The sequence below is a fragment of the Miscanthus floridulus genome, chromosome 10 (genome assembly GCF_019320115.1).
Source record: "Miscanthus floridulus cultivar M001 chromosome 10, ASM1932011v1, whole genome shotgun sequence".
NCBI lineage: Eukaryota > Viridiplantae > Streptophyta > Magnoliopsida > Poales > Poaceae > Miscanthus > Miscanthus floridulus.
The window spans coordinates 113,981,124-114,053,212 of NC_089589.1; the positions used below are offsets into that span (position 1 = coordinate 113,981,124).

Consider the following 72,089-nt stretch of genomic DNA (forward strand, 5'->3'; position numbering starts at 1 on the left):
GGCCCGACCTCCGTTATCACATAGCATGCCTTATCTGGATATAGATTTCCTTTTCTATCCCCCCGTTTCCTCTTAGGCTTGGTAGTCATGGTCGTGTCTTGAGGTTGTGGAGCAGAGGCGTCGTGATCTGTCTCTGTGGCTGTTGCCTCTGCTCTCCTTTCCTCTACTCTGTCTTGTCCAGCGAGATGTCGTAGACATCGACGTCGTCTTTTCTAAGTTTCAAGAGGGACCTGTATATACGACAGGTCAAAGTGTTAGCAGAGGTAATACAGCCAAAGCTTTAGCAAAATTTATAAGCTAAGGCTTTTTTCCTACCTCCTCGTTCGGGTCAAAATCCTTATTCAAATCTTCCTTCGTTGGCCTCCTTCTGGCTTCACGTGGGAAAGGATCCTCGGGACTTACATATCCCTCTTCGGAGTCATCATCATCATCATCCTCTTCTTCTTCACCTTCAGCGGCCTCTCCTGCTCTTCCTTCTGCTCCCTTTTCCTCCTTGTCACACTGCTCCTGAGTAAGCATCACTTCTAGATCCTTTTCTAACTCATTATCGAACTGCTCCTGAGTTAGCTGGTCCTCTAGTGCTTGCTCCTCATAGGTTGGCTGCTCATCATGCTCGGGGCATCGGGCTACACTATCTGGTGTTCACGACATTATTTCACGTTCTGTTCTAATAGATGCAAGAAAGTATGCTTTAGGTACGCGAGAAGGTATAAGAAATAAAAAAGGTCTATAAACCAAAGTAGTCCTATAAAACAACAATACATAAAAAAACAAGTAATAGCAGTAGTAGGGGCCTCAGAAACATGTCAATCATCATTTGATCATGAACATGGAGCATCAAGGCATCGTAACAGAGAAGAGAGGAGAAGGTAATGTAGGGGCGGCTGCTAATGATGCCAAGTTCCTCACAAGTTCTTGATCATCAGCTCATATTCCATATAATGTATGGACTTGGACAATTTCATCATCGACAAAACAAAGGAGAGGAGAGGAGAGGGGAGATTTGGCAAAAAAAAAGCAACGGCTGGTTAACAAATATAGAGAGGAAAAGGTGTAAAAAAGCAGCTGCTGCTTCCCAAACATAGAGGATAGGGAAAATAGCCAAAAATAGTTGACTGCTGCCACATGGTTGGAAGACCCCTGCAGATCAAAATCTGGTAACTTGGATGTGGTAAATAATGGATTAGAGTAGAGGAGGAGTAATAGTAGATAGAGTAATAGTAGAGGAGTAGAGTAAAGGAGGAGTAGAGAAGTGTAGCAGCCAGTAGTTAAGAGCAGTAGCCACTTAGATACATTAGTAGTCGTAGATAGAGTAGTAGAAGTGAGCCACTTAGTAGTATAGGGAAGTGAGTAGAGTAGCAGCCAGCAGCTAGGGAATAGAGTAGAGTAGCAAACAGCTAGTAGGAGTAGGAGTAGCTAGCAGTAGCATGTAGAATAGTAGTAGTTCAGTAGAGTAGAGTAGTAGTAGTAGTTCAGTAGAGTAGTAGTAGTAGTTCAGTACAGTAGGCAAGTGAATACACATGCATGCAAACTGCTGCAATGAGATGTAGTAGTAGTAGTTCAGTAGAGTAGTAGTAGTAGTTTAGTACAGTAGTTCAGTAGAGTAGTAGTAGTAGCCAGCAGGTAGCAGTATCAACACACATGCATGCAAACTGCTACAACCAATATAGCTTAGGCAAGTGAAATCAACTAATAAATAAATAAAACTACTTGCAACCTAAAAAGATGACCAAAACATTATGAAATTTGTATAATGATGCATTTCAATACCAAGTAATGCAAGTCAAGAACAAAACATTATACTGAGCATATACTGAATAGATCAGAATACTGAATAGATATATTCCTGGGAACAATATCTCAATACCATAGCTTGTATATCAATGCCAGAATTCTTTCCTCTATATTCAGAAGTGTTGAGATGTCTGTTTTCTAAAATAAAAAAAAATCAGAGATGAGAGAGAGCAGTTCCAATGCATTAACAGCAGCCTTCTGTTCAGGCCCGGCCCTAGGGGGGGGGGGGGGGGGGGGGGGGCTGGGGTTTGAGCTGTGCGATGGCACAGGGCCCTCGAGGCCGAGGGGCCCAATCCCAGGTCTGCATACATACATATACTATAAGCTAGGATTGAGGAATAACTAAGCTGGTATACCAGGTCTGCATGCGTAATAAGCTGGTATACTCCGGCCCAATCCCAGGGGAGTATACTATACGTAATTTGGAGTGGCCCAATCCCAAGGGACCGGAGTATGCCAGGTCTGCATGATGAAATTCTAATTTGGGATTGGGGAATAACTAACGGTGCAGCAAGGGCAGTGAATAATTATTATCTCTGTTCTCAATTTGGCAACTCTTGCAAAAAAAACTTGGTAATTTACGAACACACACGGTTTATTTTAACGTTGAACTAAATCTAGTACAACGATACTCACTAATTTCTAAATTTTCAGTGCCCTCGTGTTGCCAAAAAAACATGTATTTAGAAGTGAAAATAGAAAAAAATATGTATATAATTTTTATGCATATTGCATATCATTATAATTATAATGAAGGGCCCATCTCTCTAGCTTCGCTCCAGGCTTATAAATTGACAGGACCGGGCCTGCTTCTGTTTTCTAATAAAACAAAAAAAAAAGATAAGAAATGAGAGAGAGAGAGAGAGAGACTGCTCCAATGCATTAACAATAGCATTCGGTTTAAAAAAAAGATCTGATCATGATCATTCAGACGATCAACTACTAGGTACGACCAGCCGAAATGAGCCAATAGCAACAGCTAGCTCATAGTTACATGGACACATTCAACTTTCATTGAACAACAAACATTTTAAGATAGTGGATAGCTGCAATTTAGGTAACTAAAAATGTTGGCATGCAGCATCCCAAGCAGGAGGATGGCCAGGAGCATTGGCACAATAGTATATATGTTATACAGATGAAAGGGTAATGCACTGTTCTACTGTCCTTTGTATATAATAATGTTGTCTTTATTACCTGTCTTGCATGCAGAATTGCAGATACAGGCAAATGGCAACGGCTAAATGCCACATGGCATCAATTTTTGAAAACAGGTAACAAGCAACAGCTACCTCATGTATAATGATGCATTTCCAAGTATCATTGGATTATCACAAAACTATGTTGGTACAGTTGGAATTTGGATGATCCCTTTTATTTAGAGACTTGTTAATAGTTTTAACCCCGTACTCTGAGAAAAGTTAATAGTAGCCAAATCACCTTGAAGCCTATGACTCTTATGTTCAAGCTCCCTGAAAATGGTATTATTTCATATCCTGTGTGTGCTTTTTATATTTTGTTCACTGAATGCAGACATCACTATTTATGCAGCACTTTCTATCAAATGGACACTACAGGGCAAGACGAAAATAATATTTTGACTGCAAGAGGGTGCCATAGCTCCCCTGAGAGTCAAGGTCATCTTCATATCATTGGTTTCTATAAAGTTGCCTCTTACTAACTGAAATTCATCTTGCGCAGATTTGCCTCTTACTCATTGATGACATTGTAAGACATGGAAAAGTCATATATTTTGTCATGTTATCTATCCTTTTAGTGATTTTGTTTTCAGATTTGAAGTAATCCTTCTCAATGAATTCTTTGAAATGTAAAAAATATGTTAGAAACCTAGGATCATATTCTTCTGACTATGACCAGATTTTTTTAACTCTTTAATGGTGTGTCTCCTCCTCACACTCTTTAAATAATCCTATGTATTTTTATTATTTCAGAATTAGCAATGAAAAGCTGTGTTCCATGCAACTCTAAGGATTTACATCCCATGTCAGAAGATTCTACTAATGAGTTGCTTGAACAGGTCTTGATCTTGTATATTTTTTAAAATTTGGTTAAAATCATCCTAATTTCTACTCCATTGGCTGATACCTGAAAACAGGTGAATGGTTGGGAACTGATCACTGAAGGTGGTATTCTGAAATTACATAGAGCATGGAAGGTGAAGAACTTTGTTAAGGGACTTGAATTCTTTCAACTTGTTGCTATCGCTGAGGAAGAAGGTATTTCTTTGGCCAATAGTCAACTCTTTCACTTATATTGTACAATTAGAATCAATCCAAGAAACTGCAACTCGACGTTTTATCTGTAGAATGTAGTTGTCTAACTGCCTGTTCTCCTATGACTGTTATTTGAACAGCATAATGGACAGGAGAGCCATGAACCCTACTCTAGTAAAATTTGGGGAATTATTCTAGAATTCCTATGAAGAAAACTGAAACATTTCATGAGATACTATTCCCCTTCTCTACCTCCGGCGCCGCCCATCATGACCATCACTGTTCCACCCGCCGCCGCCATGAGGCCCGTCGAATTCGCCGTTGGAGATGACCTCGCCGTGTCCGCCATGGTCCTCGGACAACTTCACAGATCACGTGTCCACCGTCCAGGTCCGATGAACGTGAGTTGCTTACCCTGATTTCGCGTGAATGTTTGGGGGGGTCTTCACTGGAGACTTCGTCGGTGATTGTAGAGACGGAGGAGTCGGCGCTCTTGAGGACGGGCATCAACGGGAAACAGACCAGGACGGACATCGTCCCCGCCTGCAACGACGCCACATTTGGCTGGAACTCGGAGGTCAGCATCCGGTCGCTGAGGCCTCAGCCTGACTGTACATGTTATAGATACTTAGAATGCCAGATTTGGCCTCTCGTTGCTAGCAGTTTAATGCTCTAATGCAGACAACATTTACGAGTAATCTAGTATGGTACGGAGAGCAGCAGAGGTTAACACATCCTTCCGTAAGTCCCTGCTCAGACAGAAACTGCATACTGTGGTAGTTTAAGAAACTGTCAAAATAACACCAAGTTTTGCATTATTACATAATGTCAGAGTCTTACATGCAAATCCATTTGGGACTGTGAATCAAGAACGTATACACACTGTAGTACAGTAGTTCAAGAGACTGATGAAATAACCCCAAATCTGCCATTTTTGCATAAAAATTGCAAAGTCTTGCGTGCAAATCCATTTGAGACATTGAAGCAGCAACACATATGGAGAACATTCCATCCAGATCCGCGTGGAATAGTTCAACTTCTGTTGGAATTGGAAAGAAACTGATTTCCACACTGGCCTCACTGACTCCAAATAAAGTTACAAACAGCAGCGAAAATGTCACAGAGTACACACAGAGGAACCAATACGCTACTACTACATGACAGTCTTAGAAGGAAGAGAATGTGGCTACGAAGGGGGGCACACATCATCAGACATTCTGGCCTGAGATACACAGATACATGCTGTGGTCAACAGCGTTACCCGGGCGGCGAGGAGTGATGTACCATCCTGTGGTATGGATTGCCAAGCTGTAACTCTTGTTCTCTCATCTCCCTCCGGCAATTGAGTTCCCTCCAGAGATGAGACAACTGATCATTCCTGGTGCAAGAGTGTATACGGAAACTGTCAGAGTGTATATGGAAACTGTCAAGAAAATGATCTTGACCACAAGCAGAATTTCAAGTAACATAGTAGTAGTGATTACCATGTCTTGTAGAGCTAAGCCTGGCCTAATTGGATCAACTTTTAGCTCCAGTAATCTCCCATTGAATCGCTGCTGTAGCCTCCTCACCAACTGCTTGAGCATCATCTTCAGCTCCAGCATTGGTTCTGCTCGTAGTCGCAAACTCGCAATTGCATTTTGTGTCACTTCATCATCAACTTCTTGGACATCATCTTGTTCAATGCCATTGATGAAAAGGTCGATCGGCTTGCGATGTCTGGCAACTTGTTTGGTCACTGCGTCCACTGTCATCTTGATGCTGGGGCTGTTGATGTATTGTGCGTTGTAGCACAGGGAAACCTCCGTAAGCCTACCGAGGTTGCTGATACCTGAAGGAACACAGATCTGGCTCGCTGGAGTCGAACAGAACTTCAATTGGAGGTATGTCAGCCTCCACATAGCTCCTGTGCTGAAAGTGAGCCATGGCATTGGGCAGTAGATGGAAAATCTCTAAAGCTCACAGCACTACCGGAGACTGTGTAGTTACCGAGTGCCCCGACAATTACCGAGTGTCAAAAGTCAGGGCACTCGGAAAACAGTACTTACCGAGTGCCAACACTCGGAAAACATAAACACCCGGTAGTAGACCGCTTTACCGAGTCACCACACTCGGTAAATTCAGACACTCGTTAAAACTACAAGTTTACCGAAGGGACGCACTCGGTAAAAACAGCCACTCGGTATTGAGGTGACACGTCACCTAGGATACCACCCGTGCGCCAAACGGCGTCACGGCATGACATGTTTACCGAGTGTTATGAGCATACACTCGGCAAACATCACGGTAACAACAGCTCCGCCCATCAAGCGCTCATAGCAAATAAAAAAGACCGAAAATGTTTACCGAGTGTCACACTCGGTAATAATAAAGTTTTACCGAGTGTAAGTGCACAACACTCGGTAAATACTATCTGTTACCGAGTGTATTGGCGCAACACTCGGTAAAATTCAACCAAATTTCTTGTTTTTCCCTTCATTCTTTTTCCTCTATCCACATATGATATTTAGTACTCCATTCCAAAATATGGTGTTTATTTCGATTTATTTACTATATTTCACAAAATTTTCATTCTTTATGAAAATTAGGTACATATCGTGTAAATTTAATTGTAATAATTAAAATCGAACTCGATAAATCATGAGATTGGAAGAATTAACATTGAAGCATACATCTATGTTATAGAAAAATTTTCATAACATTTCGGAAGTATTTTTACATTCGTCGCTGCCGAACCGGTACATCTCCCAAAGAGACGCTAAACATTCACAATGACGAGTAGGATTTCTATTAAGAGTGAAATTCAACATTATGATTTGAACTTGGAAATTTTTAGATAGTAAATAGATGACATGAAATAGTTCATGTGAAAGTTTGGTGAATTTTAGAATTAAATTGGCATTTTTTCATTTTTGTTTTGCATGAAATAATGGATACTTTTACTGAGTGTGACCTCAAACACTCGGTAAAGGTCAGCCACGGCCCACCTGTCTGCCACAGTAGGCTGCCATGCTTCTGTTTACCGAGTGCCGTAGATCTAGGCACTCGGTAAACATGTACCAGGTCCACATGTCATTGGGCTGCGGTGCTTCTGTTTACCGAGTGCCGTAGATCTGGGCACTCGGTAAACATGTACCAGGCCCACATGTCATTGGGCTGCGGTGCTTGAGTTTACCGAGTGCCGTACATCTAGGCACTCGGTAAACAGAAGCATTCAACACTTAGCCGTTTCTCCCTCAAATCGTGCACAGACACACACACACACACACACACACCGCACACGCTCGCGCATCGCCGCCGCACCACCGCCGTCCCCCGCGCCGGCGCCTCCCCGCCATCGCCGGTGCCTCCCCGCCGTCCCCCACACTTGCGCCCGCGCCTCCCCGCGCCCGCGCCCGCGCGCTCCACGCCGTCGCCGGCGCCTCCTCCCCTCCACGCCGTCGCCAGCGCCTCCCCGCTGTCGCCGGCGCCTCCCCACCGCCGCGGCCACCTCCTCCCCTCCACCACCGCCGCCTGTCGTTCCTATTCCTCTCTCGCTCGCTCCCGTGCTGAACTGCCCATTCACACTCACCGTCCGGAAGCTTGCATCTCGCCGGCCGGCGACAGCTGTGCCACCTGCTCCCGTCCTTGCGGCTTCCCTGGCCTCGATCTGGCACTCAAGACGAAGACCACGGAAGGGAGCGCGACGACGAGCTCGACTGATTCCGCGACTTGTCCGCTGTACCTGTATGGCCAGGGCCGCCGCCTTCTCCAGGTGCGCGAAAGAAATTGAATTTTCTGCCCCTTCGATTGCTCGATGTCAGCTAGGCTTGTTTCCCTAGTTCAAAGAACGTTAGTTTGCTTCTTTGTCCTTTCCTATCCACCAGTAAGCTGGTTCGAATCAAAGTAGTGCCTTAATAAGTTCAGTCGATTGCAACACTGTGAATGAAACGAGGAGTGCTCGTGCAGATCTTGTAGTCGCCAGAGAATGAATGAAGCTCCCTTTTTTAGTTTCCAAATGTGAAGATTTTGCTAGGGATAAAGATGTTGATTCTTATGGTGTGGCCCTTTATTCCTCCCCTGGTTCATTAGTCCAAATATATACTGTTCTTGGTTTTTGGGCACGGCCAGCTTTGCAAGAATAGCACAGCGGTCTGCTGAACCTGATGAAGTGATTGATCAACTCAAATGGACGGCATTAATTCCCGGCCGGTCTGCAATTTCGGCGCCAAAATTATGTGTGTGCTGGCGCGCCTCACCTCATGATCATGCGTGCATGCATGTAAGATCGAGCTGTGTTTGATCAATGCATAGGGCTATATAAGGCAAGCATTCCATTGCCTTTCTCCATCTCATCGAGTCATCCATCTATCCATCCTCCAAACATGGCAGCGGCACTTGGGGGCCTTCTCCCCGGCGTCTGCGCCGTGCTGATGGTAATCGCCGTCGCAAGCGCTGCCTCCAGCGAGGCCTCCTCGGTGGTTGTCGGCCTCGCCAAATGCGCCGACTACACCAGGAAGAACATGAAGGCCGAGGCGGCATTCAAGGGTATATAGAGTACTAGGAGTACATGCATTTAATTATGCTATAACATTAACAGTGCATACTGAATGCTTTATGCTGATCAGTGATTCGGTCAGAAGAAGCTAGCTAGCTGCTGCTGCTACTGACTGTCTTCTGATCGATCTCCTCAAAGGAGAAGCGGCAGTTTTTACCCTTTAGTGCTGCGACACCGATAATAATTTTCATAAGCATACATGTTTATATATTGGTTGCCTTTCTGTCCAAAATATATGGAAATTATCCAATCTTTTGTTAATTTTTTTCCACATGATCTAGTCCAAGTTTCTCATGCTATCAACAAGTATGTACCTATCTCATCAACATGTATTCCACTTGCTAAATATATCACTCTTGTTGTCCAAAATCTTTGAACAATCTATTCATTAGTAACTAGGGCTTGTCATCGGTGATTTGTTTGTGGTAGTGTCATGCCATGTGACCTATAGTGCTGCAACAGAACCTAGCGCCCCTTTGTGTGCTAGCCACATGGTTGTGCTGCTAGGCGCGCGCTGGTGCTCGGGTATATGGTTGAGACACGCTACAAAACCTGCTGATGCTCTACCTCAATCTTCGATAAATCTTGCTAGTGATGTTTGTGGCTACAAAAAAATTGGTTCCATGTATTCCTCCATCTACAAGTGACATAGCGGCCTTTCAACCTTAGGTAAAATCTCATCATCCAATCTAGCAAACATCTTCTATGTGAATCGACCAAGAACATGAATGTCTCTTTATCATCTCATATGGTTTTTCTCTAGCACTACTACTCTATTGCTCTAAACTGCAATATCGTCTATATGTTAGGATGGATGACCGTCAGTGGATGTACACGGGCTATCACAAGAGGGGTCAATACACAAATGAATGGATTGAGAAGGCCAATGATTTCATGACGAAGGCATTTGCAAACGGACGGCGACATGCCTGGTGTCCCTGTAGGAAGTGTAAGAACAAGGCAATGAAAACATATGAGGAGATGACTAAAGATCTTGTCAACAATGGATTTGTAGAGAACTATACCCGGTGGACCATGCATGGTGAACGCCATCGTGCGAGAGAAGAGGTCGTGAGACAACGGATCGAGGAGTTTGATTCTGAAGCCGGGGTGGCAGAAATGTTAAATGACCATGACATGGCTTTCGATGAAGGAAGTGCAGAGCAGGAGCCAGAGCAAACTACAAAGGCATTTTACGCCATGTTGGATGCGGCACAACAACCCCTTCACGGGCGCACCAATGTTTCTAAACTAGATGCCATTGCACGTCTAATGGCTATGAAGTCCCAGTTTAGCTGGAGTAGAGAATCCTTCGATCAACTGTTGACAGTAGTTGGCACCCTACTTCCGGATGATCATGTTCTGCCAAAGAACACGTATGAGTCAAATAAAATCCTTCGTGCACTCAAGATGTCGTATGAGCAGATACATGCTTGTCCGAACGGATGCATCTTATTCAGGGGAGAACATGCTGACGATAAGTACTGTCCGAAGTGTAAGGCATCTAGGTACATTGAGTTAGAATCTGGTGATGGTCGGAAGACGCAAACAAAAGTCGGCGCAAAGATCCTGAGGTAGCTTCCTTTCATACCGAGGATCCAACGGCTTTTCATGAGCGAGGAATCCGCAAAACAGATGACGTGGCACAAAACTGGACGCCGATACACTGACAAGATGATACATCCGTCCGATGGTGAATCATGGAAAAGCTTCGATCGGAAGCATACCGACAAAGCTGACGAGGCTCGTAATGTACGCATTGCACTGGCAACTGATGGGTTCAATCCTTATGGAATGGGTTCTTCACCATACACATGTTGGCCCGTATTCGTCATCCCTCTCAACCTCCCACCTAGCGTCGCCTTTCAATGGCAAAATATTTTCTTGTCACTTATAATTCCAGGACACCCGGGGGCTAATATGAGTGTGTACATGGAGCCTTTGATAGACGATTTGGTCCGTGCATGGGACGAAGGGGTAGTGACATACGACCGATTCACAAAGACAAACTTCAGAATGCATATTTGGTACCATTATTCCATGCATGACTTCCTGGCTTATGGGTTATTTTGTGGCTGGTGTGTTCACACGAAGATTATTTCTAGTACATGTAAGATCTGTAGTACTTATGGCAATTTTATACATGTATGATACATTTACTTATTTTGCATCTCTTTTATACATGTATGATACATTTACTTATTTTGCATCTCTTTTATACATGTATGATACATTTCCTTTTGTATATGTGTACTGATAGTTTATTCCTTTTGTTGCAGGTGATTGATGGTGGGCGGTGGAATCAGGAAGATTAGGTCGGTTATGACCTTACTGGCTGGTGGCGAGGGTCCAGCCAGGGTGGAGGAGGAGGGTGTGCACAGACTGAGGGTGGAGGGCGTGCCCAGGGAGGAGGAGGAGGACGACGACGACGGCGTGCCCAGGGAGGTGGAGCCCAGGGTGGAGGAGGAGGACGGCGACGACGAGGGCATCGAGAGCCGACACCTCCTCCACAGGACGACGACGACAACGAGTTCATAGCGGCCACGGAGGAGGATGAGGAGGAGGAGACCAGGGAGGAGATAGCGGAGGCGGTGGAGGAGGCACGGAGGGAGGATGAGGCCGAGCGGACTGAGCGCGAGGAGGATGCCGACTTGCTGGCAGAGGAAAATGGGGTGCCTACGGTTTGGCTGCGAGGGTCGTCGCGCCTCCTAGACTTACCCATACAGAGACGGACAGTGATTCGACCCTCCGGAACTAAGTAAGTAATTTTTGCATGTTAACACTACTTCACAGGTTTTTAAGTTATAACAGAAACTAATATTCAATCTCAATAACTTTGTGGAGGGATTGGGAAATGGTGATCCCAGGGAGTCACTCTCGCCGAGTAAACGGGATCCTGGGTCTTCTGTGCAGGGCAAACTACCCCGGGATGGTGAGGATCGATGGTGTTGTGCAGCCCGCCATGAAGTAGTCCCACTGGCACGCCACCAGCGATCAGACTGATCGAGCTGGCAGGTGTTATAACAGCAAGGCCGACCGGGTGATGAAAGAGCTGTGGGTACGTGTTCATCGCACTATGCTGATAATAACATCACATTAATTGTATATTACTGACTGTATTTGCTTGTAGGGTTACTACACCTTGGCGGAGGGAGTACGTAGGGAGGACGTGGATGACGTGGTGAACAGAGTCTGTGTTCACCGAGTGCAGGACCTCTTCTATGAGACAAAGCTCCTATGCAGAAGAATTTACCATGCCCGCAGAGGACACAGAGTCACCAGAGCGCAGGCAGTGCACCTACCCCTGACTAAGGAGCAATACTTGACGGTAAACATGAGATTACATCGTCTGCGATTAATTGCACTGAAATTGATTTATGATTTGTCATGTGCTCGTGTACGTGCAGGTGCCTCCTGCTTGGTGTGCGGGGATGGACAACTGCTGGGAGGCCATTGTGGACAAGTGGTTGAGTGAGGAGTATGAGCAATATCACGCCGTACGCTCACGTTGCCGTGCGATGATGCAGGGTTCCTCGCACAAACAAGGCCCCACTACCCTCAAGGAATATGCAGCCAGATATGTACGCGGATTTCATTTCGTTGTTGCTATGCTAACTTCTGAATGCATAATATCTTATTGTTGTGCTTCTTCCTGCAGACGCGGTTCCACCCCGGCCAGGAGTGCGCCTCGTTCAAGGCATATGCCTTGGCACACAAGGGCAAGGCAAAGGACCCCGACCTCGTCTACAACCCGGAGGACCCGCCCGAGGCATACAGCAACCCGAGCGTGCACAGGCGCCTCAGCGAGTACACGGCGATGGCGAGAGAGATCCATGGGTCAGAATTTGATCCGAGCACCGCTGACCTCGAGGGTGACATTGTCATGAGGTTGGGACCAGCTAAGCCACACGGGCGGTACTATATGGGCAACAGCACCATAGACACGGCCAACACTCAGACACTCGCCCAGATTAGAGCCCGGAGCACGAGTTCGAGTCCGGCCATACGCCCACGCTCACAGCCCCAGGTGGTAGCACTCCAGGTTAGTTCTGTTGCATTCGTTGTCCATTCATTTTCTACTCGTTCTTTATTTGCATTCTAACTATGTGATAAATAATTGTAGGCCCAGATTGAAGCCCTGCAGGAGTCACAGCAGGCCTCACAAAGCCAGCTTCAGGCCCTCGAGCTGTCGCACCAGGCCGAGTTGGCATAGGAGAGGGCGCGAGTGCAGGCCCAGCTTGAGGCCTTCCAACAGGCGCACAAGGACTGGTACGAGTACATGGCCCGTTTTTCTCAGAGCATGGGCTAGCCTCCACCGCCTCCACCGCCACCGATGATACCGTTGGTGCCTCCACCTCCACGCGACGGCACTCCTGTGAGTCACTTAGATGCACTCTTCACTTTCGTGTCATATAGAGCTTATACCTTAGTTTGACCTACCATAGCTTAGACCTTAGAATTTGCTTTGATCCAGATAACTCACATGCGCAATCTCATTCTAGGGACCTTCTACAGCTGGATCGAACAACGATATGCAGGGTGATCAAGACCTGGACTTGACTCCGTTTCTCCGCAGGCCTTCGACCATGTGACAGGCCATCCGACCTTGTTTGATAGTTTTGTATGTTGAACTGTGGACTTGGTTGAACTTTGTGGACTTTGGACATATGTTGATGGTGTTTGTGGACTTTGCATGGTGCTTGTCGACATATGTTGGTTATTGCGAGTGGATGTGACATTTGTGGACATATATGTGATATATATTGCCTATTTGTCATGTTATTATAATTTCCTGTGATTTTGTTGCTTATTGTGACTGGATATGCACTGAAACAAACAAAAAAAATTCTGTGGACATATTTTACCGAGTGTAGCACTCGGTAAAACAGAGATTCTGTCAGTTTTACCGAGTGTAGCACTCGGTAAAACGGAGAACAGAACCAAATTGGTTTAGATTCTGTGAATTTTGCCGAGTGTGCCATTTTTTACCGAGTGCCGCGTCCCCACTCGGAAATATTTGACTACTTTTTACCGAGTGGGAACACTCGGTAAACATTATTCCTGAAGTTTATTTGCGGAATTGTTTTAATCACGAAAATGGTTATTCTTTTACCGAGTGTTAGGAGCTACACTCGGTAAACATTATTCAAAAAAATTATTTGCGGAATTGTTTTAATCACGAAATGCTAATTTATTTACCGAGTGCTGCTAGTGACACTCGGTAAACATCGCCGTTAACGGTCAGTTTGGAGGCTGACGACCGTCAAGTCATAATTGTTTACCGAGTGTCATTGTAGCACTCGGTAACTCTCTGCTCCGAGTGCACCGATATTAGACACTCGGTAAAATAACTTCACCGAGTCGTTGTTTGCCGAGTCCACTTTACCGAGTGTGACACTCGGTAAAGAGTTTGCCGAGTGTGTAGCACTATTTGCCGAGTGTTACTCACACTCGGTAAATACACAGTGTCCCGTAGTGCAGAATCCTTCATTTCCAATCACTATGGGTTGTCCAGGAATGAAGTCCAAGCCTAGTATTAGGCACTGCAATTTGGGCAAGCCTCCAAGTATCTTCAGATCATCCGTCGTTGTTTGCTTGTTACAGACGGTGATTTGCACGAAAGATAGATGCTCGAGTCCATCGATCCATGGTGGAACACTTGCGAATCTTCCCGCTGTCACCTTGAACTTCTCAAGCCACCTAGACGCACCAGACTCTTCAAGGGAGCCCAGGAACTCCATGGAGCAGCCTAGTCCACAGTGAATGGTCAAGGACTTGAGCCATTCCCACTTTACGATGGATGACAGTAACGCTTCACAGTAGTCTCTGTCAGTGGACTGGTGAAAGGACCATGTAACTGCAAGCGCCTTCAAACTGAGATCACCGAGAGCCCTGACGAAGCTTGCAGGTTGTTTGGTCAAATCAACAAGTGTCTGTAGCTGGTAGAGATGCCGTAGATCGTTCGGCACCCTTAATTTGCCATCTCGTAGGCCCTTAATTTGCTTTGGCAGCTGGCTTATCCGTGTGCCCCTTAGGTCTAGGTGCCGCAAAAAAATTAGCTCGAACACTTCAAGCGGGAGCTCTGTTATCTGCGTGTAACTTACGTCCAATGTCCTCAGAATCAGCAGCTCCTTAATCTCGTGTGGGAGCTTGCTGACTCGAGTATTCCTGACGCTTAGATATCTCAAAAAGATCATTTTGCATCTGCATACCTGCACTAGGTCCTCATCTTTGAGATTCTCCCAGCCTTCAAGATCCAGAAGCACCAAATTAACAAACTTGTCCAGAGGGATTCTGCAGACTGTCCCAGACACAGATAGCGAATGAGTCTGAGACAAATCTATGGTTTCAAGCATCGACGGGAGCAGGGGATCTGGATGGTGCAGGGCTAACCTCCGTGGCATCCTGCTGCTAGTTTGGTTGCCACACTCTGTTGTTGTTGCTGGCTTGCTGCTGCTGATTCTGCCAGTAAGTTGAGCGTAGTGGTGGTGAAAACGAAACCCATCTCTGCAGATTTGGAGGCCAGGAATTGGTGCATAAAATGATTGATTTGCCACAGGCAGGCCTCGGCTTCATCTTGCTTGTGTTTGCAGTTTGATGCTACACAGGTGATGACATTACTATCCACTAGCTTGGAAACAACCTCTCTGCTTCTAACTTACTAACTTTACTAAAATATATAACTGTAGAAGGAGTAAGGACCATCAGTAAGGAGAAAGAAGCCTTCGTCTATCCATTTCAAGATGAGACGATCCTTTTCAAACTTGTACCCATAAGGAAACATGCTCATGTAAATTAATAGTAACCTAAGTAATCATTAGGGAAGTCATTAAAAGCGGAGGATAGTGCTTGTTCTGTCAGCCAGGGGACTCGTTCCTTGCAATAAATTGCAAATCTTTGATGCTCCTCGTCCTCATCCTCTCGTTGGTGAAGCTGCTGCAGTCGTTGGTCCTTCAGCCAGTCTGCCATACCAATTATAAACAACGGTATACCTTCACATCTCCTCAATATTTCATCACAATGTAGCTTCATATCGTTTGGCAGGCAACCATCTACTGAACCAACGGCTTTTGCTATAAGCAGCGTTTCTGAATCCATTTCGCTTAGAGGCTTCATCTCATGCACAAGGCCATCATAGGAATCGGAGCAACATGCCCATGCTGTACTTGTACTGCGTGTTGTAATCAATGTTCGGCTACCATGATTATTATTAGGAAATGCGCCCTTGATTTTCTGCCAGTCTGATGCTTCCCATATATCATCGATAATGACGAAGTACCTGGCCAGCCAGCCGGGAGCATTGTGAGAAATAGATTAGCAAATATGTATATTTTCAGATTAAAGATAATCATGCCAAAGCTAGTAATTAAGTTGGTTGTTATCGGTACCTTTTATCTCGCAAGCATTCTGAAATGAGGCGGACTAGGACCTCCATTGTCTTGGCTTGTGACGGGTCAGATGACAATGCTGTTGCTGCTGGTTCTGAGACTTGGGAGAGGGTATCTTGAACAAGACGAATGTTTCTATCAGTTCCCCGTGGCACTTGTGCCATAACGTTGCATTGGAAATTGTAGCGCCCTCCACTAGTTTCATGCTGATGCCTGTGTCGGTTGCGGAGTTCCACGGCAAGAGTTGTCTTGCCTATCCCCACAGGTCCAACGATACACATGACTCTCAGGTTCATGTCCATCTTCCCCTGGTGTGCGAGCCAGTCTGCCAGTTGGGAGGAGGGTGAGCTAGTTTTCGGACATGTTATATAACCCTAAACCCTAAACCCTAAACCCCAAAATCTTCTTTGCCGGGCGATCAATGCCGACAAGAGGGAGGAGGGCATCCGCCTCGGCCAGTTGGGGTGTATGTAATAAGCCCAAGCTCTGACCTGGAGATGGTGGGATGTTCGATGATATAGTAAAGCAGTACCGTAAAGAAAGGATGCCAATATGAGAATGACTTCCTACGATGGAAGCACTGTGAAGCTCTTCGCAGCAGCGTGTGGCGAGAGGGATCAACTTCAAAGAGGAGGCGGGCAAAATGGGGAACAATGAGCAAAGATTCAAGCAGCCATATCTTCGTCTTGGCATCGTCAAAGTGCTGCGGACTCAATGTAGTCAAGAGCGCCGCAATGATGCTCAGCTCCGTCTCCATGAATACCAAGCAGCGCCGTCCACGGTCACCAGTGACGACGCGATGAGGGCCAGCAGGCCCCAGCAGCTGAGAGATCCTGGCACGAAGCGGCTGCAGCTCGTTTAATAACTCCTTGATCTTGGCCGCCGTCTCCTTCTCCTCCTTGGAATCTTGATGCGCCGTGACATCTCTGATCTCTCTCCAGCTGCTGCTCCAGATTAGGAGCGGCAGGCACCATCTCGACCTCCTCCCCCTCGGAGGCCTTAGGCGCCATGCATGCACCCTGCGAGCTGAGCAGTTAAATGAACTATTAAGGATCGATCCAATATCAGGCGGCAGAATGAATATCGATCAAGGGTTTCAATATGTACTTATAATTTCCCACTTACTTGATCCGTGATGGCCGATTGACGGACGATTTTGGCTTGCAGGCTCCGGCCTGCTATTATATTCCACCTTGCGTTCAGTAATCCTTTAATTTAAATGGTGATGAAGAACACGTCGATGATCGACAGCAGCGAAACTGCATTCTCTCTCCTACCTACACCTACATGCAACGCAAGAGTAGTGTAGAAGCGAAGATGCTAGAAAGCCGCATGTATGGAGCAAGCAAAGAGCCGTGAAGACCGTTGCTCCGTTTGATTCGGTTCCAAAACCTACGCGCACGCCACACGGCCCCCACCAATCCAGTTCCTTTCCTACGTCTGTCCATGCAGCAGGGACCACTCACATGCACTCCTTTAATTTTCGAGTACTGAAATGTTCCTAACTTGGCTCCCGACGTTATCTCTTAAACTTGAAGCTTCCAAAACTTACTAATTACATTGAGGTTCAAATCACCATAATTTGAATAATCAATCTGTCTGCTTGGCACGCTGATTGCACAATGAAATGGCCAACAAGGCCCCATATGCCGGTCACATCTCTATCTCCTCTGCCAGCATGTTGGTCCCATATGTCGGTGACATTTCATTGCACAATTAGCATATCAAGCAGGTGGATCAACTCATTTATGGTGGTTCATACCTAAGGATGAAAACAGAACGGAAATATACCGAACCGAACCGCATCGTTTTCTATATTTAATCCGATCGAATCCGTATTTTCTTTTCCGACTTTACTGTTTTCGCTTTCGCATTTCAGATGTTCGTATTTCAAATGTAAAAGTAGAAAACGGTTTAGATATTTTTTGACCGTTTTCTACTTTTCTACTTTTAATTTGAAATATTCCGAATTGAAAATTCGGTTTAAACCGAATTTGGCCAACTGCACAGGTCATACAGCCCAATTACAGGTTGTTCACCACGCAGCTGTGTTCTTTCTACTGGTGGTCAGCTGCCCTCTCTTATAGACGGCACCCAGCCTCATCTCTCTTCACCTCACGAGATGGTGCTAAATGTAAGAAAACCAGCAGCATCTACACGAAAGCCCACCTGGGCCATAGCCCATCAAGTTCATCGGTTTAACCCCCACCTGCAAAGTCAATCATTTGATAGTTTTTGCATCAGCCGAATAAATCTTTGTTACTCAAAAGAAAAATCTGAATAAATCTTTAAAATAAAATACTACATTTATTCTAAAAAGATTAATAAAATTATTCCGACTCAGTTCGAGTTCATGTTTCTATAATATGCACTTGTTAATTATTATATGCACTTGAACTTGATCATGTATGCACTTAGTCATGCACTTGGTCTACGGGTCGGTATTCCGTATTGAGTTTTCGTATATCGACCGTGTTCGACATAAATCCGCTCGAATTGGTTCGTTTTCAAAATTCTCGATAATTCATAAGTTCGCGTTCGTTTTCGTGTCCGGTTTTACCGTTTTCGCTTTCGTTTTCGTATTTCAAATGTAAAGGTAGAAAACAATTTAGGAGTTTTTCGACCGTTTCCGACCATTTTCATCCTTATTCATACCTCGCATGACATATATAATAAATAAATTTAGAGATCTGACTATGTATTATGGATGTTCGGGGACCTATATTATGTTCGTGGACCAATGGTGCATTTTACCCTCTTTTTTCTTTGCCACAGACTCCGCCATCCTCCTTGCACAATGGGAGGTATCACAAGGTAATGGATATAACACGTCCGAAAACTAACTCACTCTCTGATTCATTCTCTTTTATAAGTAGGCACTTTAGGGAGTAAAATACACTAGTGGTCCATAAACTTGTAAGGCGGTGTCATTTAGGTCTCAAACTTCTATTTTCCCAAGCTCTAGCATTAGTCCAAACGAGTTTCAGCTCGTTCCATACGCCAACATGGCTTGCTGACGACTCAGTGTTTTCATCTAACATGTTGGGTCTAGTACCCAAACTTGCACGGTGGTACCACTGTTGTCCTTGACCAGTCTTGGACAGTGGTAAGCCGATCTATCAATAGCGGAGGAAAGAGCAAAGGCGAGCAGAAGCTAGATGAAAAAAAAATCAATCCTCCTCATCTGCTTTATTCATCGGGGGCACTATTTATAGAGCCGTTCTTTTACAACTGACAGAACGTAATGCCCCCGTACCAACCCTAGCTACCAAGCATATTCCTATACTAGCAAGTGTATCATAGTCCATTTCTCCACAACCGAGTCAAAGTCAGGTTTGACCGCCGGGGAGTGGTCTCTCTCCCTCTCTCTCATCCGCCTTCACCTGATGGATCCTTTGATGCTTCGCCCGAGTTCCTACACCCGTGAATTCTGCTTGCGACCTTTGCGATGTCATAGTTTCGCACGAGACCTCCAGGATTCTCCTTGCCTTCCTTGTTCTGAGCGAAGAGGGCTTCCTCAGTGTCTTCAGAGCACGAGAGCTATGCTTTCCCTACAAAATAGATTGCTTCAACACATTCAGGAGCCTTGGTTAGCCAAGTTAGGGAAGGGCCCCCATGCGAAGGGTGTTGCCTCCAACAACCACGTAGATCCCAAACTTCCAAAATTGCATATCTTGGTCCTCAAACTTGCTAAATGGGCCACACGAGTTATGTAACTTGCATGACAATGCCATCCAGGACATTAACTTCCAGAACTGTATATTTAGGTCTCCAAACTTGCTATTCGGGCAACACAATATTAAAATTACTATTGTTTGCGATAAACCACCCGTGTGGATGTTGATTGTGCACTTGGCATGTGGCCTACATGTCATCCCTCTCTCATCTTTTTCTCCAGTCCCTCCTGTGTAGGTTCACATGTCCCCTCTCTCATTTACTTTCCTACACATGTGCCCATTTGGACAACACTCGGTGCCATTGGTTTGGTGGAAGTCGTATGTGCTTTCCTGGAGGCCGCCCACCCTAGACCCGACAGCCTACCCTATATTCTAGTTGTGTGCCCCAAGTCCCAACCATCCTCATTGTCATGTAGCCCTAGCAATAGCCAAGTTGTCATGAAGAACTGCTAGGTTTTGGGAGACAAGAAGGATTGCGAAGAGATAAAGAGGCTGATAAAGGGGAGGTGGGAGAGGTTCGGTGGTGCAAATTAGGTAAGGGTGTGAGAGAGGGAGAGGAGTGTCTATGTTCCGTGTAAGTGGGCTTAATTAGGACACAGTTTTTGCAGTTGGGACATGTGAAACCCATCTCTAAAAATTGCCTCACTATGGAACCCATCAAGGAGGCCATGCGTGAAAGGATCTAGATGGCTAGAGTGGGGCGAATAGGCTATAAAAATTTCTCCTACTAACCACAACACTTAGGCAAAGTGATTAGAATAAAAGGTGACCCTAGGAGCAAATACTTTGCCTAGCCTATCTCACAACAAAGCAAGCCTCTTAACACTACTACAAGAGCACTCAAACTAGCAGGAGGTTATCAACTAGTCCTAGTTGTGCTAAACAAGTAAAGCAACTAAACTAGCTATTTTACTCAACTAGAGCTACTACTACTACTAGAGCTACACAAGCAAACAACATGTAAGGCACAAGTGTAGGATTGCAAACCAACAAGGCAAGAGAGAGACAAAGATTTATCCCCGAGGTTCAGTTGCTTGCTAGCAACCTATGTTCTCGTTGAGGCGAGTCTCTTGATGATTCCTTCGCACGCTAAGCAAGCCTCTTATGCTTGACCCTCAATGTGGGTGCCAAAAGAAGCTAATAAATCAATAGCACTCCAACTGGCCTTGAGCATTCCACTAGTGTTGCCCTTCATGATCTCCTACGAAGTGAGCACAAAACCCCTCACAATCAAATCCATTGGAGCTCCAACACAATCTCCATGCAGTGCTCGATGGTGCCTCATTGCTCCAAGCCATCTAGGTGGCGGAAGCCATTAAGAGTAACAAGAATCCCGCAGCTCCAACGATGAACTAGTGCCACTAGATGCAAACTCTATAGATCTCTCACAATCTTACTCTAGATCATTCCTCAAGCAAGGAAGTGAGTGGGAACTGTTCTTGAGCTCCTCTAGGGTATGTGTATCGATTACAATGATCAAGAGAATCCAAATGGCCAAGCACAACACTATTTATAAGATCCCAAAAAACTAGCCGTTGACGGTGTTCGTGGGTTGCTTTTAGGGTCGCCAAAATCTCCAGTGACCATCGGAACACCCCCACCGGAGAAAGGATCATGAAGATCCTACGGTCATATTTGAATCTAAATCTAGCCATTACTCACTTGTTTCCCCGATGCCTTCGGTGGAGTAACCACTAGAGATTTTCAGTGGCCTCCTAGAGGCAAGCACCACATGTAGATGATCATTGGAAGCCAATGGTCAAAAACTCCTTACTTTGGTGCCTCTCTGGTGCCCACACCGTACTAGAGTATTCCGTTGACGGAAAGACCTTTCTGTTCCAACAACAAGAGCTCCAAGGGGTCATTGAAAAAGTTCAGTGCCCCCCATAGGAGAATGCTCTGGCCCCTTTTTGAAATTTCATGTGTTGCATAGAACACAACCACATGTCTTCCTCTTGGGCTGCTTTCTCCTGTGCTCTATAGCAGAAAGGTCTGTTTAGTTTCAATTAATCTAATTGTCAACGATCTTCCTGACCACATCCACATTATCTAACTTTGTCAAACCTATAGCATGTGCTGATTGACAATTAGATTCAATCGAAAGAATCATAGCGAAAGAATCATAGGTTTGTTTAGTTAGACAATATTTTGAACACATGAGCAGAGATGCCTATGCTAATTGATTCAAACATTTCTTTTTCATCTCAAGTAATGGGTTTTTTGGGATTCTTTAGGGGTTTCATCTCTTTGCTAGTGACTCTCTGAACACCTAAGTCTACCGCTTCAAGGTTACAAGCCATTCTAGCATTTTAGTAGGGGAAATTAGTGTCATCAAAGTGCGGAGGCCTAAGGGTATCCATCATTCCCACTTTAAATAGCATCTAGCTCAATGGAGGTTAAGCCAATGGTACAAATTGAGCCTATTAGCTCGGGTACCAATTGAAGGGGACGTTATGCTTAAGCGGGGGAATGGGTGAATTTTGCAACTTAAACTTAATTTAGCCTCTAGTTCCTACTTATCAAAATCTATGCAATAAATCTATGTGCATCTAGGTTTTGCTAATTGTTTCTATCACTACCGCAAAGAGTTATGCATCTTAGGTTCCAATCCTATTAACAGCCTAGCAAGCTAAACTAAGAATGTAAAGCACATGACCAAGGTAGAAATGTAAATATGGAAGCTTAAGTGGCAGAGAATGCAAACTCCTATTGATGACTCCTGATTTTTTTAGAGGTATCGAGAAGCTCACGCTTCCCGCTAGTCCTTTTGGAGCCCATCATAAGATCCAAGCTCTTGGTCAGGTAACTACGTGGAGCCTATGGGCCTTCCCCACATACAAATGGGTCTCAGCTAGGCCTTTTCTGGAACTGCTCCCCACCAGCTTAACTATCGTGTTCTTCGCCTAAATGCCGCGGGTCAAACGTTCCCTTTCGTACACGCTTGGTGGGCATAGCACAAATGCGGTTGGTGTGATTTCGCAAGATTACAGCCCCTATTGTACAAGTAATGGTGTGTGCAAGCACCAAGTAGTTAGAGATCTAAAAACCTCACTAAATACTAAGCCTAAACCTAGAGTAAGCGCTAATGTGACGGTCTCACTAGCCTGAGCACATCGCAAGGGACCTACACTAATCACATATGTTTTCTTTAAGCACTTTGGTGGCTAGATCAATTAGATGTGCCTTGGCCCTTCTACAACTTCCTTGAGCTCCAACCCCCTCTAAATGGCCGGTCAAGTGGGTATTTATAGCCACAAGTGAGAAACTAGTTGTTGGAAGCAAGCAATACATTCTGCACACAGTGGAAATTAAGGTCTAGTGGTATCACCAAATAAATCCGGTGCCTTCAACGTAGACTAGCCGATGGATGATCCTGCCATTGCACCCTTTTCTCTGGTATGCCTTCTCTGGCACTCACTGGATAATTTCGGTGACTTCCTTGAGCTCTCGGTTTCTTCTCTGGAAACCACCGGTGCTCCTTCTCTTCGGTGCTCTGTACCATGAAATTCTAGTGCCCTCTCTAATCCTCTTTGTACAACCTCTATCTAGCACCCTATTCTTTGGTGTCTGCATCTTTGATCATCAAAGATTTCCGATGGTTGCTTCTATGTAGGACTAATGTCTGGCACCCTTTTCTCTAGTGGCACTTAGCTGATGTAGACCGAACAATTATGGTGCTGCAGTGAGCCCTTGTTTTGCTTCATTTCTTCATGTCTTTGCATCTGGGCTTCACCCACTTGGTGTCCTGACATAATTTGTATGTCATCAAGAAAGCTTCTAATGTCTTGCTTGAGGCGTTGATCACTTTGATCTCCACGTTGCCCAAGTCCAAGCCAACCTTGCATCCAAATGAACTATTCCATGTATACTATCAAACATTGTTAGTCCAAATGGTCATGTTGTGACTCAAACACCAAAATCACTTCATGGACCATGCAAGGTGTCATTTTCCTTACAAGTGTGTCCACCCCACGTCAAAATTCAGACCCAAGAACTAAAAACATCATGTTCACACCTTAAAATTTTAGAAAAATTGACTAAAATTTATTGGAGAAGACTTGTTATTATAACTCTTCTTCTACCTAATCCTTGCCATTTTTTCTGGGCCCACTGTCAGAATACGTTTACGCATCTTCCGTATGGACCAAAACACCCCTACTGCTTCTCTCTCCCTCCACTCGCTGACCACCTTGTCCTTCGATCTCCAACCAACGCACGGCCTGAGACGGGTACCACCATGGCCACCGACGCGCAATCTCCTAGCGCCGGCGTTGCGCTATGCCAGGCACCCATGCCGCCATGCTGTCGCGCCTTGCCCACCGTAACATCCCTGAAAATCCCAAACCCAAAAATCACAACTTTCAAAAACTTTTCTTAAAATCCCTTGCTTGGTGAGTGATCATGCTAGGAAGCCACCCTAGTTGCACAAGTAGAACCTAACCATAGATGCTTGAGCATTGCATTAATCTAAACCCTGAGTTGCTTCTTATTAGATTATATGTATTGACAACAAATTAATATTAAATTAATTGCTTGTTGTGTGTGGGCCCAAGCCCTGGCTAGACCAAAAACCCCTAAAGTTGACCTAGTTGGAACCCATTTGGGTTGTATACATGCATGGAATAGAAATAGAAATAGAAATAGAAATGGAAAAATAAAAATAGAAAAGGGAAAAGAAATAAAGAAGAAATGAGAGAAAGCAACCAGCCCTAGCCGGCCCAAGCAGCCTACCCAGCCAAGCCACGTCCGCACCCATGACTACGCCCGATGGCCCAACAGCGACTGGGGACCAACTAGCGCACCCGCAACCTCAGCCCATGCTCGTGCCCATGTTGGCGTAAACCGGAGAAGGCGCCATCCCACACCGATGGCGCCTGCGCCCGCACCCATTTCCCTCTCTCCACGCCATTGACAAGCAGGCCTCGCCGACCTCACTTGTCATCCCCTTCCCCTTTCTCCCCTCTCTGCTTTTTGCCACGTCCTCCGCTGGTGTGAAGCCGAGAATAGCAAAAGCCATCCCGCCCGTTCCTGTGCCCCACCGCCTCGGGAGCACTATGGATGGACGCCACGTCAATGATCCATGCCACCATGATCTGTCCTAGCATGCATAGCCCAGCCACTAACATCACGCACCCGGCCCTGTGCCTCTGCCACCACTGTATTGCACCCTTGACCGGCTGCCACTCGAAAACGGGAGCACCGAGGCACCCCAACACTCCCACCGAGCCCTAAACCCTAGCCCCAAGGGCTTTGATCGCCCTACACGTGTCCCCTAGCCCTTCCCCATCATCCACCGCTCGCCATGGCCGAGCTCAGACTAGCTATAAGATCCCTCAACCTGACGCCCTAGCCAATCCCATCCACCCCACTGCCGCTCAGTGGGCACACTCGCACCGCGTCCAGCCGTAGAGGAGAACCAAAGAGAAAAGGAAGGAGGCACCGCTGCCTTGGAGCCGATCGTTGCCATGGAGCTGTTGCTAGAGCCGAAGAAGACGTCTTGATCATCCACGGTGGTGTAGCTGCTTGGCACGGCACGACACTACCTCGTCACTGCACCACTATCCTTGCCCCTACGAGCCCCATAGTGAGCCCCTGTCTACTTGCTCTGTTTAACCGGCGTGTATGCCATGGCCACCGTCATGTTCTCCTCACCTGGGAGGCTCAAAGGTGGAGTCTTTGGCCATCACCAAGCATCGCACATACATGCACATGCCTAACGGTCATAGCGTAATGAAGCCGAGCCTCCTAGGCTTGGGAACGCCTGCACCTACACACAGCACGCGTTGTGCTCACCGCGGCCAGACCCCACCGCGGAGGAGCCATGTTCCCACGGATCCAGGACGGTAGAGGTAGAATGGCCGCCATGCTGAGCTTTGCCTCGCCACGAGAGATGCATAGCCTAGCCATGCCAGCATGGTCGTACGCTCTGCCGCCATCGTGCCGGAGCTGTTTTGGTCGCCTCGCGCATCGTGGTGGAGCCGTTGATCTTCGTCGTGACCCCATGCACCCTGTACCATAGCTAGTTGAGCGAAAAGCCCTGCCTTGACCCTTTTCGTCATTGTCAGACGCTTCCCAGAGCTCTGCCATGCACATGGCTACGGTGCGGACTCTGCCATTCCTTTTGGTTGTCGGCGGTGAGTCGTTTTGCTCGCTTGTGACCTCAATCGAGTGAAAGGAACTACCTTGGGCTCTAGTCATGAGCGTAGCTGCTCCACCGCGACCTACCATCATCGTCAAGGCCATGGCTGACCTCACCTGAACCCTAAAACCCTACCCTTTTGGCCCTACCATGTCCGCTGGAGGCCTAGGAAGCTGTAGGAACCCGCTAGAGCCATGATTGGCACTTAGCCGTGCACCACCATAGTTGTCGTGCTGCCTCGTCGCCATGGCTGGCCATATTGACCCTAAAGGAGCCTCCTTTGGCCCCTTGTTATGTTCATCATAGTCCCTTGATGCCCTAGGAGGCCGCAGCTACCCCGTAGAGCCACCACAACGCCCAAATGCACGAGCTTGCCACCGGCGAGAGCGTGGTGGAGGAGCAGCCGAGCGCCGCTCCCTTGCTCCTTCATGCGTGCACATGGTGCACCATGCATCATACACACCTACAACCTGGTGGATTTGGTCCACCAGGAGCCAGCCTGCATGGACCTAGCCTAGTAGAAGCCCACGCCTCCACATGGACACCTTGAGCGCCTGACATGTGTAAGGGCTGGCTCGACCCAGACTGGCCCAGTCAACGTTGACCATTGACCTGGCCCCACCTGTTAGTGACCGCACGCACACCGACCAATAGGAAGTTGCCATGTGTCACCCTGTGAGCTTTTGCCTCTTTTTGTTTTCTAGAAACTGAATAAACCTTAGAAAAATCATATTAAATCCATCCGACCCTAGAAAAATATGAAACCAAATCCTAAATTTTCCTAAAAATGAGCTCTACGTGATAGGCCTATGTTTGAGTGCATTTGGATCTTTTGGTTTTCTATTGCTTCTTTGTGAACATCTATAGGAGTCACTTATCGCGACTATATGTCTTGTTTAACAGCCCTGGAGGAGCAGGACTTTGAGGAGGAGGACTGCGAGTACATGGAGGAGCTCGGAGATGACCACTCAGCAGGTGCCACGTCCCACCTAACCTCGTAGAATCCTATTAGACATGCAATCATATAGCTGCTACTGCTTTATTTTTATGCAATGATCTATGATACATTGTATGGTGGAATTGCTTGAAGCCATTACCTTGATGCAACCTTTACCCCTACACACCTGCTGTTAGGGATATATGCTCGCTTATATACTTGCGACTTGCTTCTACTATGCATTATATCTGTGATGTGATGCATGGTGAAGGATTGTTTGTGAATGGCAATAATGTGATAATAACATGGGGAGATCTTGGCGTGTGTCTTGAGTGTGTGTGGTGAGGGTCGCGTCGACCAAATAGGATTCTATGATGAGCCTTTGGGGCAAGTCTTGCCAAACAGGTGCGCCCTGAGCGCCCCATGAGAGTCGTACCTGTGGCGGGTACTGGTTAGTGGTATAGATTCTTGAGAGGAGTGTCTTCGTGGGGTAAATCCCAAGAATAGAGGTGCTATTGAAGCACGAGGCGTTAATAGCCTATGAGAAGATGTCTTGTTTGGTCATCCTAAGGACTTATATGTTTTGGGCACCGGTTCATAGGAACCATTACACACCATTCGCTTTGAATGGGTGGGAAACGGATGTGGACTAACCTGGGCGATGCCACTACTGCTAGGTTGTAGTTGACAGTTTACATAGGTGAGGCTTTTTGGACCCGATCCTCCTCAGATGCATAGTGACCTTGGCGGCCTGGCATTGCGTTTCACAGTATCAGTGTGCCGGTGGACTCCGGGGTGCCTCAGGGCTGAGTGGCAGGGTGGTATCGTTCTAGTTTAAAAAGCAGTCCGGAACTGGCCTAGGCGGGGCACTGCCGATGATGGTGATCTTGTGGATAGTGTAAACCTCTGCAGAGTTTCTGGTTGATCGATTGATACATAGTCGTTCTTTTAGGGCTATGGACCTTTCCTATGTTACTGCTTCACTTGACTAGAGAGAGGAGTCCTTCTTCCCCCTTGGGTTTGGATTGGATTTCGGCGTGGGCCGATGAGGCAAGGTACGAGAGAGAGTCATCCTTGTCGCCTAGAGAGCGAGAGTGTGGTGAGATGTGTGGATGGGATGGGATGGATGGATGGATGGATGTGTGGATGAGATGGGTTAAAACTTGTGAAATAATTAATTATGAAATATTGATGAACTACGTATAGGAAGACTACAACCACAAAATAGGTTCTTTTGCTCTACCCTTGCATTCCACTTACCACAAAGCAATGCAAAGCATAGGGTGGGAGCCATGGCCAGTACAAATCCTACCAAAAGTTAATTGGCAGGTGTTGAGTAGATGACCAAGCCGATAAATGAGAGGATTAGAGGTGTTCGTTCTTTGCTCGAGTTTGCCGATGGAGAAGACGGTTTCGCCCGCTAGATGCTCCGCCTACTCTGATGTTGTTTTGGATGATGTGACACTGATGATTCCACCAAGTGGCGATGTAATAATAAATAATTAAACCTTTCTATTGTACTTCTAAGACAGGTATTTGATGTATGAACTGTGATATAAGTTGTTATCTGATAATGTCATGGCGTCATCTCCTAGGACTATCACATTATAATTCGTATATGTGGATTTCCCTTCGTGGAAATCGTGGATCGTTACACCCACCCTTGCGCCCTCAAGTGGATCCCCGTGCCGCTGCCGCGCGCGGGCGCCATAGCCGCGAGCTCAACACCGAGCTCGTCGCCGTTGTTCACCGCTGCACCCACCACCACCACATCTGTCATGTTTCCCTCCATCTGTTGTGCTGCTATCATGCCGCGGCCGCCTATGGACGAACAGACCCTGCCACCACCTTCCCCATTTGCTTCCTCCACCAGCGCGCCCTTGGCCATCCTGCCCACCACCGGTGCACCACGAGCACCATGTCGCGGCTGCACCCGCCGCTGGCTGTCTTGGCCTGCTGGGCTAGGGCCTCTACGAGCCGGGCTGCGGCCACCCAGTAGTGTGTCCGGTCCCGCCGTTGCTCCCGCGCCTGCCCCGGTGAGCACCACCGCTGGCCAGAATCCACCTCCTCTACTCCTGCGTTGAAGTGAGAGAGAGAGCCGGAGAGGACCTCGGGGGTAAAAGCCAGTGTATTCTGGAGGTTGAAGGAGAAGCTAACGTGTGTGGCCCACATGTTGGCGAGCGGAGAGAGATAATTAAGAAGCAGGGGTGTTTAGTCAATACGGAAGATCCGTACACGTATACGGTCTGACAGTGGGCCTTGGCATTCGGAAGACGTGGAAAATGGCAAGGATCTGGTAGAAGAAGAATTATAATGGCAAGTTTCAGAATTGGTGAATTGTAATGGCAGATCTCCAAAGTTCAAGAATTGTAATGGCAGGATAAAAAAAACCCTAATTTTAATATACAGGGATATCCAATTCAAACAAACCTGATCAAAATGTATTCAAAGCAGAATCCATTTAAACTATGGATTATCGAAATCCAGTGTCGCATCTGGTAGCCTGGAACGTTCTCCACCCCGTTGATTCGTTACCCATGCCGCACGGCACGCCATCTTCATCAAATTCCATTCGTGTACCTCAACTCCAATCCTCCATGGATTCTCTGGGTACTTTACTCACATGAGTACCCTCCTGTTTCACGCAAAGCCAGGCCATCCTCTTCTAATGAATATTTATATTTGTGTGTCCAAACTCCAAAGCTTCTAGCATACGATTATCAGAAAGATAAAGCACTATATTATTAGAAGAAAACGAAATCTAGCTAGCAGCTTAGCATTGCATCCATTTGCTTCCATGGAGCAACCACAAAAGCTTATGAACCTCCAGTAGCTGCATCGACAGCCGAGTACCGAGTAGCTAAGAGCGAGGCAGGCCATGGATCTCGTCGTAGGCACTTCCAACGACGCCGTGAAATCCCTCGTCAGCAAACTTGGGAGCCTCCTAGACCAGGAGTACACCCTGATCGAAGGCGTCAACGACGACATCCAGTACATCAACGACGAGCGTGATGAGCAGCGGCAGGACTGGATGAAGTAGGTCCGGGAGGTGGCCTACGACATCGAGGACTGCGTGGACAAGGTGCGCCACCGCCTGGGCCGCGAGCCCCGCGGGAGCAGCAGACTGGCCTCCATCAAGCAGACGTGGTACCTGCTCACCACGCTGTACGCGCGCCACTGCGTCGCCACCGAGATCGGCAGCCTCAAGGCCCGGGCGCAGCACGTCAGCTAGCGTCGCACCAGGTACGGCGTGGAGAATCCATCAAGACTGGTGGACAGCGGCTCAGACGGAGCTACAGATGCCCCAATTGACCGCCCAGCACCTCCTCCTGGGCTCATCGGCACCGTGGATCCTGTGGGCATCGAGGACGCCAAGGATGAACTCAAAGAATGGTTTATGGAGGCAAACCAGCAGAGCACCAATCAGAATCATCATCAGCCAAGGTTCCTTGCCGTTGTTGGGTTTGGTGGCCTTGGCAAGACTACTCTTGCCATGGCCTTATACCGCACCTTTGGAGACGAGTTTGATTGCAGGGCGTTGGTTTTGGCGTCACAGAAGTTCCATCTCCCGACTGTTCTCAGAAGCCTTATCAAACAATTTCATGACCAGCAGGATGGGGCTTCCAAGAATGACATCAACGGGATTGAGGAATTGAAAGAAGAAGAGCTCAAAAACCTCCTCGCCGAACAGCTAAAAGAGAAGAGGTGCTCTCTCATTTTTCTTTTTTCCAAACACAAGACCTATATTGGTATTTTATTTTTAAGATCTTTATATATATTTGCGGTAGATTTACCAAATATTTTTATCCATATTATAGTTTTAATCCCTTTGGATCGCACATCTGTGTATTTTTGATATGTGGTTAGATGCTAACCTTAGCCGAAGTTATATCAACTTCTTGTTGTAGCTCTTGTGTCATAACGTCGTCAACTTATATTCTGATTTGTTAGACACTACAATTTATCTGTCTATATTTCAAGTGAAACATCTATTCTTTATCATACCATGTACTTAAAAGTCTCCTTTGTATTTTATTTAAAAATGGATTCAACATCCTAGAATGCGCTTTTAGTTTCTAGCTAGAATGCCATACAATTGTTTTGGTGGTCTAGATGTTGAATTTCGTAAATCAAAAAAATATATACTTTGCTCATACATATATGTATAGTTCGTCTACATGGTGGCACACAGCTTGCATATTTACTTAGTTAAATTAAACTTTATATATTTTCACTACTACACAAACTTTACTGGAGGCGGGCGATTTGGATTTCCTGCGGCGGGCAAAGCCGTCCACCGCGGCCTAGAGGCCACGGTAAATCGTGGCTTAACCGCAGCGGGCGGCTTTGCCCGCCGCGGTTAACCTATTTACCGCGGCGGGCGCTGTAACGTGCCCGCTGCGGTAAATATACTTTTACCACGGCGGGCACGTTATACCGCCCGCCGCGGTAAATTATTTTACCACGGCAGACACATTTTGTGGCCCGCCGCGGTTATGTGTAGTAGCCGTGGCGGGCTTTATTATTTGCCCGCCTCGGTAAATTATTTTCTGAATAAAAAAAAATACAGCAGGCATATAAATTCAAATTCAAATCCAAATCACATCCATATTTCACAGATTAAACTTAAAAAGTATGCCAGCATTACACATGAGATAATATACATATATATACATTCATTTCGTCGTTCTTTTCATCGTTAATTCATTACATTTACATATTAAAGTCGTTATACATGCGCTAAGGTGTAATCCTACGGATGCATCATCGTGGGCCATTTCCTCAGCCTCTCGTACTCCGGTAAAATTGCTAGCGGGCTGTTCTCATGGAAGAACGTACCCCCTTCAAGCACGCATTTGTCTAAGACAAACTTACATATGTCCGCCTTTGTCTGCTTGAAGCTATGTTGGATGCTATGCATGTCTCTCGACCAGTTCAATCCATTCTTGAGCACCCTCCAACTGCTGCTATACTGCTTGCACACCCTCAGGAACTCACAGGCGTAGAAGCCACAGGTTTGTGATCCTACCGGTTGTTTGGCACACTGCATGATCGATACGCAAGCATTACAACATAGGCATTAGAACGCATATGAACGGAAAGCACAATTAAACCTTTCAAATACTTACAGGAAAGTTGCGCCTGATTTTGATGCGGTTCTTATGCTTAGCCTTAAATTTCTCTGTTCTTCGATCATAGCATTCAGGATCCTTCACGTACTCCTTATAAGCGCTATATGAAATTTACTAGTATTAGGCAGGGCATTAGAACGCATATGAGAAGACAGTTCAGTTACTTACACTCTGAGGCAATCTTCAAAGGCCTTGTACTCTTTTAAGTTTGGTACTGTCAACGAATCAAATACGTAGGCCCTGCCATCCTGAGGGTAGATGATAAATGCAACCCAGTGACCCTCGAGGCCTTGGCTGCGCCATTGAAACAAAATACAGGTTACGACGAGAAATAATAATACTAGCTAGCTAGCCACTTATATCTACAGGCATGTCTTCGACTTACCCAAAGTGGTAGGCAACTAGGATACACCCATTTCCCCTGATCTTCTTCATTGCTCCTAGTATGTATCTTGAAATGTTCAACTTCTCATTGTCCATCAGTTTCTTTCTATGCGTCTCTCTCTGTCGCTTGGTCAAGTCTTTCATGGTTGGATGATTGTTATCTAGGTGGTAACCAATGATGATTCTTTGAGCAATATGCATTGGAGATAGATAGATAACATCAAGTTTTAGTTCCTTGGATATATAGGCCATCAACCTGCAAGGACAAGCCATCGTGGCATATATAAGTAGTCTTGACCGATTCAAAGGCAGGTGATATGTGAAACTCGCAATTTAGCACTTACATAGAGAACAAGGTGACTTGGGCGATGTCAAGGTCTTGTTCCTGCAGTAGTCTGTACATGTCATGGAAATCCACGGGGAGTTCTACATCGTTGCCGGGAAAGTGGAAGTACTCCGCCACAACCTTGACTAGAAAACCATGCAGGCCAGCTTTTGCCGCTTCCATGTACCAGAGATGAAACCTCCTTGTCTCCCACCTTTCCTCGTCGATGAGTTGGGCCTTGGTTATCATGAACTTCCCATGCTCGTAATTGTCGGGGCAGTCATCTGATTCAGGAAATAGATGGAAAGGTGATCTTTGCCTAGGATAGAAATGTTAGTACCATATTATGGCAAAGAAAAGTTATTAGCAAATTATGCTCGCCGCTACCATACCTTTCGAACTCAAGTGAGTATGTGAGCTTCCCTTGGTCGCCTTTAGTCTTCGCCGGTGGTGGAGGACAGTGGCTTGTGCTCGCAATGGCAGCAGGCGGTGTCTTTGCCCCCGGTTCCTCCGTGCCTCCCGGTCCTTTGCTCGTGCCCTTAGACGGACTGCCGGGAGGTGGAGGTGGACTTGTTGTTGGAGGAGGAGAACGAGGGTGAGGGCTTGTGCCTCCCAGTGCTTTGCTCATGCCCTTAGACGGACTGCCGGGAGGTGGAGGTGGACATGTTGTTGGAGGAGGAGAATGAGGGTGAGGACTTGTGCCTCCAAGTGCTTTGCTCATGCCCTTAGATGGACTGCCGGGAGGTGGAGGTGGACTTGTTGTTGGAGGAGAAGAACGAGGGTGAGGGCTTGTGCCTCGGGGTGAGTTCCTTCCCTTGTCATCCCCGCCATTGCCTTCGTCATCGCCATCGTCGTGATCCGGATCATCGGGGGGACAAGATCCGGCAACGGATGGTTGTGATGCTAGTGTCGCCGTCCGCATAGAAGTCGGCGTCGAGAGAATGATCTCTATGCCGTCCTTGTTCCACAGGACTTCAGAACCCAAGGCAGCTGCAAGGATCGTTACCCCTTCTGCATTTGGATATTCCATTTCAAATTCTTCATATTCGGTCGCATACCATGTAAGTATCACGGCAGCATAGTTGGCAGGGATCTGGTCTTGGTTGAAATCTTTGATATCTTCTTTGGGGTGCATGTAACCCTCACCCATGGTCAACTTTTTCGCCCTGCCGAATGGGATCGTGAGGTGGATGCGCATGGGTTCTCGGATGGCGTCGACGGGGTGCCTTGGGCGATCCTCAATCATCGGCAGTGGCTACCCTTGTGTCTACCCTTGTGGAACTTGAGGCACGGCCACGCCAGCCTGGCGAAGCATCTGTGACCTCATCGACACCATATCTGGGTCATTGCTCGTGAAGGCTTCTTTTATGGACCGGCTGATCATTTCGGCCACGCCTTGATCATAGCCCTTCTGAAATATGCCCTCCTTGTACCTCTGCCTTGATCAGTATGTGGCAACATTGGACTGGCATGACTCCACTGAGTTCCAGCTCATCTTCGACGACATGCCACGGACGCGGCCATGGTGCTCGGGGGTTCCTAGCGCCAGGATCAGCAAGTCCTGGCCCCTGCGAACCTCAAAGCTGTCCTTGGATTTAGCGGCCTTGATGACAGCCCTCTCCACCTCCTCGAACTTGGGCTCATTGAACTTGCTCGCGCCCTCGTTGAGCTTCTTCGGCTTGCGGGCATAGATGAAGTCCTTAGCCCTCAAGTCTACACCGTTGTACGGATCGGGAAGCCCGGCGGTAGCTCTAGCCCTTTCTTCCTCCCTCTACTGGGGCCACTTACCAGCAAACCCAGTCATGCCCAAGTGGTGGGGGTGCAGGTTCTTCTTCGCGAGTGCGCTGAACTTGGCGCTCTTTGCCTTTGCTTCTTCTATGTGTTCTTTGTTTGCAGAACTCTTCCCAATGATGTTCCTTCACCATAGTGTATTTGACGCAGGGTGACTTGCCTATCTTCAGGTAGTACCTGGTCAGCATGGACTTGAAGTTTCTAAAGGCTCTTCCTACCACGTGCATGACCCACTCCCTACACTTGTCAAGATCGGCGTCTTCGGGATAATGGAAGCTCCTCGTCACCTCACCCTAGATATGTGTCTTGTAGTCGACCGGGACATTGTTCCAGTCCTCCCAAGTGATCTCCACCTTGTCCTTGACTATACATGCCACCTGGTTGCTGAACTTGGCAAGGACTGTGGGTGGCGACAACGGGTTTCCCTCTGGTCCCACCTCATGGATGACATGGACTTCGCCATGGATTTCCCTCCAGTGCCTCCTGTGTTCCCCCCTTCTCAGCTTTGTCCTCTGACCCCTAGACTTGCCTGAAGTGGTTGGAGATGGAGCGGGGGGTTCTTTGTCCCTGACTTGTTCCTCCTCGAAATTCAATTCTTGAGGCACCACCGGCATCTGTTCAGGGTTTGGAGACCGTGCACTTTCAACTTTGTCGTCCCTCGGTTGGTAGGTCGGATCATCTTCGTCCTCTATACGACGTTTCTTTGTTGGCCTCAGGGTCACGGACACATGGCTCTCGAGGCTAGTTGATGATGATGCACTAGGGGTAGGGTCGCGCCATTCGCTTATCGGTTCCTCCGCCATTGGAAAGCTACAATGAATACATATTTCAGTTGTATAGACAGTTATAGAGTAGTAAAGTAGAGTAGTACTAGAGTAGTAAAGTAGAGTAGTACTAGAGTAGTAAAGTAGTAGTAGTTGGCTCAGATTTGCCCCATTGTCATCACATCACTTTTAAACCGGTTGCTTGTATCTGGTATACAAGCCATCCTAGTTTAGCGGGGGCACTCGATCATCATCGCCGCTGCCTCAGCATAAAAGGGTTCACATCATTGCATATGCCACTGCCTCAGCTTAGAAGTGTGAAAAGAATCATCATTGCAAATACCAAACAAAAGCCATCAAGATTGTTTCAAAATTCGGCCCCAAAGCGCTAAGTCCTTCGGCCATCAAGATAGAGTCACTGCCTCAAAATCAAATAGTAGAGTGTAGTAGCAGATAGAGTATAGTAGTAGCAGTAGGGTGTAGTAGTAGAGTATAGTAGCAGCTAGTAGTAGCACCCAGCAGTATAGAAAATAGTAGTAGTAGCAGATAGTAGAGTAGTAGAGCCCACAATAAGAGACACCAAACAAAGCATATGTGCCACAAAAAATCAAAATAGGATATGGGAGTACAGCAGCAATAGAGTGTAGTACAGCAGTAGCAGCAGCAAGTATCCTCCTAGATTCAGAGATAACAGTAGTACAAATCATAGGCAGTGGAAAAAGCCAACCCCTTCTCTTCCCTTCCTGCTGTCTGAAACTGAGCACCCACTCAAGAGTAGTACAAATTAAAAGGAGCAGATCCAGCAAAGGACATATAGGCAGTGGCATCATATATATCTAGTGCTCAGTTAACAAGAATTGCATCCTAGGCAGCATTTAGTATTTTTTCTTCCAAATTCATCTCAACATGTGCCATCATAGGTAGTGGCATCAAGTGCTCAATAAACAGAATTGCATCATAGGCAGCAATAGTTGGCATTGCTCAGGAAAACTAAAATCGGAGAAGAACATCCATAGTTGGCAGGCTCAGATTTGCCCCATTGTCATCACATCGCTTTTAAACTGGTTGCTTGTATCTGGTATACAAGCCATCCTAGTTTAGCGGGGGCACTCGATCATCATCGCCGCTGCCTCAGCATAAAAGGGTTCACATCATTGCATATGCCACTGCCTCAGCTTAGAAGTGTGAAAAGAATCATCATTGCAAATACCAAACAAAAGCCATCAAGATTGTTTCAAAATTCGGCCCCAAAGCGCTAAGTCCTTCGGCCATCAAGATAGAGTCACTGCCTTAGCTCTTGTTTTAAAAGTTCATCATTGCATATATATGCCACATAGATGGAGTCAAAATCAAATAGTAGAGTGCAGTAGCAGATAGAGTATAGTAGTAGCAGTAGGGTGTAGTAGTAGAGTATAGTAGCAGCTAGTAGTAGCAGCCAGCAGTATAGAAAATAGTAGTAGTAGCAGATAGTAGAGTAGTAGAGCCCACAATAGGAGACACCAAACAAAGCATATGTGCCACAAAAAATCAAAATAGGACATGGGAGTACAGCAGCAGTAGAGTGTAGTACAGCAGTAGCAGCAACAAGTATCCTCCTAGATTCAGAGATAACAGTAGTACAAAACATAGGCAGTGGAAAAAGCCAACCCCTTCTCTTCCCTTCCTGCTGTCTGAAACTGAGCATCATATATATCTAGTGCTCAGTTAACAAGAATTGCATCCTAGGCAGCATTTAGCATTTTTTCTTCCAAATTCATCTCAACATGTGCCATCATAGGCAGTGGCATCAAGTGCTCAATAAACAGAATTGCATCATAGACAGCAATAGTTGGCATTGCTCAGGAAAACTAAAATCGGAGAAGAACATCCATAGTTGGCATTGCTCCATAGGAGGGATTAGGGGAGCAATTGGCACATTACCGGGCGGTCTCCTTGGGGCCCGACTGCGGAGCTGGCGGTGCTAGGGTTAGGCTACCGTAGAGGATGGCGCGGGGCCACGGATGACTGTGGAGACGGAGAGGTGGACGGAGACGGGGACGGGAGACAAGGCAGGATAGCACACCAGCGCGGGGACGCGGATGGAGGTACACCGGCGCGGGGACGCGGACGGAGACGGGGACGGGAGACGGGGATGGACGGCAGAGGATGGGCCTAGGGTTCCGGCCCGCATTCCCATCGACGTCCAAAGGCACCACGGCGCGGCTGCGTGTGCACGGAAGGAGGACAAGGGCACCACGGTGCGAAGAGCAGGGGCGACGATGGAGGTGCACGGCGTCGGCAATGGCGCGGCGGCGCGGTGGTTTTTGGGCAGCCCTTCGTTGGCAGCGGCGCGGTGGTTTTTGAACTGATGTGGGGGAGGGGGCGGAGTATATATAAGCCATCATTTACCGCGGCGGGCTCCTTATAACGCCCGTCACGGTTAACATTTACCGTGGCGGGCGCTTTAGAACGCCTATCATGGTTAATATTTACCACGGCGGGCTATTTATAACGCCCGTCACGGTTAATATTTACCGCGGCGGGCTCCTTAGAATGCCCGTCACGGTTAATATTTTTAAATCTTATTTTACCCTTGTTCAATTTGGAATCTTATTTTTCCCTTAGTTAGTATGTATAGTAGTAGTAGATAGTAGTATAGTTTGGAGTAGTAGTAGTACAGTAGTACATAGTTGGAGTAGTAGAGTAGTAGTTGGAGGAGTAGAGTGGTAGTTGGAGGATTAGTTAGCTATAGAGGAGTATATATATACAAGCTTGTTTCATTTGTTTGAACATAGATCACATAATATGAAAAAGAAAAAACAACACAACAAAATATATGTTTCTAGGATACATATATCATTTTGGTGCAGGTGCTTTCACCGTCCTCTTCTCACCATCGGGGCAGGCCCATGGCATCATCCTGGACTTGTTGAATCGGTCCTCGACGGCCTTGATATTCTTTGGATGATCGGTAAAAAGCTCAAGCTCTACGTAGTTGTTGTATTGTTCGGGACTCTGCACCCCATCAGCTCCCACAATCTGCTGCTTTTCGGACACAACCACATGCCTTTTTGGGTCCTCTGCATATATATAGTAGGCCACTTGCGCGACATTGGTTGCTAGTACCCACAGGTCATCTTTGTAGCCGATACTTTTGAGGTCCATGGTGGTTAGCCCATAACTGTCCACTGCAACCGCATTCGGTTTGACCCACTGGCAACGGAAGACGGTTATGCGTAGGTTTTGGCCATAGTCAAGTTCCCATATTTCTTTGACTTGCCCATAGTATTGCCTCCTCTGGCCCATGGACTCTTCTTCGCCCTCGTATCGAACACCACAATTCTGTGCCGAGCTCTTCTTGTCCTTGTCTTTCGTGTGGAACCTGTAGCCCTGGACGTCATACCCTTGCCATGTGGTGATTTGGCTGGATGGGCCTAACACAAGTCTCTTAACGGTCTCCGTATCTTCATCAGGGTATCCTTGAAGGGGTATGTGTTGCTCTTTGAGCCACTCTATGAAATTGTTCTTGTGATGGTTTTGGACCCATGCCTCCGTGCGCTGTCCATCATTAGCGGCGTGGATCTCTTCCAGGTGCTTTTCAATGTATTTCTCCATGCTCACTAACTGATGAAGGATGCTGTAATGAGCTTCTTGCACTGTTCGGTTTGCCACATCGGTGCATACTTTTTGGCATGTGCACCCCATCCCTGAGGTTTTGCCTTCGTGGTGATGGACAGGCAGCCTAATCACCCTCCCATCTCTTATGTACCTCATACACCAGTTCACGGCCTCCTCCATTGTGTATGCCTCGATCATAGAGCCCTCCGGGTAAGCGCGGTTATGGACGTATCTGTTGAGGGTGGACATGAACCGCTCGTACGTCCACATCTGGTGTAGATACACGGGGCCCAGTTGATGGATCTGATCGACCATATGCATCATTAGGTGTGGCATAATATCAAAGTAAGATGGTGGAAAGCACATCTCGAGCTAGCAAAGGGTCTCCGCGATGAACTCCTTCAGGGCAGGCAGCTCAGCCTTATCAATGACCTTCTAGGTGATGCGGTTAAAGAAGTATGACATCCGTGTGATGACCATCTTCACGTACTCTGGACAGATAGCCCTAATCGCAATTGGTAGGAACACCGTCAGCATGACGTGGCAGTCATGTGAGTTGTAGCCGGTCATTATGAGGTCTTTCATGGAGACCAGGCTCTTGATGTTGGAAGAGAAACCAGTCGGCACCTTGATACCCCTAAGCAACTTAAGAAAAGCCGTCCTCTCGTCTTGCGTTAGGTTGCAGGCCGCACCTGGGATATCGACTTTACCGTTCTGAGGTGGTCCCGGGTGAAGGTCCGGCCTGATGCCCAGATTGACAAGATCCATCCATGACTTGATACCATCCTTTGTCTTGCCCTTGATGTCCAGCAGGACACCGATCGTGCTTTCGAAGACATTTTTCTCCAGGTGCATGCAGTCGATGGCATGGGGTGTATTCAGTGTTTTCCAATACGACAGGTACTTGAAGAAAATTGACTTCTTCTTGAAAGGAATGGCGGCGGGGACTTCCTCCGTCTGGTCCCGCTTTTGCTTCCTTGTCTGCTTGGGCCCATCTTCAGGCGGCTTCTTCTTCTTTCCAAACTCCACCTGATCCATGTCCTTGACCATCTCATACACCTTTGTCCCCCAACTAGTCTGCGTCGTTTGATCACGCTGTGGCTCGTCCTGATTGTCAAAGTATTTGTTCATAATACTTCTTCTATACCTATGATTTTTGGCGAGGAACCGTCTGTGCCTCGTGTACACCATCTTATTGGATCCCTTAAGGTAAGTGTAGCAGGTCTCGTCGATGCAAATTACGCAGCCGGTCTTCCCTTTGATCTGCCCCGACAGTGAGAAGAGACCGGGGTAATCGGTGATGGTGACAAAGATGATTGCTTTTAGTGTGAACTTCTCCTTGCGGGATGCATCCACCATCTAGACCCCAACATCAAATAGTATCTTCATTTCCTCCATGAACGGCTCCAGGAACACATCTATATCGTTGCCGGGCTGCTTCGGTCCGGAGATAAGCATGGTCAGCATAAGGTACCTACGCTTCTGACATAGATGGGGAGGTAGGTTGTACATGGTGAGCACGATGGGCCAAGTGCTATGCGAGCTACTAAGCTCACCGAACGGGTTCATCCCGTCGGTACTCAGCGCGAACCTAACATGCCTAGGCTCCTTGCCAAACTCCAGGTAGGCCTCGTCGAAATCCTTCCACTGCTTGCCATCGGATGGGTGCCGTAGCTTGCCATCGTCTTTCAGGCGGTCAGCTGATGCATGCCAGGACATGAGCTTGGCATCGTCTGGGTTCCCGAATATTGCACGCAGGCGATCGGTCACGGGCAGGTACCACACCGACAGTGCTGAACTTTTTCTGTGCGTGTAACCCTCTTCTTCATCGTCCTGCTGAGCCGAGATCTATTTGGCCATGCTGCTCTTCTTTGCCCCCTTCTTGTTCTTCTTCCGACCACCCCGCAGGCCTCCCTCGTCTTCTGCATCCACGCGACAACCAGCATTTTTCTTGTACCGACTAAAGCCGCAGTGCGGACAACTCGTCAAATTCTCATACTCATTGCCCCGATACAGGATGCAGTGGTTAGGGCATGCATCAAACTTTGTAAGCTTCATCGCCACTGGCCAGATTAGCTTCTTGGCCCGATAAGTATTGGCGGGCACCTTGTTAGCCGTTGGGTACGTGGTGGCAAGGTAGCTTAACAACTCATTGAAGCTAGTGTCAGACCAACCATGTCGAGCCTTCAACATCAACATATGGAGGTTAAAACGGAGCGCCGTGCACTCCTTCGGACAATCACCACTGTCCTTATAGAGAGGATCAACTGCTGCCTACTTCAACTCTCTGAAATTCTCCAACCACTTTGGGCAACCCAACACAACATCATCTTTATCGAAGTGTTTGACTAGATCTTCAACAAGCTGCACATCCTCGGGTTGGCTCACAGTATCCTGACCATCACCACCGTCACCAGCTTCGTCGGCCATGTCTTGCATTAGATCATCCACTGTGATGTAATCACAACAACTGTTGTCACTGTTGGCTAGCGCAGCTGCTACTAAAGGATCTTTATTCACCGGTGGTGCTGTTGTCGGCGGCGTCGAAGAGCTCACTCCAGAAGCACCGCCACTCGCACCAACTCTTTTGCTGTGAAATGTCCAGACTGTGTAGCCCTCGACGAAACCATACATGATCAAATGAGTTTGCACCTCGCTGTTTCGGTGGGCTTTTAGGTTCTTGCAACGAGAACATGGACATATGATTGTCATTCGCTTCAGTCTCTCACGGTGAGCTTTACCAGCCGCAATAAACTTCCTTAATTCAAAGAGGTACCGCGGATCATTCACTCTATCAATCCGGTACATCCATTCCGATCTATCCATCATATCTACGAACATTATCCATCACAATCAACATTAAATAAAGAAGAATTAGGAGAAATTGATGATTTTTACGTCCAAAATCATGAAAAAGAGAGGAAATGACGATGTGAAAGATGAAGCATGCATCTATGATGAATCTAAAGTTAAAGAAATACATGACATCATTTTTTCCATTAAAAATTGATCTAGATCTAGATCTAGAGAGAACTCTAGGTGATGGGAATAGAGAGAGAGAGAGGATGGAAGGAGAGAGGGAGAGCCTTTATGAACCTCTTATGATGTCCTCCTCCCTCAAATCCAAGCCCTTCAACTCAAATCAAAAGTTTCCTCAAATTTTAGGGTAAAGCCTCCCCCCATGAGTTTTGAGAGAGGAAGACCCGTGGAGAAGATGAGGGGTTTGTGCCGTGTATTTGTACAGGCTTTACCGCGGCGGGCAAGATAAAGCGCCCGCCTCGGTAAATTAACTCTTTACCACGGCGGGCAGTTTAAAGAGCCCGCCATGGTAAATCGTATTTACCGCGACGGGCAGTTTAAATAGCCCGCCGCGGTAAATAAATATTTCCTGCGGCGGGCAGGTAAGGTGGCCCGCCGCGGTAAACCAATTTCCCGCAGCGGGCGCCTCGGTGGCCGGCCTCGGTGGCCACCGGTTAACCGTGGCAGGCAAAAGAGGTGCCCGCCACGGAGCGCATTTTGGCCACGCTGCGTAAATTGATTCCTGTAGTAGTGTTTTTTAAAAGAAATTGTGGAGCGCAATAGCACCCCAGCATGGCAAATATATCAAAAAACTAGACCACCAAAATTTATATATTAATTTATAGTGCTATTAGTATTCAGTAATATTTATGGTTATTCAATATTTTGTAGTAATATGTTGGTATTTAGAAGAATCTTTTAGTTTATTTTTAATAATGAAGGGAATGAGCTGAGTGATTTATTAGATGCAAACTTGAGTTATAATAGTAGAAGTGGGTAGTTTAGATGTAAATATAAAATAATGCTATCTTGCATAGTGATTTAAGTGGCTCATTTATATGCAAATTTAGGGTTACCCTAGATTATTATCTTTTGTAGTAATATCTTAGGTAGGTAATTTAAATTCTTTCATGTGGACAGCCACCGTATGGTCCAAACTGTTGTATATATGAGTTAAATCATCTACATATTATTACATCTATTTTATCAAAATTAGTTGCATTAAGAGGTTGGAAGTTAGTTAGATGACATGACTATTACGTGCTGCTTGGTAGAAGCGTTGGTAGCAAATCTAATGGACTTAAAGCTACAGATGTTACCACAAGCCATTCTATTTGAACTAATATTATTTCTGTTTTGTGTTACCATAGTGCAAACCAAACACTGCTTTAGTGGGAGATGATGTGGATAGTTAGTGGAAAATGATGTGGATGATTTGCATGTTAAGATAGAACTTATAGTGGGGATTAGTTTTATAAAAGATATAAATATAAATATAGATTCTATGACTAATTTTCACCCAGCTTAGAATGAATTGCACTTTAAGAGTTCTATGAGTAATTGCAATTTGCTCACACGGAGAAGCAATAGAAAGTCATGGAGAAATTGGGGCCCATAACTAATAAAATTGCTCACCTTTGTGTGCATTCTCCCTCTTACATATTATTTTATTTTTCTATAACTCAGTCCACATAAGGATACTCTGTTTTTTATTTGGTTGTGAATAACTTTGGTAATTTTTTTTAGACTATTAACTTTGGTTAGCTGTTACACCCTCCAGTTAAAAATCGGTGAAGTTTTGGATACATTGACACTATCAAGTGTCTATCTAATACAATTTTAACTACTATAATTTGCTACAAAATCATTATAAAATCTTGCAGATGTAAACTTTTATGAAACCAATTTTGTGACAGCTGGAATCATATTATTTTAAAATTTTGAAACTCAATACATAGAAGTAATACAACCGAAGTACATAACTGTTGTCTTAACAATCTAAAAATGTCTCTTATTTATCAGTACAGAGAATACTACTTTATGTGTTTTCTATCACATTGATAATTTCCCTCTTTGCATCGTGTCTTTGTGTGTGTGTTTGATATATGTTTATTTAAAACCTTAGCTGGGGCCATGTTAATTCTTGCTGCTCTCCATGTGTTAGGGCTTTAGAATTCAGATTTTGATTTAATGTTTTGATCTTACCTGCTGCAATTTGTAAAAAGTTGAAACCCTAATGCTTGATGAACCATTTATTATTGATCCTATCTTTTGATTTATTAAAGAATCTAGTTTCAACATAATAGGTTTCATTCTTAGTTAGCACAATATCATACTTTAGCCATTACCTACTAAGTCGATTTTCCTTTGTAATGTAGCTATGAGTGGTCATGTATTTTCTTAAAAATAATTAGAATGCTTAGAATTAAATTATTAATGCTTATATATTAATAATCAACTACAAAATTCTTATCATCCGAAGGGACCATGACGACTAAGAAGGGGTTTGAATTAAGAAACTTAAAATGTATTTCTAAAACTATGGTCTCTAATTTTCACCTAGTCAAAACCTATGCATTAAAACAAACTATCTAGATGTGCAACTAAGGTTTTACTAGGTGTGTTCCTATCACTACAGCAAAAGAGTTATGCAACCGAGATTATAATCCTATCACTAGCCTATCAAACTAAGCTAGGAATACAAAGCACACAACCTAAGTACATAATATAAATGCGGAGGCTAAAGAGTGGTGGAGATACCAACTCCCGTCGTTGACTCTAGTATTTTTACCGAGATATTGAGAAGCTCCTTGCTTTCTCCTAGTCATTGATAGAGCCCCTTGCAAGGAAGCCCTCGCAAGGGCTAAGCTCTAGGTCGGATAACTTCGTGGATGGCCCCCGAGCCTTCCCCACGCTCAAGTGGTCTTCGAGATGGCCTCTCCTGGACCACTCCCCGCCGTTCTCACAATTGAGCTTCTGGCCAACAAACCGTGGCCTCGTTTCCTTCGGTACATGGTGGCGGCCACAACACAAACATGGTAGGTGTGGTCTCGCAAGACTACAAGCCCCTTCGAGTAAAATAATGGTGCATGCAAGCACCGAGTGAGCAAGAGGTATTCAAACCTCATTAAATATTAGACCCAAACCCAGAGCCAACACTGATGTGGCATCTAACTAGCCTAAGCACTTCGCAAAGCACCCATACTAATCATTAATCTTCTATTAAGCACGTGTGGTGGCTAGAGCACTTGCGAGAGTGATCAACACTCCAATATCTTTAGCGCACTCCAAAGGGCCGTACATGGGGGTACAAATAGGCCCCTAAAGAAACTAGCCATTGGAGCTGGGCAGCAGCTTGCTGCATATATGTAGTCACTGAATTCCTTTGGTGCTACCACTAGACTAATCCGGTGCGTGTCTAGAAACTAGCCGTTGCTGACTATTGGGCACATGACTGGCGTATAGTATGGGGTCCATCACCATATCAATCGGTTCCCTATTTTCCTCTCTGGAATACTGGTGATCACCGGTTTCATCTGGTGCTTCACATTCAGCACTCACCGGATTAAATCGGTGCCAAACCCTAGTATGGAACAGTGCTGGAGCTTGATTTGGTGCTCCTATAGTCACAGCCACCAAACTAATCCGGTGGGTCTTCAAGACCACGTGCAGACAGCCTCTGGCGCTGCTTTATCCGATGCCCTGCTTGGTGTCACACAAGACCACTGGACTCCGTTTCTTCGTGTCTATGCATCCAGCTTGATTCCATCTTGTATCTTGGACTTTTAGTATGTCTTGTACGTCTTCAACAAGTCTTCTAATGTCTTGTTTGAGGTGTTGGTCATCCGGATCAGCACTTTGTCGAAGTCTAAATCCACCTTGCATCCATTTGAATTATACCTTGTATACTAACAAACATTGTTAGTCCAAATGATCATGTTACTTATCAAACACCAAAATCAAACTTAATGGCCCAAAGGGTCCATTTTCCTTACATCATGGGGTATTAATATTATTTAGCATGGGTCATTTGTGTCATTGTTATGTGATCCATTAAGGGAACTACTTTATATGGTGGCTAACTCATGGAAATCAATATGCTTATAACTCCCAGCTTGCCTAATGCATGGTCTACATAGTGCTGGCACACATAATTCATGTATATTTGATCTCGTTTTCATTTAATAGTCAATAAGATCCTATTGCGATTATGTCAATAATGATTGTGACTACAAAATGGATGATTGGATGTCATATAGTGAGAATTTGCACGATTTTTCCTTTTCTTGCACACCTTATGATGATCTCCAATTATGTAACAAGTCATATATAACTAGTTTAAACATCCATTTCAATACCCAATGTTATTTCCTAGCACTAAATGAATTTAAATGAAAAAGTAGTCAACTATAATGTTGCAGCTCAGTTATTAGAATACTGCAATTTTGGTTTAGATAGTTTCTCTATCTAGGGTCATTTGAATTTTTCTTAAAAAAGTTGAATTTCGAATTATGAAAACTTAAACATAATTTTTAGGCCATAGATGTCAGACGAAAAAGTTGTCAACTACAAAGTTGTAGATCTAGTTGATACTTAATTTTGATATAAAGTTTGTCTATATCCAATTTGATTTGAAAAAGTTATAATTTTATTCAGCTAGACCTATTTGTAGAGGCGGGCCAAATTGTCAAACTGCCTCTAAAAATCAATTTCTAACCATCTCTAGGAATACATCTATTTCTAGAGGTTGTTGACAAGCCAAACTGCCTTTAAAAATAACATTATTAGACACAGTTTGGTTTGCCAGCCACCTCTAAAAACAATGGGTATTTCTAGAGGCAGCTAGAAAACCTAGCTGCCTCTAAAAAAATCAATTTTTAGAGACGGGTCACTCAGAAACCAGTTTTAGAGGCAGATTATGATAGAGCCGCCTCTACCTAAAAATAGACAAGTTGCTGAAAACTGTTTGTGTAACAGTGAACTAAGCTTGTTAATCTTTCAGAGTACTTATTACTTTGTTCTAGATAAGCATATTTTGTAAAGTATACTTATGCCATATTAATCACTTGGAATACTAATTGACTTCTACATAATGCTTGTAACAGGTATCATATATTGGTTGATGACATATGGTCCGTATCAGCATGGGAAAGCATTAGGGATACTTTACCAAAAAGCAAGAAGGGCAACAGCATAGTGGTGACAACTAGGTTCAAATCTGTAGCTGAAGCGTGCCGCCGTCATCAAGGCCTTGTGTATGAGCTCAAGCCTCTTAGTGACAAAAACTCCTACAAACTGTTCCGTCAGATCATCTCGAGTGCTCCTAAAGTTCCCACTGAAGATGCAAGAGCTCTTCTGAAGAAATGTGGAGGTTTGCCTTTGGCCATAATTTTAGTAGCTGGGCTCGTGGCTAGTAAATTGAGGTCAGGGTTAGACACCACCCGAATAGAAGACCACAATTGGGCTCACGTGGACAAGGATGAAGGTGAAGAGTTGGAGAAGCATAAGGCCCAAGTGGGCAATGATATGAGTAAACGGTTGGAGAAAATTCTGGAACAAGTGGGAAAGGATTTAGGCGAAGACTTGGAAAAAAATCTCTCCACAGAAGGAGTGACACACATAGTGAACCACTGCTATAACCAATTGCCTGCTGACCTTAAGACTTGCCTATTGTACCTAAGCATGTTTCCCAAGGGTTGTTTGATCAGTAGAAAAAGTCTAATCAGAAGGTGGATTGCTGAAGGCTTCATCGCTGAAAAGCATGGGAAGACAGCTGAGGAAGTTGCTGAGGACTGCTTTAATGAACTCATCAGCAGGAACCTAATCCGAGCGGTCAACAGCAGCAATAATGGCAAGGTGAAGAGCTGCCAAGTTCATGATATGGTTCTTGAGTATATGGTGGTCAAGTCAAGTGTGTTATACTTCTGTGGATCGACTAGGGTAGATCTAGACGGTTTGCTGTTGAACATGATGAACTAGAACAAGCAGAGAGTGGGAGATAGGGTAGAGGTGCTGGTGTTGAACCTGAGCCTTCGGATGAAGTCGCAGTTGAGCTGGCCATCGCTGGTTCGTTGATGGAGGCAGCACACGGGCAGCGATGGGTGGAGTAGAGGTTGCACGGACGTAGATGCAGTGCAGACGGACGGCGTAGCAGTGACGACGGCGAGAGTCAGCGGAGCTTCCCGTCGCTGGCTGCGCGCCCTCTTAGATCGGCCTAGGGTTTGTCGGTGAGGTTTGCGGCTCACGGCGAACCTCGTGCTTTGAGCCGTCGGCCCCACCTCTATATATAGCGCAGTGCGACGGGGGCCCACCAACCATGTAGGGTTGGGCGCCCCCGATCAGGGCGTGTGACCAAGGCCCAATAGGCCGTTGGGCTTATTGGCCGGGAGATCAATCTAACATTCTCCCCCTTGATCTCACTATTACTTTTATCCTTAAACTTTAAACTTCAATCCTTTATCCTTACTCATTTCTTCACAGATGATGCATAGAGCATGTTTCATCGTCACGGTCAATCGCCGATAGATTTAACAGCTACAATGCACGTCTCTGATCTGAAATAGTTACTTTAACTTTTGGGCCCTTTATAGTCCAGGAATCATAGGCTTTCCCTTAAACCCATGCCGGCTACATGTTCTCTGAACACGTTGGGTGGTAAGCCTTTTGTAAGTGGATCCGCGAGTATCTTTTCGGTATTTATATGCTCAAGACTTATCATTTGATCCTGGACTTTATCCTTCACAACATAATACTTTATGTCAATGTGTTTGGCAGCACCACTTGACCTATTGTTGTGAGCATACTGTACTGCTGGATTATTATCGCAGTATAACTTCAGTGGTCTATTGATGTCGTCAACCACCTTCAAACCGGGTATGAACTTCTTTAGCTAGTTCACCTGCCCCGTTGCCTCATAACACGCTACAAACTCGGCATACATTGTGGACGATGTAGTGACGGTTTGCTTTGAGCTTTTCCATGAAATAGCTCCCCCTGCGAGAGTGAACACATATCCAGACGTGGATTTTCTATTATCTCCCGCATAATCAGAATCTGAATATCCCACTATATGGAGTGAATCAGATCTTCTATACGTCATCATGAGGCCTTTCGTTCCTTGCAAATAACGCAAGACTTTCTTTACCAATTTCCAGTGTTCTATTCCAGGATTGCTCTGGAATCTGCCAAGTAACCCGGTAACAAATGCCAAGTCTGGGCGCGTACACACTTGAGCATATTGCAAGCTTCCGACAGCTGAAGCATATGGAACCACTTTCATTTGATCGATCTCATATTGGTTCCTGGGGCATTGAAAATCCCCATATCTCTCGCCCTTGACTATAGGAGCAGGTGAGGGACTACATTTGTGCATACTGAATTTCTTTAAGACTTTTTCTATGTATGCCTTTTGTGACAGTCCTAATACTCCTTTACTTCTATCTCGGTGAATCTCGATCCCTAGAACGAACGAAGCTTCACCAAGATCTTTCATATCAAACTTTGAGGACAAAAACTTCTTTGTTTCCAGTAATAGACTGACATCACTACTAGCAAGTAAGATATCATCCACATACAGGACAAGGAAGATAAACTTCCCATTCTTAAACTTTGTGTAGACACAATTCTCCTCAACATTATCTTTAAACCCAAAATTCTTTATTGTCTGATCAAACTTCAAGTACCACTGTCTTGAAGCTTGTTTTAATCCATAAATGGATTTCTTTAGGCAGCATCCCAAACGTTCTTTTCCTTCCATGACAAAACCTTTCGGTTGTGCCATGTAAACATTTTCCTCTAAATCTCCATTGAGAAATGCCGTCTTTACATCCATCTAATGTAATTCCAAATCGTAATGTGCCACTAATGCCATTATGATTCTGAAGGAATCCTTACACGAGACTGGAGAAAAGGTCTCATTGTAATCAATCCCTTCTCTTTGTGTAAAGCCTTTTGCCACAAGTCGGGCTTTATATCTCTCTATATTCCCTTGAGAGTCAAGTTTTGTTTTGTAGACCCATTTACAGCCTACTATTTTGGCTCCTTTAGGAATTATCTCCAAATCCCAAACTTTATTTGCATTCATTGATCTAATCTCATCTTCCATGGCTTCAAGCCACTTTGATGAATGATCACTTTTCATAGCTTCTTCAAATGAGGTGGGATCATCCTCCATTTGAAATTCTTTAGTGTTATACACTTCATAATCAGCAGGAATAGCTGATTTTCTAACTCTTTGAGACCTTCTGGGGGCCTCCTCATTTTGCACATTTTCTGTTTGAGGCTGTTGTTGCTCCCCCTCATGTGTGGCAATAGATTCTATAGGATCCTGAGGAACAGGTTCCTCATCATCATTCATTGTTGCCACAGGTGGGATAACAACAGGTGCTGGCACCATAGTGTCTTGTACTGTCGGTGCAGCCACAGCAGGTAGTGAGAAAAATGGCTCATGAATTATTGGAGTGGGTGCATACACCCACTTCTCTTCAAGGTTAATTTCTCGAGCTACCATGCTCCCCCTAATTATTTCATCCTCTAGGAAGACAGCGTGTCTCGTTTCCACAAACTTTGTATGTCTGTCAGGATAGTAGAAACGAAAACCTTTTGACTTTTCTAGGTAGCCAATGAAATGGCAACTCACTGTTTTGGGATCTAGTTTCCCAATGTTTGGGTTAAAAACTTTAGCCTCAGCAGGGCTCCCCCACACACGCAAGTGGTTAAGTGAGGGTACTCTTCCTATCCACAACTCATACGGTGTTTTGGGCACCGACTTACTTGGTATTCTATTGAGAATATGAATGGCGGTTTTTAACGCCTCCATCCACAGACTCATCGGTAAAGTAGAGTAACTTATCATACTACACACCATATCCATCAGGGTACAGTTACGCCTTTCAGCTACTCCATTCTGCTGAGGTTCACCCGGTGTTGAATACTGGGCGACTATACCATTCTCCTGTAAGAACCTTGCAAAAGGTCCAGGAACTTGTCCATATGGGGTATGCCGACCGTAGTACTCTCCCCCACGGTCAGACCTGACTATCTTAATCTTTAAATCATGTTGATTTTCAACTTCTGCTTTAAATATTTTGAATTTATCCAACGCTTCTATTCTTTCTTTAATTGGATAAATGTAGCCAAACCGAGAGTAATCGTCTGTGAATGTTATGAATGAATCATAACCATCCACACTTTTCACAGGAAAAGGACCACATATGTCTGTGTGAATAATCTATAGAATTCATGTGCTTTGTTTGGCATCTTTCTTAATTTTCTTTACATACTTTCCTTTTATGCAATCTCTACATTGTTCTAAATCTGAGAGCTCTAATGGAGGAAGAATATCATTCTTAACTAGTCTTTCTATTCTCCCCCTCGAAATATGGCCTAAACGACAGTGCCATAATTTCGACAACGCATCGTGAGCTCTCTTTCGTTTTCTGTTTGCATTATTCGATGAGGATACATTCTCATTCACATCACATACGGAATTCACATTTTCACAAAGTGATAACAAATAAAGCTCGTCTTGTCGAAAGGCAAGACCAACACATTTATTATTAAACAATATCTGACATTTGTCATTTCCAAAATGGCAATCATAACCATCATGGTCCAACTTTGATACACTAATCAAGTTTCTTTGCAAACAAGGTACATAAAGAACATCTCTAAGAAAAAGTATGAAGCCATCTGGAAGCTCTAGAGGAAGATCTCCAACGGCCTCAACATCTGCTTATACTCCATTTGCGACTTTAATGAAACTTTCGCTTCTTTGCAAAGTTCTCATCGAACGGAATCCCTGTAATGAATTAGCAACATGAATAGTTGCACCTGAATCAATCCACCAAGTAGATTTTGAAAACTTTACATACAAGGATTCATTTATAAACGTAATAATGTTCTCACCTTTATTCTTCATTATCATCTTTAGGAAATCGGGATAATTCTTCTTATAATGTCCCGTCTTTCTACAATGGAGACACTGGTCTTTTTCCACTGGGAACTGCTTGTTCTGAGACTGTTGCATGGGACCCTTTCCAGATGACTTGGAGGAAGAGCTGTTATTATAGTTCTTTTTCTTATCTTTTAGGTAGTTGACAGTACCACCTTGTGAAACTTTTATTCTTTCCTCCTCCTGCACACACATGGCTATGAGCTTTTCTAAATCCCATTTTTCAAGCTGTATGTTGTAATTAACAACAAAGGTGTCAAATTCTTTGGGCAAAGAAGCAAAAATCAAATGAATAAGAAACTCATCCTTGAGTGCCAAATCCATTGGTTTGAGCTTAGATGCCAGATTGCTCATTCTCAGTATGTGCTCTCTAATGCCACTGCCGCCACCAGAGTACCTTTCTGTAACCAGCTGCTTGATCAGCTGGGTTGCATATGTCTTTGAAGAGCCAGTGAACTGACTCTTTATTCTATCTAGGTACTCTGTGACCGTGTCACAGTCTGGAATTGAGCCCACAATAGCAGGCTCAATCACGTTCTTTATCACTGCCAAACACTTCTTGTTGGCAGTGACCCATTTCCTATGCTCAAGGTCATAGGACATCTTTACAGGAGCAAAATCCCGCTCTCTGTTCTGCCATGCAGCATCAGTCTCATCTGTCTCCCTCACCGGTCCCACAGGTTCTCTGGGGCAAGGTGTGGTGACAACCCAGTCCACCTCAGCAAGGATAAAAGTCAGGTCTATCTTTTTCTTCCACTCAATATAGTTATCACCTTTTAGAGTGGGGATCTCTTTGATACAACTCATCAAGTTGTATCCTCCTGAAAACACAATTCAAATAGTGTGAGAACAGAAAAAACAACAATAATTGCATGCCTTAGTTTAACGTTGGTCAAAATTAAAACATACAATTATTTTATACATTAAATCTACATCACCGTTGGGCAGAAATAGAAATAATGTATAATCATTAAAATTATAATATTGCTATTAACAACGTTGGTCAGAAAATAACAATATCATAATAAAATCAACTCATATTTATCTCTTGGCTCTTAAAATCAAATTCTTCCGTTGGTTCGAATTTAATTAAAAGTCCATAATTACTTTAAATACGCAGCGGAAACATTAACATTCAATAATTATTTTCCTATTTTCCAGAAGCAACTTTACTATTTACTGAACAAAAAATATCGTTGGATAAATTTTGTACAGAAAATTATCATAAAAATTCAATTCAAATTGATCAAATTGTTTTCTAGAAAATAAGAAAATCAAAAACTGTGACTTTACTATTTTATTTGGCCATTTCGGCCCGATCCAGCAACAACCCATGGCCTGTTCACGCGCGCGCGCCGGTGCACCCGGCCCAGATACCCGCGGCCCAGCCGCGCGCGCCAGCGCTCCCCTGCGCCCAGGCCGCAACCTGGGCCTAGGCCGGGATTTCGGCCGAGCAGCATCGCCCGCCTGGGCCAAAAGAGGCCCGAGCCCTCCTGGCCGTTGATCTCAGATCGACGGTTCTCCTCGCTTTTTGGCCGGATAAAAACGCCCCGGCCGCACCCCTCCAGAAACCCTACATTCATTTCACGCGCACACTCTCTCTCTTCGCCTCACTGCTCTCCCCTTCTCTTCTCAGTGAATCACCGAGCGAACAACCATGGCGAAGCAGCGAGGTCCCGGCGCCGTCGCCGGCCCCCTCGCTGGCGTGCGCGCTCCCCAGCGGGTGAGCGTGCCGCCGTCGAGCGGCCTGGCCGCGGCGCCCCTGTGGCCGGATCCTGGCGAGTCGTGCCCCTGGCCGGCCTATCTTTTCCCCTTCCTTTTCCCCCGCGCGCCGGCGTGCTCGACGGCGAGGTGAGCCGAGCCACCCTCTTCCCCTTCTTTCCCCTTTCGGTTTCTTTGATTCGGATTTTGCACGATTTCCCGATTAGGGTTAGGGTTAGGGTTGGGGACGACACTGTTTTTCTTTTTCCCCCAATCGCCTTCGGGTTTTAGGGTTCGATCTTTGCATGAAAACCGAGTCCTTCTTCTTCTTTAACCTCATTAGGGTTAGGGTTCATCCGAACCATATCTTTTCTCAGATCCGACGGATCGAGTTTAGGGTTCAACCGAACGTCGGCCGACCCTTTTCTGCTTAGATCTGCACTGGATCTAATCAACTTTTCCTTTTCTAATCGGTACCCGTTCTAGATCAAACCCTATAATCCAAGATCTATACTTAAACCTTGGCTCTGGTACCATTGTTATACTTCTGTGGATCGACTAGGGTAGATCTAGACGGTTTGCTGTTGAACATGATGAACTAGAATAAGCAGAGAGTGGAAGATAGGGTAGAGGTGCTGGTGTTGAACCTGAGCCTTCGGATGAAGTCGCAGTTGAGCTGGCCATCGCTGGTTCGTTGATGGAGACAGCACACGGGCAGCGACGGGTGGAGTAGAGGTTGCACGGATGTCGATGCAGTGCAGACGGACGGCGTAGCAGTGACGACGGCGAGAGTCAGTGGAGCTTCCTGTCGCTGGCTGCGCGCCCTCTTAGATCGGTCTAGGGTTTGTCAGTGGGGTTTGCGGCTCACGGCGAACCTCGTGCTTTGAGCCATCGGCCCCCACCTCTATATATAGCGCAGTGCGACGGGGGCCCACCAACCATGTAGGGTTGGGCGCCCCCGATCAGGGCGCGTGACCAAGGCCCAATAGGCCGTTGGGCTTATTGGCCGGGAGATCAATCTAACAAAGTGATGAGAATTTCATCACCGTGGTTGGTGGCCACTGGCATACACCATTGCCATCGTGTAAGGTGCGTCGACTGTCTGTCCAAAAGAGTGATCGGCAAGAGAAAGAAACAGTGGAGAGGATGAAGCTATCTCATGTCCGATCTCTGACAGCAGTGGGGAGTTTTAGAACTCTTCATTCAACTCTGTCCAAGTTTCAGATATTGCAGGTGCTGGATCTTGAAAGTGGCAAGGATTTATCCTCGACGAATCAGCTTGAGAAAATATGTGATATGCACCAGCTGAAGTACCTAAGCCTGCTAAGGACAGACATCAGCAAGATCCCAAAGGAGATAGGTAGTCTGGAATATCTTCAGGTACTTGACATAAGGGATACAAATATCTTGCAGTTGCCTCCATCAGTTGGGAAGCTACAAAATATGACACATCTACTTGCTGGCAGCAAGAGCAAGCGGGTTGGGTTAACATTCACTGAAGAGATCACTAAGATGATGGCTCTACAGACACTATCTGGGGTTGAAATCTGTGGAAGCTCTCCTAATGCTGCCAGGAGAGGATCTACTAATGGAGAAGAAGAAAAACTGGACGCACCGACTATGAGTGTCAGCACCAAGCATGCAGATGGTTATTGTGGCCACTGGAAAGGCAAGAAAAGTTTCAGATGCAAGGCTGCTAGTACAGGCTTAGCCAAGGGATTGCGTGCCTTGGAGAACTTCACGAACCTGAAGAAGCTCACTGTTTACAAACTTCGTGCCTTCACTGACGAGGATAACATTCTACTTTTGTCAGCCATTGAGCACCTTAGTAGCTGCTCCCTCAAGTTTCTGGCTATTGACGATTATTTCACGGGCTTCCTCGACAGCTCGCTCAATGCTTCACATGCCCCTCCGGAGCACCTGCACAGCCTTGGGCTCTCTGGCAAGTTGTCCCAACTGCCTGGCTGGATCGGCCGTCTGCACAACCTTGAGAAGCTAACGCTGTCCTTAACTTCACTCACGGCAAGTGCCTTGCTGGTTCTCAGTGAGCTGCCTGAGCTGTTCTCTCTCATTTTTTCCCTGAACTCTACAAAGAAGAAAACAAGTGCTCTCCAGATTATGCGTCAGAATGCAGTGGAGTCTGGAGGAGAAATATTTGTGCTAGCAGGAGGATTTCAAAAGCTTAAGCTGCTGTGCTTCGTGACACCAGTGCTGCCGCCTCTGAGCTTTCTGGAAGGAGCAATGCCAAAGCTAGAGAGTCTTGAGCTGAAGTTTATAATGGCGGAAGCCATGTACGGCATGGAAAACCTTGTGAGTCTCCGACAGGTGCTCCTGACAGTCAGCAGTCAGGCGCCAGAAGTTGCCAAGGTGAAGGTTTCTCAAATCAAGACATTGGCAAGCAAGCATCCAAAGCATCCCAGCGTGGTCGTTGACGAGTACAAGGAGCTATAAGAGAAAGAGACACATTTCGGAGTCAAGTTAGCACGTCACGATTTGCTTAGATATATACAGTCTACTTTGGTGCATATCCACAAGTTAATCGTCCTCCTATGTCCGTGTTGTTATTTCCTTAAATATGCAATATGATGTTTTCATTGTAACTTGCTCATTCTTTATCATTCCCTGGCATGCATGTGTGGTCGTGTAAGTGCTCTACTTAGTTTATTCCCTTGTTTCAATACAAGAAATGTGCACTTCATGTTCATAAAAGGAGTAATGTTGTCAAGTTCGTAAGTTACTCAACTATTAGTGATTTTTACTTGTTTTATAAGCATGACTACACTTACAGGCCGACTTCTGATACTTAGAGTACAGTGCTGGCAAGTGTCGATTGACATCCTGTATGCCCTTTGATTTTCTAATCCTGCCTCCACTACTAAAAAGTAATTTTAGGAGACAACCCTTTTGATTTATAGAGGCGGACACAAAATGTCCATATCTCCAAAAATGCACAGCGATTTTCAGAGTCAGACGTCCTATTTATGGGGGCACACATAAAAGTATGGTCTCTTCAAATATATTAACAAAGGCGGCCCACTAAACACGTCTGTCTCTAAAAATATGAGCCATTTTCAGAGCAGGCATGTTAGCCCATTCTTGTTAATTGAGGCCAACCCGACACCATACATCCCGCCCAGCTCATCCCGCTACAGGCTGACTCGTCTCCTTGCCTCACCCTCTATCTCACTACCCCAAATCAGGACAATATTGCCGGTTCAAAACACTCCATCACTGTCGGATTTTCAACCGACACAACCATACCAGCAGTGATGAGGGTTAGCTATCACTGTTGATTCCTACAAACCGGCAGTGTTCTTCAACTTCACTATCGGTCCTTTACACAACCCGGCAGAGTTCAGTTCAACCAACACTGCCGGTTCATGAGACCGCCCGGCAGTGTAACCTCGAACATCACTATCGGTTTGTGTCTTTAGCCGGCAGTGTTGTCATAACCAGCACTGCCGGTTTGGGACAAGACCCGACAGTGATGTTTAAGCCAACGCTGCCGGTTTGTGGCTCAAGCTGGCAGTGCCATCTTGGCCATCACTGCCGGTTTGTTGCTAAGCGGCAGTGATGACCCGTTTGCATTTTATTGTTTTATAATTTATTTTAATTTATATTTTTTCGTGGAATCGGGTTTCGCTTTATATATGCTACATAGACGACAGATCCATCAATATTAAACATTACAAAGGTTACAGTTCAAATGTTCTTATCAAGATCTTGATCCCTCAAAATAAAAAAGAAATTATTCGATAAGATGAAGCATGCTTCTCGGACTTCATACAATAATTTAGCGAGCCGCTCTGGGCCATACTGGTCCTTGAACTTCACGGATTGTGCAATGGAAAATACTCCATCTTTTTCTAATACCTCGGCTAAGATGAATTTTGCCAGCTCCGATTGCAGTGCGACGATCTCCATGTCTAACAGCCTTTCGTGGTTATATTTCTTGCGCAATCGTTCAAAAAAGATGATATCCAAAGAGGAATCAGTAAATCATTTTGTTGAATTATTAACAGACATAAATGAAATCGGGATTATACACACCAACTTATCTGTTTCTTCCGATTTCCCGCCGATGTAGCGAAGCATTGCCCACATTACATAAAACCCACATTCATTGTGTCCGGCCGGCTGTTTTAGGTACTTCCCCTCCATTTCAACAACCTTGAATGGGACCTGCGTCCCACTGATATGTCTTCTTCGGATACTATGCAACATTAAAAGGAGAAACATTAAAAAGCGGTATGTGTGATTAAAAAATAATATGTTATTAGGATGGCTTACTAATTCAGCACCGCCACCGGTGCATCCAGATGATGAAATGGTTTTTTCTTCGAGTCCCACACCTCGATCAGATTTTTAGCAAGATTGACACAAATGAAGACGAAATGGTTGCTGCAATCACAGAATCCTAATTATCGAATAATCTTAACGAAAAAAGCATAAAATTAAAAGCCAAGAACACATACTTGCAGTTGTAGGCTAGAAGTATGTGGGTTTTGTTCTTCATCTTGAATTCATTGAAAACATCAATCAATCTCTCTTTCAGGTCTTCCACGTCACATCCATGGAGGCCTAAACATATCTTCTCATTGACTCGCCCGGGGTCCAAGAAGCCTATGTTATCCTATTTGCTTTTTAGTATGCAAAATTTTGCTATATACCTACATAAAATCATGGGAAGTGCTCAAAAGTTAACAATTTGTGTCTCGAGAGAGTAATTAATTGTAATATCGTGCGTGCAGGGTACTTATATAGTCCACAACGTCAACATTTGTGAATCGAGAGAGCGTTTCTAGTATAGCTGGAACAAGCACTCCCACTCGACATCGAACTTCTCTTCTTCAAGATAATGAAAAACATGTGGCGAACGAAAAATAACCTCAAAACCAAAGTCCTCCGTCTCTCTTGCTTTAGCCATGTAATATTCATGCAAATGGCGCATATATGTTGTCAAATTTTTGTACTCGTCATCGGGAACCAAAAGATTGCCCCTTTCATACTTCATTGCCGGTGTTCCTGTCCCTTATACATCATAATAGATGTTCGCGGCCTCTTCCATGGTTAATTCGGGGTTGTCTTTGACGTACTTCTGTATCTTCCATAAATCTTCATTGTGTATTTCTTCGTCTCTTATTGTAGCATACTTATTCTGTGTTTGCCTTTCAGATTTGGACTTCAACAAACACTGAGGCAGTGAGGCACAGATATGGAAGAAACTAACACAATCTTCCTTCGAGATGTGTGATGTAAATTTTTCTTTCATCAAGTTTGTAACGCTGCCACTGAACGGCCTTTTGTTTTTTTGTTGGTCCACTTTGGGAGCATTAGCGACTGAATCAAAGGACCTTTTCTGCGACTGCGAGGATGTCTTTGATCTTGTTTTGGGCTGAGGTGGAGGAGGAGGAGGATGACGATGAGAATTATGTTTTCCCCGGGGCTGATGAAGATGGAGGAGGAGTCTTCTCTTTTCTTAGGGCTGATGAAGATGGAGTCGAACAAGGAGGAATAGAAGGAGACCTCTGTCTTCTTGGTGGTGATGGCAAGGGATGAGGAGGAGAGTGATCTCTGTTGGTAGATGGTGAGTGATCATTGCGGGTGGGCGAAGACTCGTAGTCGTCCTCATCATTAGAGGACAATTGGTGGTCAAGCTTAATGACAGAGCTAATAAAAAATAGCAATGAGAGTGACATTGCCAAAATTAGGATGATGTACACTGAGGTCAGCGGTACAGATAAACAGATCACACTGGCATGCTCAGTTCCACACTAGTAAACCATGATACTATCATTTTTCCTTGAAAACCTCCCAATGCCCACCCCAAAAGTCCCATTGGCCCCAACACGCCAAATGCCACACGGATCACGAGTCAATGCAGGAGAGGACCTACCAAATCTTGGCCGCCGCCGCCACGCACTCACCGTGGGGCATTTCATCAAACACATAGAGGCCAGTGAGCCACGCACTCACCATGGGAGTGGGGAAGCAGCTCCTAAAGGCCTCGGTGGTGGGAGTGTAGGCATGGAGGAGGAGGGGCACGGCTGACGTCGTGGATGAGGAACAAGGGCACGGATGGCGTGGTGCTCCAGCATGGGGTGGTGGACGGCATCACGGGCGCTGGCGCGGGACTAATGGGGATGCATTGAGGGGACGCACAGGCATCGGCGTCGAAGAAGAGGAGCGTGGGGCTAGGAACGGCGATGCGGGGGGCAGTGGATGGGTGTGCGGGGGCGGTGGTGCTTGTCGGCATGGGGTGGTGCTCTGGTGACATGGGGGAGGGGTTGGCGCGGGGTTGAAATGACTTTGAAAATTTTCACCCCGCGCCTTGCTTTTATCCCAATGGTTCGTCACTGCCGGTTGCAAGGTCTAAACCGACAGTGATGAGGCAACTTCACTGCCGGGCCATGCCTAGACCCGATAGTGATGGGGGTGCAGTGGTTACGGGTTAAGTAGCGTTTCTTTTCACTTTCTTTTGAAATCCTTCGACTGACTCAACGGTTAAGACCGCGCAATATAGCCCCTGAGACCCGTGTTCGAGTCCCAGGCGGCCTAATTTTTTTAGTTTAATTTTATAAATTATTAAGCGCTCTAAAAGGTCAAAAAGAAAAAAGAAAATCAGCCTTGACACATCTCATATACTAGCGTAGCGGTTAAAACTCAGAACTCTGGTCTCCGAAACCCGAGCTCGAACCGAGGGCTGGCATATTTTTTTAAAATTTTTTATAAATCGCTGCCGGTTTTCAAAATGAATCGACAGTGATAACCAGCATCACTGTCGGTTTCTTAACATCACTGCTGGTTTTTTGAAACCGACAGTGATGTTTATATATATATATATAATTCCTTTTATATACTGAATAAATAGAAGCATGTGTACTCCTATGTCGAAATGGCTTCAATTTTTTTTGGTAAGCATGTACACCCAAATTAAGACCCCACACAGGATCTTAGGTTTTTCTGATCAGTTTTTTTATTTATTGTATTTTTCTGTGTGCCGAATGAGATAAAAGAGGGTGAATTTGATCTTGGACCCAATAGATTTTTTCATCGACCTCCACAAAATTCTTATCCCTAGGGCACATAAGAGTCTGTGTAAAAGTTTGGCACCATTCCAGATCTTTTCGTGGGTAGACTCCGTTCAACCTATAATTAATCGGTGACGTCGTGCGGAAATTCAATTAAACCTCAGAAAGTAGCAAATCATCTCCAGGAAATCCCAAACTTGGGGTTTACTTCTCCCATGGCATGTGGAAGCCTAAGAAAAAGTTTGAGACCAATATGACACCGGAATGCATATGAACCCCAGAAACCTTGATAACCTATGTGTATAGTCATGGTTCGATGAAATGGCTCATGTACTTTTGTGAAGCATGTATACTCCGCTTATGTCGAAATGGCTTGAATTTTTTTGGCAAGCATGTATACACAAATTAAGGCCCCACACAGAGCGTCACTGGCCAGGTGCTATAATTGCTTCTAACCTGGTCGAAAGAATTCATCCCATCTGTGCTCAAAGCAAACTAAAGGTGCCTTACCTCTCCACCGATGTTCTTATACAACATAGTATTGATAGTCCTCCAGTCATACCCATCGGCAGGGTGCCTCATCATTGTATCTTTCTTACGCGCTTCGCCATGCCAGCGTAACAGTTTGGCTGACTTTGCACATGCAAACAGCCTATGCACCCGAGGAGCTATTGGGAAATACCAAACGACCTTTACGGGACCTCCTCTGGTCTTGGTACCCTCATCTGACGGCTCTTTCTTGTACCGTGGAGCTTCACACTTGGGGCACTTGTCCAAGTCTTTGTATTTTGCTCCATGGTACAATATGCAATCATTGGAACACGCGTGGATTTTTTCAACCTCGAGGCCGATGGGGCACATCATTTGTTTGGCTAAGTATGTCTTTTCTGGCAACTCGTTTTTTTCTGGGAGCATTTTCCATATTATACCTAACAACTGATCAAAGCATTTATCGCTCAACCCGTTTGTCGATTTGAACTCTAACAGCATGATGTCGGCTTCTAGTTTGCTCATTGGACAATTCTTATACAATGGTGTTTTGCCATCTTGTCTTATTTTCTCTAGCTTTCTTAGCTGTCTTTCACTAAGACATCCGGTCTCTACATTACGTAGCAGCTGAGAAATGCCATCATTATCCTTGGTGTCATCAGCTAGCGTGTTCCTAAACACATTATTAACTATGGCCATAGGTTCCATATTGACACCGGGTTCCTCGTCAGCATCGTGGATGGCTACGTCAGGTATGTCCACATCATCATCATTTTCCTACGAAACATTCACACCAACCTCGCCATGTATAGTCCATATTGTATAGTTTGGCATGAACTTCCTGGTAATCAAGTGCGATCGTATAGACTCAATTTGATGAAAGTTTCTTTGATTCTTGCAATCTTTGCATGGGCAGAAGACAGGGTTCCCATTCCTAGCATGGGCTTTGACATCGGTGATAAACTGGCTGATGCCATGCATGTACTGCTTGTCCGTTCAGGACAGATGTATCCACTCTTGATCCATCTCAGCACAAAAAAACATTGAGACAGTAATTACAAAGAATTAATAAGAAATCGAGCTTCATGAACAACAATTGTAGCTCAAAAGTACCATTTTTAGAAAATATTATTATACACTAATTATTAAAAAATTGAAATTAGTAGCCTCGGCCCTGTAAATTAAAAATTATAGTAAAAAATAATTATTGCACAATAATGAAGAACAACTCTTCTACTCCATGCCACATAAAAATGGAGACACTTATTTTCAAATATAAATTAAAAAACACAGCCCCATAAAAAAATTATTGCACAATAATGAAGAACAATTATTCTACTCCATGCTACATAAAAATGGAGACACTAATTTTTTTTAAAAAAAGTCTAAAATTAGAGACATGATCATGAACAACAATGTAGCTCCAAACAATACGTTGTTATGTGACACATAGATTAATTTTCTCAACAAATTGTAAAAGAATATACTCTACTTCTAAGAACTAATTATAGCCTCACATACTAACAATGATGATCTTGACCCCCATGGAATAATTAGCTAGGAATTTAAATGTGTTCATAGACACCAACCTTTTGGGTGATGGATTCACCACAATTTGAGCCTTGCACAAATGTCCAATTGGAAAAGTGCTCTCTAGAATGAAGAAAGAACTAGAATAAGAATCAAGCAATGTAGCCATTAAAACAAAGCTAATTAAGCAACAAAATCAAAGGAGTGGATGTTTGTTACTAACCTTAAAGCAAAAAGATCAAGCCATTCTTCAAAATCCAAGTGTTAGCTTCATGGTGAAGAGCAGCCGCAACAATAGAAGGAAGGGCCCAAACGCACGCCTCTGTTCTCGGGATGGAAGAGAGGAGGAAGGAGAGGACGACTGTAGCATTTTTATGCTGTAGGCTTATCACCTTCGGTTCTTAGCTACAACCGACAGTGATAGAACCCAATCACTGTTGGCTCTTGGCTTGAACCGGCAGTGATATGTGGCCGTCAAGCCACTGCCGGTTAGAGACACAAACCGGCAGTGATAGTTGTCATCACTGCCAGTTTGGTCACATCCCAAATCAATTTCTGGTTTTTAGAGCCAAGAACCGGCAGTGAAGGATCAACACTGTCGGTTCTCCTAATTCCGGCAGCGATGAGGCCAGCAGTGAAGTGCTATTCTATAGTAGTGTCTCCCACTTCCCATGTTGTGAGCCAGTCGATGCCTCCCACACCGTGAACCCCATCCTTCAGTCTCCTCCCCTTTGTCCTCCTGAACACACTTGGGCACTTTAGCCCTTGCCGGATCTTGAGCTCATGTCGGGGATGGCCAACACCATCGAGGAAGGTGGATGATGCATGCTCCCAATGCCTTCTATCGGCGGCAAGGTGGGGACAAGGAGGCGGGGATGACAGTGTAGCACCTAGACATCGCTGCCTTAGCTGATCTCAAGCTAACGATAAGGAGGGAGGGCAGCACATGCTCCCACTAGCCACTGCTATCAAGCAACGACGTGGTAGGGAGACGACAAGGTGGATGGAGGAAGAACTATCCTTGCACCACAAGTTTGATGAGGTACAACATCATCTCCCCCTCCCTCTCTTCCTCTCATCTCCATCTTCCTCACTCCCTCCTCATTCTTGTCATGGTGAAGTGGATTTATTGGTGTAAGCAGATCTAGCGGTGCCAACAGGAGCACACTTAGCGGCAATCGGATCTGGTGGTAGAGGCAGGAGTGGGCTCAGTGGCATGTAGATCAGTGGCAGAGGTAGGAGCGAGCTTAGTGGCTATGGCGCGGTGTGGTAGAGTCCAATGGCGATCTCTAAAGTGACCTCCACGCACGGGCTAGGAGGGCATCCGCGACAAGCTCAGCGGGCCTCTGTGGCTCTGCGGAAGGCTCGTTGTGCTAGGAGGTTTGCATTCAACCCCCTTGTGGAAATCCTGATTTATAATGCCATTTTGGTAGAGGCGGTTTCCCGGCCCACCTGTGTAAAAATGTTTTGCTAGTGCCTCTTTAATGTTGTAGTGCTCTTTTTATGTTTCGTAAACCCTACTTTTGTGCTATGCTACTTTCTTTTTAAGTTTCTTAAACCCTGCTTTCCCCTGCACCTTGATGCATTAGGAGAGCATCCACATATTTCAACCCCACATATTGTTTGTAGAGCCGTCAACTTTGTGATACGTTCAATTAATGTCAACCCAACCCGCTTGCTCTTGCAGCCGACAAGTAGATGAGCCAAGCTTCTCAATAATGGAGGCAACGTCAAGATGTTTGTATCCCTCATGTCAAGCACCTGAAGGTATTCCAGCCTACCTATCTCCTTTGGGACCTTCTCGATGTCTGCCCTTCATAGGCTTAGGTACTTCAGCTGATGCATGTCACATATTTTCTCGACACATTGATTCTTGAAGGATAAATCCTTGCAACTTTCAAGATCTAGCACCTGCAATATCTGAAACTTAGAAAGAGTAGAATGAAGAGTTTGAAAACTCCACAGTGCCATCAGAGGATGGATATGTGAAAGCTTCATCCTCTCTACTGTTTCTTTCTATTGAGGATCACTCTTTACGACACAGAGTCGATGCACCTTATAGGATGAAATTCTCATCATTTGATTTTATTGTATGCCAGTGGCAACCAACCATAGTGATGAAATTCTCAGCGGCGATGTAGTGGCATGCATAGAGCATGGTGAGAACATACCATGCTCTCATAGTACGTGTGAACCAAAAATGACAATATATATATCCTTTGTCGACTTAATCAAAGCATGTCTTTCGGCTTCAATAAAACCATTCACATCTTTTATGTAAGAGGCTTCATGTCTTCACTTCATGTACATCCATGACCTATCCATATACGGTGAAGAGAAAAGGTATATTTGCATCAAGATATTATTCGCATATAACTAGTGAAGGAATTGACAAATTTTTTGGTATAAATATTATTCTAGACCAAAGGCCTAGACCTAGAGCTTAAAAAATGGTCTTGAAAAAGTTGTGAACCAAAAATGACAAAGTAAATATACAAATTAACTAGAGTTGACATGAGCCAAGTAAGTTGGACAAAAAAATCAATCTAAATTGCTAGCAAAATAAAAAGATAGCAAACATCATGTCTCTCAAGATCTAGATCTACATAACAAAAATTAGTGAAAGAAATGTATAGATAAAATTTGAAAAGATTTTTGGGATGGCACAAATTCACCTCTCAAACCCAACTTCTTAAAAGGTTCAAAGGGCAAAATCTCCCCTCTATTTTTTTTTTGCAATTTTTCGCTTCCAAGTGAGCTCAACAATGGCATGAACAGCTACAGTCACACATGACCAACTACAGGTGCAAGGAGGAAGAAGGGTACTTGGAGGGGTTATTCTTAGGACCGGTCTAGGAGGATCGTCATGTAAATATATTTCAGACACGGTTCTCTTAACACAACCGTTCCTGATAATCTGGTTCTTCTATAGAGACGTTCGATAAAGACCTCCATCCCAAGAAATTCTATTTCTAGGGGTCATTCATTTATGGAAACCGCCCCTAGCAATGGTACATGTTGTGATTTGTAGGAGAATTTTTATAGGCTATTCAACCACCTGCCCCACCCCTTCTCTAGCCATCTAGATCCTTTCAAGTGATATATGCTACGGTTATGTGCGGAGGGGGAGAGGAAGGGGACTGAGTGAGGGAGCCAGGTGGGTCACGGGGCGTATATATGGCCGATGGGAGCAAGGGCTCAAGCCAAGTCATGCCTACCAGTTGAGACCCAAATTTATACTGGTTCAGATATGTGTTTTCCAACGTCCAGTTTGGATTAGATCTCTTACTCTTTTATGCTCAAGTTATAAAGGGTTGCTGAGAATTGTAGAGAGTACCAATTGGGAGCTCCCTACCCACCTTATATACACCGGGGGATAGGTTTACATAAATGGCGATCGGTTTACAGATATGTTTCCTAGTTGTTACAAGAAAAATATAACAGAATGACTATCGTATCCCATAGAAGCCAGCGCCTAGCTAGGCTCTCCGCGTTAGGTTGCTTGATCACAATGCTGATGACGCATCTCAATTCGAACGGGACTCATCCTCGTCGGGTCCCATTCTGATAGTGTTATAATAATCCCAGCTCACAGGGTCTAGGTCCAACCATCAATCAATGCAAAGTGTAAGACATAATATAATACATAAACTAATATAAGTTTAAGGCCAATAGCTTTGGCTCGTTAGGCTCGCGAGCCAGCTCCAGCAGGCTCACGAGCTAGCTCATTAACTACACGAGCTAAAATATTGGCTCAGCTCATTGAAAAATATAAATGAGCCAAGCTGAGCCACTAATGAGCCGAGTTGAGCGAGCTACCGAACTGCGAGCTTTTCGCCCAACCCTAGGCTTGACGGCCACCAGACCGAGCCGTGCCTGGCCAGGCTAAAACTCCATGCCGACTGGTCGTGGGCCTTTGTGGCCAACTATAGCTAGGTATGACCTGACCACCTCGACTAACGGTCAATAATTTGCTGAAGGTTGGATCACATCACATGCGGATACAGATTATTAATATTATATTAAAAGAATAGAGAGAGATTGAATGGCGTGGCTTGTTGGCAAAGATAAAGTTCCATATAAGAGAGAATGCATTGCAAGCAGATGTGGGAATGGAATAAATAGTCCGTTGCTTGCGGATGTTTCTTTAATTTCCTCGCAACTGTTTGATGAAGTACGTACTTTCACATACATGATTCAAGGCAGTGGAATAAAGTCGCTTGTTGTGGATGTACTTAATTTCCTCGCAACACGTACTTTGGTGATGTGCTTTGGTATGGCTGTGGAATAAAGCCCCTCGTGGATGAATGGGGAGGCGAGAAAGGAGCTGCATCGCCAGACTGTGGCATGCATATTCTTTGCTTGCTTTTGACGCAGTTTTGACCAGATTGCTTACTCGCCGTTTGCACTTTAGCATGTGACTCTGGGAAAAATTAAAGGGTATCCGCCGGTAAGGGCACGCAAGTTTTGGAACCAAATCAAACGGAGCACGTACACTGGAAGCAAAGCAACAATGCTTGTAGCTAGGAGGTAGTAGCATATGGTTCTGCTGCATGTCATCGCGTTCTGTTCGTGAACACACACCAAAATCAATTAGGGCTCCTTTGGATGCAGGGTCCCTAAAACCACATGGGTTTGAGTCCTCAAGGGGAATTCTCCACTGCACCTGCCACCCCTGCCCCCAAGGAGACGGAATTCCCTTGGGGGAAAAATTATCGGCCACCGTTTGAGAACCACCGGGATACAAATCTCGGCCAGGCAAAAAATATTCAAAAAAATCAGAAAAAAATGAAGATTTCAAAAATGCGATTGGAAAATTGAAAATCAGTGCCATGAATAATCTTTCAATAGTATGATACACGAATTGGATAAAAGAAGATCAATTACACTAATTCAAAGCATACATTATTCATCTCATAGGGTAAACAAACAGATGAACTTCGATCTTACACAAGAGTCCACAGGTTCATCTGACAGCTGGTCATCACCATTGGCTTTAGATGAGTGTGTTAAGCAACCCAAGAAAACATACAAGAGTCCATAGGTTTACGACAAAAGTACATATTACACTATTCTTACTGCATAACCAGAGAGAATTAACAACTGTCTTGGCACAACTGCACTACAATCTATCCCTCACATCTAGCATCAACAAGCTAGAGCATATAGAATCAGCCCTGCAATTGGATGGAGAAAAATCACTATTAGTCGATGCAATGTAATATTTATAAAATAGTGCAATGTAAACCCAAGCTAATGGAGATGCTCGTTTTTATTGACAAATTTCATGTCTCGAGAACAAGGATTTGCAAAGGATAACTTTTTTTATCATATAGCCAAAAGTATCATTCTTCTACATGCACACTAGATTAGAAACTTTGCTTGTACAGCCAAATTAATGAAAAGCTTCCTGCTTTACAGAGTACTGTAAAATTAGGCATTTGGGTTTTCAGTTTTAGTCAAAGGCACGGTAAAACACACAGAAACTCCAACAGTCAATTGTAGCACTAGGCACTGGCAGAAGATCAGATTTCATAAATAAATTTTACAAGGCCATGTACTTCACATAGTACCGTAAACTTCTTACACAAGGGGTAGTACTAGTAAGGTAGGTAGTCACAAGAACAGTAAACTTACCTTTGGAGCAATCTCACCCTTGATCCACAATAGGCGAACTCTTGGGTTTGTGAAGTTGATAAAAATTTCTCTGTTCACCTCACACTTCATGACGCTTATTGCTTGCGCCTTCTCTTCATCTGAGAGCTCTTCCATGGATTCCAGAAGATCCATACACTTCTTGATAGAATAGTCACCTTTACTTGTTTCATCTAGTGATTCCACAAAAGTTTTGCTTTGCTTTATCTTGTGGTCCAAATAGCCTTGTAGAACTCCAGCAATGCTTCGCTTTTCCCCACTTCCTGATCCCTTTTGTCCCGAACAAGCAGAGGAAGCTGGTTCTGCTCCAGTGAGGTCTATAGGTTCACTTGATGCCCTATGATCATCCATACTTGCAGAGAAAGGGTTCATGCTGCTATCTGGAGCATCTATGTCACTGGCATTGACATGTTGAGTGGAAGACGGTGGGTGCAGCTCAAGTGGCTCTGTTGATGTCAAATTTAATTCACCTGTTGCAATGCTTTCTGTTTCATGTGGATAAATAAACTCAAGTCACATGAATGTCCCAAAAATATTAGCAGAAAAGGATAGTAGTAGCTGGAAAGCTACTACTGTACAGAACACATATTGAAATAAAAAGTTTATTTCAATAGTTCAAAAAAAGCTATCTGCAGGACAGTTGCACAGCTGCATAGTCTGAGAAATACATGCTAATAGTTCAAAAAAAGCCATCTACAGGACAGTTGCACAGCTGCAGTAGTCTAACAAAAAGCTATCTCAAAACACATGCTAGTAGCTCAAAAAATCTAAATACTGAACACTACTGTAGGACAGGTAAAAAAGCTATCTGCACTAGTAGCTGAATAAAAAGTTTACCCCGTGCACCCTGTACCGTAGCTAGTTGAGCGAAAAGCCCTGCCTTGACCCCTTTCGTCATTGCCGGACGCTCGCTGGAGCTCTGCCGTGCACATGGCCATGGTGCGGACTCTGCCATTCCTTTTGGTCGCCGGCGGTGAGTCGTTTTGCTCACTTGTGACCTCAATCGAGTGAAAGGAACTGCCTTGGGCTCTAGTCATGAGCGTAGCCGCTCCGCCGCGACCTACCATCGTCGTCAAGGCCATGGCCGGCCTCGCCTAAACCCTAAAACCCTACCCTTTTGGCCCTGCCATGCCCGTCGAAGCCCTAGGAAGCTGTAGGAACCCGCTAGAGCCATGATTGGCACTTAGCCGTGCACCACCATCATCGTCATGCCATCTCGTCGCCATGGCTGGCCATGCTGAGCCTAAAGGAGCCTCCTTTGGGCCCTTGCTGTGTTCATCAGAGTCCCGTGATGCCCTAGGAGGCCGCAGCTACCTCGCCGGGCCACCACAGCGCCCAAACGCGCGAGCTCGCCACCGGCGAGAGCGTGGCGGAGGAGCAGCCGAGCGCCGCTCCCTTGCTCCTTCATGTGTGCAGCTGGTGCACCATGCATCGCACGCACCTGCACCCTGGTGGACTTGGTCCACCAGGACCCAGCCTGCATGGACCCAGCCTAGTAGAAGCCACACTGCCACGTGGACACCTTGAGCGCCTAACATGTGTCTGGGCTGGCCTGGCCCAGACTGGCCCAGTCAACGTTGACCGTTGACCTGGCCCCACCTATCAGTGATCGTGCGCACACCAACCAATAGGAAGCTACCATGTGAGCTTTTGCCTTTTTTGTTTATTTAGAAATTGAATAAACCTTAGAAAAATCATATTAAATCCATCCGACCCCAGAAAAATATGAAACCAAATCCTAAATTTTCCTAAAAATAAGCTCTACGTCATAGGCCTATGTTTGAGTGCATTTGGATCTTTTGGTTTTCTGTTGCTTCTTTGTGAATATCTATAGGAGTAGCTTATCGCGACTATATGTCTCGTTTAACAGCCCTGGAGGAGCAGGACTTTGAGGAGGACGACTGCGAGCACATGGAGGAGCTTAGAGATGACCAGTCAGCAGGTGCCATGTCCCACCCAACCTCGTAGAATCCTATTAGACATGCAATTATATAGCTGCTAGTGCTTGACTTTTATGCAATGATCTGTGATAGGTTGCATGGTAGAATTGCTTGAAGCCATTACCTTGACGCAACCTTTACCCCTGCACACCTGCTGTTAGGGATAGATGCTCGCTTATATACTTGCGACTTGCTTCTACTATGCATTATACATGTGATGTGATGCATGGTGAAGGATTGTTTGTGAGTGGCAATAATGTGATAATAACATGGGGAGATCTTAGTGTGTGTCTTGAGTGTGTGTGGTGAGGGTCGCGTCGATCGAACAGGATTCTATGAGGAGCCTTTGGGGCAAGTCTTGCCAAACAGGTGCGACCTGAGTGCCCCATGAGAGTCGTACCTATGGCGGGTACTGGTTAGTGGTATAGATTCTAGAGAGGAGTGTCTTCGTTTGGTGAATCCCAAGAATAGAGGTGCTATTGAAGCATGAGGCATTAATAGCCTATGAGAAGATGTCTTGTTTGGTCATCCTAAGGACTTATATGTTCTGGGCACCGGTTCATAGGAACCATTACACAGCACTCGCTTTGAATGGGTGGGAGATGGATGTGGACTAACCTGGGCGATGCCACTACTGCTAGGTTGTAGTTGATAGTTTACGGCGGTGAGGCCATTTGGACCCGATCCTCCTCAGATGCATAGTGACCTTGGCGGCCTGGCATTGCGTTTCACAGTATCGGTGTGCCGGTGGACTCCAGGGTGCCTCAGGGCTGAATTGCAGGGTGGTATCGTTCTAGTTTAAAAAGCAATCCGGAATCGGCCTAGGCGGGGCACTGCCGATGATGGTGATCTTGTGGATAGTGTAAACCTCTGCAGAGTTTCTGGTTGATCGATTGATACATAGTCGTTCTTTTAGGGCTATGGACCTTTCCTATGTTACTGTTTCACTTGACTAGAGAGAGGAGTCCTTCTTCTTCCCCCTTGGGTTTGGATTGGATTTCGGTGTGGGCCGATGAGGCAAGGTACGAGAGAGAGTCATCATTGTCGCCTAGAGAGCGAGAATGTGGTGAGATGTGTGGATGGGATGGATGTGTGGATGAGATGGGTTAAAACTTGTGAAATAATTAATTATGAAATATTGATGAACTACGTATAGGAAGACTACAGCCACAAAATAGGTTCTTTTGCTCTACCCTTGCATTCCACTTACTACAAAGCAATGCAAAGCATAGGGTGGGAGCCAGTGGCCAGTACAAATCCTACTGAAAGTTATTTGGCAGGTGTTGAGTACGACGACCAAGCCGATAAATGAGAGGATTAGAGGTGTTCATTCTTTGCTCGAGTTTGCCGATCGAGAAGACGCTTTCGCCCGCTAGATGCTCCGCCTACTCTGATGTTGTTTTGGATGCTATGACACTGATGATTCCACCAAGTGGCGATGTAATAATAAATAATTAAACCTTTCTATTGTACTTCTAAGACAGGTATTTGATGTATGAACTGTGATATTAGCTGTTATCTGATAATGTCATGGCGTCATCTCCTAGGACTATCAAATTATAATTCGTATATGTGGATTTCCCTTCGTGGAAATCATGGATCGTTACACCCACCCTCGCGCCCTCAAGTGGAGCCCCGTGCCGCTGCCGCGTGCGGGCACCATAGCCGCGAGCTCAAATCCGAGCTCGTCGCCGTTGTTAGCCGCTGCACCCACCACCACCACATCCGTCATGTTTCCCTCCATCCCTTGTGCTGCTATCATGCCGCGGCCTCCTATGGACGAATGGACCCCACCGCCACCTTCCCCATTTGCTTCCTCCACCAGCGCGCCCTCGGCCATCCTGCCCACCGCCGGAGCACCGCGAGCACCGTGTCGCGGCTACACCCACCGCTGGCTGCCTTGGCCTGCTCGGCTGGGGCCTCTACGAGCCGGGCTGCGGCCACCCAGTAGTGTGTCCGGTCCCGCCGTTGCTCCCGCGCCCCTCGCCCGCGCCCACGCCGGTGAGCACCACCGCCGGCCAGAATCCACCTCCTCTACTCCTGCGTTGAAGTGAGAGAGAGAGAGCCAGATAGGACCTCGGGGGGTAAAAGACAGTGTATTCTGGAGGTTGAAGGAGAAGCTGACATGTGTGGCCCACATGTTAGCGAGCGGAGCGAGATAATTAAGAAGCAGGGGTGTTTGGAAGATGCGTACACGTATACGATCTGACAGTGGGCCTAGGCATTCGGAAGACGTGGAAAATGGCAAGGATCAAGTAGAAGAAGAATTATAATGGCAAGTTTCAGAATTGGA

At 45.5% G+C, this 72,089-nt stretch overlaps 1 long non-coding RNA gene and 2 pseudogenes across 1 annotated transcript; 2 read left to right on the forward strand and 1 right to left on the reverse strand.

Moving 5' to 3' along the window:
* Positions 1–3,326: 3,326 nt before the first annotated feature.
* LOC136485971 (uncharacterized) lies at positions 3,327–4,015 on the forward strand. Its single transcript, XR_010766622.1, has 3 exons — positions 3,327–3,431; positions 3,747–3,832; positions 3,911–4,015. It is a non-coding gene; the product is annotated as an uncharacterized lncRNA (long non-coding RNA).
* Positions 4,016–4,937: 922 nt separating this feature from the next.
* On the reverse strand, positions 4,938–28,594 carry LOC136489335 (disease resistance protein Pik-1-like; annotated as a pseudogene).
* A 990-nt stretch (positions 28,595–29,584) lies between these two features.
* Positions 29,585–55,602, forward strand: LOC136485386 (disease resistance protein Pik-2-like; annotated as a pseudogene).
* The last annotated feature ends 16,487 nt before the right edge of the window (positions 55,603–72,089 follow it).